Here is a 63,403-nt window from a genome sequence, read left to right on the forward strand (position 1 = left end):
GCAGGCAGGTTTGTGGAATGTGTCAACGCTGACCAAACTCACTTGACACAGGTCTCCGGGGCAAGTGAAGAGATAATTGCATCTAAGGCAAGTGGACAATGTTATAAACAAATGCATTTCTCAACACTTATCAAAAATACATTTCTGTCAGAAATGCAGAAAATAGCAAGTAAACATTAAAAAAAATTAAAATCACCTTCTCCATAATTATTCAATAAGAAGAATCATGAAATTTTTCTGTAAAAAGACAGATTTCATCAAAGCTGTACACCTTGCATTCATCAGAACAAATCGCAAGAGTATAAACAAAGGGAAAAACCAAATTTCTGTAGTGTATGAGGTAAAGGTCAAGTCACCATACTGTTATAAGACCATAGGACTGCTCACCCACTAGAGAGAGAAAAATATCAAGCAATAGTTGCTCACCACACCTCAGCAGTTGGAGGATTGAGAAGGATGCTCCTTCAAGATAATCTGAGCCAGTGGAAGTATTGAGTCCATGTTATTGTAACAATGTGACATCATAAATCAGTCTTCCAGCTGTCTAAGCTAACTAACCTGTTAGGTAAAAAGGGTGCTGATTTGTTGGAAAATGGACAGTCATTACCATGGTGTATGTACATGTTACTGATGATTGACAGTTAATAACTGCAATTTGTTCAAATTTTAAAGCTAGCAGGTTGATTCTGATTGGTGAGGACATTGACTTGGGAAAATAGTCTAAGTTTTGTCAATGTTACCTGCCCACACCTGCAAAATTCCTGCATACCCTCCAACATTAGATGTAGTTGTGGAATTGGACAATATTTGTGGATTAATCCTGAGCATTCTGACATCAAATTTAGGATAGTCAGTCGGGTCTATCATATCGGGTAACTGTGTGTTGGAAGCCATACGTGTGAAGGGCCCTGTCCTTTGTCAAAAAAAAAAGAACAGTTACGCACACTGGATCTGTTTCAGCTCAACAAAGTAGACAACAGCCATTCATTGAGCAATACCCTGACCATTCGGAATCAACCTGTCTGGCTTAAAATCTAAACAAAGCTTGGCAGTTAACTATTAATCATCATTACCTTGAATTATCTTGAGTGAAAAACAAAAAGGTTCACAAAATGCGTTTTTTTTGAGCAAAACTCAAATTCTGTATGAAGTAAAATTTACGGAAAATGTCTAATTTCTGAAGTTGCAATACTACAGTTATTTCCCTACCCAGGCAAAAATAAAATCAACTGAATTGATTTGTATTTACAATGACAACTAACGTTTTTCAAAAATAATTATTTTATAAGTCGCCTGATCAATATTGATCGATATTAACCAGTGGTATAATTAGAAGAGGACAGAAAGTTCACATTTAAGTCAAAGAAAAGGGATAATTACTTGTAGACCATCAAGAAAACAAATGTGTTTGTATTCTGTCTCAAAACCATTATAGTTTTAATCACTTTAATGATGAAAAGTACCATTTCAATCCAGTTACCAGATTTGTTTGTTGCTCTTTGGATATAACAAACATGAAAATGACTGATTAATTTCTTATTCCCACAGATCCAATGGAAGAAAATGCAAAATGTACTATAGTATTCATGTCAGGTAACAACACGTACTGGGGAACAAAACCTGTGAGGGATTAAATGATGAATGGTAGGACCTGGGAAGCTCTAAGGATCAGAGGGAGTAGGATCAGAGGGATCTTGGTGTGAATGTACATCAATCCCTGAAGGTACCAGAAAAGAGTCAATAAGGCATGTGAGATGTTTGCCTTTATTAACCAAAGCATTGAGTTTAACAGCAGGGAGGTTATGCTGGAACTATGTAAAATATTGTTTCGGCCTATGCAGTTCGAGAATCTATATTATAGGAAGGATGTGATAGTATGGAAGAAGGTGCAGAGACGATTTACCAGAATGTTGCCTGACTTGGAGAGTTTCAGTTATAAAGAGAGATTAGGATAGACTGGGGTTGTTTTCCTTGGAGCAGAGGGGATTAAGAGGGAACATAATTGAGACGTACAAAATTATGAGGGGCATAGATAGGATAGACAGGAAAAAATGTTTCCTTTTGTTGGAGGTGCAATGACCAGGGAGTATAGATTCGGGGAAATGGGAAGAAGGTTCAGAGGACACAGGAAGCAAAACATTTTTCTCATCAAGAGGGTTGTAGGAATCTGGAAATCGCTGCCTGTAAGGATAGTAAGAGACAGAAACATTCATAACATTTAAGAAGTATTTAGATGCGCACTTGCAAATGCAAGGGTATACAAGACTATGTGCCAAGTGTTGAAAAATGGGATTAGAATATTTGGGTAGATGCCGCTGATTAAAAAGGCATTTTTAAGGCTGACTTTGCCTTAAAAATATTCAACAAGATAGCCTTCAGAAGGTTCTAGGACCAAAGCATCAGCCTTCCTGCTCCTCTGATGCTGCTTGGCCTGCTATGTTCATCCAGCTCTACACCTTATTATCTCCAATTCACCAGTATCTGCAGCTCCTACTATCTCTGAACAATCTATGTTGTGATTTCCCATGACATAAGACGTGACTGATGCTTCCTGTCAACATTGCGTACCGTTCATTGACAGCCGAGATGTCAGGTTTCTGTTTCTCAAAAAACTGTGCCACACATGAGCTAAACCTAGAAACAAAGATATTAAGAACAAGAGTATTCCATTTGACCCTTTGAACAAGCATAATAGCATAAGAAATAGGAGCAGGAGTAGGCCATCTGGTCTGTCGAGCCTGGTCTGCCATTCAAAGAGATCATCGCTGATCTTTTCAGGTACTCTGCCCCACTTACCCACCTGCTCATCACAATCCTTCATTCATTTACCTTTCAAAAATCTATCTTTGCCTTAAAACATTCAGCAAGATTTTCCACAGATTCACAACCCTTTGCATGAAGAAGTTCGCCCTCAGCTCAATCCTAAATCTTCTGTTCCCTTATTTTGAGACTATGCCCCCAGTTCTTTGAGCCTACTTCATCATTCAATACAATCTTGGCTGATCCTTTAACTCAATGGCATATTCCCACGATCTCTCTAAACCCCTTGATGACATTAAAATCTAAAAATTAACCAATCTCCTCTTGAATATATTCAGTTACTTAGTTTCATAGCTTCTAAAATTGGAAATGCTAGGATGGAAAATACATATTTATCATTTCCGGGATAATTTTCTGTGATCATTGTGGACTTGTGGTTCCAGTAGATAATTCAAGAGAAATTTATTTCCCCAAAAAGTGATGTGAATGTGGAATATGTGCTACCAGAGCATGCTTGAAACAAATTGTCCAGATGCATTTTCAATGTAGCTCAAAAAGCGTATGAAGAAGAGGGTAGACGATTATGAGGAAAGATTTTGATGTGGAAAGATAAGACAAGCTGAATCGGAGCACGGACGAGCTAAATAAAATGGCCTTTTCTGCACTGTACATGATGTATGAGACATCAAGGTAGCATGCCATATTAGGTTTAAAGAAAAGCAATGACCCAGATTTACTTAGCAGTTTCATGGTGTGTGATCATTTATCTAGTAGTGTCAATAATAATACTGTGTTCAACACTGTGTTTGATCGGGAGAAAACTGAAACAGTTATGCTATTATATTTAGGCAAGGTTGACTTTGATGGGATAAGACAGAGACTTCCACAGTCAACGAGACTAAAGTGTGAATGAATTAAGTGCCAGAAGATCAGAAAAAGTTTGATTTTATACAGAACCCATTAAACTCCCAAAGGAACTACAGCTCTACTTGACAAAAAAAGGACAGCCATATAGGCAACTAAAGAAATCTGAAATGAGCTAAAACCAACAGAATAAGGGGCACAAGTCCTGATGAATGAACATGGCACCAATAAACCTGCAATGGCAACAAAGCAGATAGAAAGACTAATAAATTGAATATGCAAAGAAAATTGCAGGGAATTCCAAATCAACTGAATTTTCTTTATGATTTAAAAAGAAGGGAGTCAGGAAAATATGGGGCACTTGAAAACTGATCGTAGAGGTACAAACAATGAAAATTATCATCAGCATTCACTGGGTCGCAAGTACCATTGTACACCGAGGAAATTCAATGCCACTAGTTGCGTTTTCCATGGATCCTTATGTGGCTAATAAGCATGATCCCCCTCAAGCCACATCTCCCACCATACGTTGGGCAGGTGTTTTCGGGAGGTAGAATTCATCCTTAGCCTTGAGATCATTCACATTCCTTTGTTCAGCTTGTTTTTTATACTTCCTCTTGCCAATAGGTATTCTTTACGAATTGTATCCCTTCTACAGGATGTCCTTCCAAGTTGGCTTCTTCTGAGTGAAATTCTTCCGTGCATTTATGTCTACATTGCATTTCTTGAGGGAATCTTCCTTTGTTTTCCTCTCAGTTGAATGTCTTTCTTGACCTGAGAGAAGAAGCATGGTGGCTCAGTGCTTAGCACTACAGCCTCACAGTGCCAGGGACCCAGGTTCAATTCCAGCCTCGGGTAACTGTCTGTGCGGAGTTTGCACGTTCTCCCTGTGTCTGCGTGGGTTTCCTCTGGGTGCTCCGGTTTCCTCCCACAGTCCAAAGATGTGCAGGCTAGGTGGATCAGCCATGCTAAGTTGTCCATAGGGTTCAGGGGTGTGTGGGTTATGGGGGATAGGTTTTGGGTGGGATGCTCCAAAGGGCAGTGTGGACTTGTTAGGCCAAAGGGCCTGTTTCCACACTTTGGGGAATCTAATCTAAGATCAGCTTTAAAATTTTTGAGAAGATTTGTAGCTCGGGTTGTATATGAGGTTGTAGACTTGCTCAATGAACCAATGTACTTGGCAGTAGAGGCTTTGTCACCCTGCTAAATAACATTGTCAGTGCACCTCTAGTGAAGCGTCAGTGTTCTGTCCCACTTGTTAATTGTATGACTCAGTTTGCTGGAGTGTTTGCTAGAGTTTCCAGAACTCCATCAACAAACACATTGAATTAGACCCTACCTACAATCCACTGAGAAACAGAACCACAGGTATATAAATAACAAGCTGGCCAGAATACCGACGCTTCACTGGACATGCATTGACGACGTTACCTAGCAGGGTGGCAAAACATTTGCAATCAAACCCATTGGCTCGGCGGGCATGTCAACAACCTCAAGATTTGCTTTGGCAGACCAAATTCAGGCATGTGGCTGGCCCAGCGGAGTTAGTTTCAGATAATCATGGCCTCGATGCTGGTGATGTTAGCTGAGTCAAAGACATTGATATTAACACACCTGCCCTCCCAGCTGATGTGGAGAATCCATCTCAACCAGCATTGATGATACTTCTCAAGGACCATGAGGTGATTTTTTTAATATAGCCCAGGTTTCAGAGCCATAGAGAAGAATGGAAAGGACAACTGCCTTATACAGAAGGATGTTGATATCAACACATTTGTCACAATTGTCAAAGCTTTCACCCTGAAGTTTGTGCTAGCAGATTGGATGCAATTTTGAACCTCCACATTGATGTTAGACTTAGATGAAAGATAGCTTCACAGGTGGAGGACAAATGTTCCACATTTGGGAGGATTCCTTCATTGACTTAAATGGAGGGGTGGACTGAAAGTTGCCCTTGGATGCATTGGGGAATGATTTGAAAATTCGTGCGGTTGAGGCTAACACCAATTATTCAGTGTGCTACCACAAAGGCATTGGGTGAACATTGAAGATTCTCTGAAGAGAGAAGAGATGACATTGTTACCTGCAATCTGAAGCTCCACGAGTGACTTCAGTGTTGATTTTAACGTGGATTTCAACTGGCTGAGGTTGCAAAGTTTTTATCAATCTTGGAGACAACGCCCAAACCATTGTGAAGCTGGTTCTCAACAGGATGAAGATGATGATAAAGAAGATGACACATCCCTGTTTAACCTCTCTCTTGACATCATTGAATTCTATCACATTACAAGCAGTGACAACTGCCATTAACAATGCTTCATAGTCGAGACAGAGAATGTTGCTGACTTTCATTGGGCAGCCAGCCTTTGACAGGAACTTCCATAACACTTCCTAATTGACTGAGTCAAAAGCCTTGGTGAGGTTAATGATGGCCATGTCAAATAGTTGGTGTTGTTCCTGACATAAGTCTTGGAGTTGCTGAGCAGTGAATGTCATTTTCATTGTTCCATAGTTTGGCCAGAAAGCAGACCACCTTTCAGGAAGGATTTCCTCAGAGACTGGGGGAGGCACCTAGCAATGATTTGGGCAATGATCTTCCTGACAATGGAGGGAAGGGAGATTCCTTGGTAGTTATCTCCTTTCTTGAAGAAGGTAGTGATGACATCATCCCTGATTCCTTCTTTGTGGCAGAGATTTCTTCTTTGTCCCAAATTTTTGGAAACAGTTGATGGAGATGACAGGTAAGCTCTGCTGCTCCAAGTTTGAAAATCTCCACTGGAATCCTATATGCTCCTGTGGCTTTTCCATTCTTGATATGTCTAATGGTAGCTTCAACTTTTGCCAGACTGGCTGGGAGTCCATGATCACCTGTGATGGGTAGTTGGGGAAATTCCTCAAACACATCCTCCTTGAGGATTATATCAGAGATAATGGGAACTGCAGATGATGGAGAATCTGAGACAACAAAGTGTGGAGCTGGATGAACACGGCAGGTCAAGCAGCACAAAAAGCTGATGTTTTGGGCTGAGACCCCTCATCAGAAAACACTTTGTTATCTCCTTGAGGGTTATGTTGAGGTTCAAGAATTCTTTGAAGAATTTTTTATCCATTACAAACTGATGTTTTCTCTATCTTGCAGAAAGGCTCCAGCTTTACTCCACACTAGTTTGAGGCCAAAGATTTTACATTGTTATGTTGTGCTGGAGGTACTGAAGAAGATCCTGGTGTCATTCTTGTCAGAAAAGAGTTGCAGCTGTTTTGTTGTTCACTCCACCACTGGTTTATGATTTCCCTAGTTCTTCCTTGTAACTTAGCCTTTGCTGTTTGATGAGCTTTCCTTTTTGCCTCACTGGTGATGTTGATTGGCCAGGCATTGGGAGTTCTCATATTCTTGATGATAGGTCTAAGGTCTTGGATGCTAGGGTCATTGTCGTCTGACAAGACTTGGTTTTTTTCTGGTCTTAGCCAATGGTTTCTTCACAGAATGAGATGATGGCAGTTTTCAGTTCTTTCCAGACTTCTTCCATCCATTACAATGGACCCTGTGGTGATTTTGGTGAAGACTTTGTTGGACATTCACTAGTCTGCTTGAGTCTTGAAGCTGCTCAATTTTGAGCCTTTTTTTGCACTGTTTGTTCATCTTCAGCTGCTTCTAGTGACACTTGATAGACATCAAGGAGGAAATGAGCTGGTGGTGTGTCTGCACTCATCATCATATTGGTAATGAGGACAACTATTAAGGCATTGTAAATGCATGATGATGAAATTGATCATTTGTCAATGCTTTGATCATGGATGCCTCCAAGAAGACTTGAACTTGTCTTCTTGTTTGAACATTGTGTTGGTGATGACCAGCTGATGTTCCATACATTTCGTGAGCAGGAGAATTCCACTGAAGTTGCAATTCTCAACTCCTTCCTTTCTGGTGGTTCCTCTCCAGAGTGGGGCGGCCTTTCCCACTCTAGTGTTGAAGTCCCCATAGATGATACTTTTATCTTCCATAACAATGTTGGTACCACCCAGAGTGAGGTAGAAGTCTTCTTTAGTCTCATCACTGGCATCAAGAGTTGGAGAATATTCACCCATGACCATTGCCTGCTGGTTTTTGGCAAGTTGCATACAAAAAAAACATGAAGCGATCACAGGTACCAACGATGAGTTCCGAGACAAAAATAAAGTTACTGCAAAAGCTCAGCAGGTCTGGCAGCATCTGTGAAGGGTAAAAACAGAGTTAACATTTTGGATCTGATGGCCCTTCCTCAGAACTGGGTGAGTTCTGAGGAAGGGTCACCGGATCCAAAACATAAACTCTGTTTTTTCTCTTCACAGATGCTGCCAGGCCTGCTGAGCTTTTCCATCAACTTTGTTTCTGTTCCTGATTTACAGCATCCGCAGTTCTTTTGGATTTTATTAAGCAGTTTCAAGAGTAGTGTGATGAGTTTGTTTTTGATGACCAATCCAATTCAATGCGTCCTGAGTTGATCCTCAGGCTTTCCTGTCTATTTTCCTCTCTATCTTCTTTCCTCAGCTGCCCTTCACACCTGCTCTTCAAATCTCCTGCTGGGCAGTGATATGAAATGTTGAAGTATTTGAGATCACAGAAACCAAGGGCAGTTCTTCATCTTAAATGAATGTTTTGCTCATTGCCCATGTGGGTTTGTACATACCAGGTTCGAAGACTGAATTTGATTTTGGTTTTTAGACCACAGGTAGATGAGCCCACTGGATGCAGTTTTAGAACCAGGTTAGTGATGGATTAAATTATTTTAGAGCACTTTTTTTAACCACTTCTCTGTGTAGGTTGAGCATATTGAATCCTGAAGAGAAAATCGTTGAAACATTCTCATGTTCCTAATCCAAGAGCAAAATTACTGAATCAAACTTTCCCTGCTACTTGCCAGTCCGAAGCTAGGGACACCCAAAACTCACAATCCTGTCCTTGTCACCTCTCACTGATTGACACAGGGCTGGTATTGAGTGAGTGAAGAGATGACTAAAGTAATAGACAAGGAAATATCTATGGGTGGGAACAGGTCTACTAATTGGAAATACGTGACAAGTGAAATCCTGCCAGAATCTGTGTTGGGGACACAACATCCATCATATTTATTACAGCTGAGATAATGGAATTGAAAATCACTTTTGCATATTTGTTGATGGGTCAAATATGGGCAGTATTGTAAGCGGAGCAGGTGAAGCATAAAATTAAAAATAATTGTTTGTAATTTTAATAATACTAAGTGAATAAAGTGGCAAATGGATTTCAAAATCAGAAAATCTCCGTTCATCCTAGAAAGGATAGCTCAGGAATTCCTAACTCTGTGTCTTGCTGTGACTAAGTTGCCTAATACTGGAATGAAGACTCTGCCCCAGGTAGGGCAAGTAGTGTTTGTTGAAGTGGTGCAGTTTCCGCATGCTCCTCCTTTTGAGCTTGTCAGTGACCCTCAAAATTATTGTATCCTTCACAGGTTCATCTTCGCCAAATCAGAACTGGAGATTACCAAAGGTCAATGGGAATATTGCATTTTTGAAGAAGGTCTGAGGATATATTAGAAGCATTTCTGTTTCCCTCTTGGCAAAATGGGTCATTTTCTGAAGAAGAGCTCAGACTCAAAATGTCAGCTTTCCTGCTCCTCTGATGCTGCTTGGCCTGCTGTGTTCATCCAGCTCTACACCTTGTTATCTCAGATTCTGCAGCATTGGCAGTTCCTACTATCTCATAATAGAGGGCTTGTTTTGTGTCAGGAATGCAGGCAAGGTCCATGCATAACACAATTGACTAATCAAACCCAGTACCTCAACGCTGGCATATTAGCCAGAGATGAACAATAATACCAAAGCACCTATCCTGCCTGGAGATTTTCAGAGCTTTTAGAAGGTACCGCTGTTGATATTTCTTGTGGGATGTAATGTGTTTGCTATCTAATGCATTCAGGAGGGTTGGTCACACTGCTGCCCTGTAGGCATTGAGCTTGGTGTCAGGTCTGAGCTTTGATTTTCACACACTTTGATCCTCAGACAACTGAGGCTGTGCTGGCACAGTGTAGGCAATGTTCAATTCCACTATTAATGCCAGCACTCACTGAAGGTAACTTCCCGTTACATCTCACTGGAGTCATGCACTGAAGATCACCGGGATTTATTCTCAGAGCTTTCACAAAGTGAAAGATTTCTTTTCGAAGTGTACAGAATTCCCCAATTTCTCTCTCTTTTAGACCCAGGCTGCTGGAAGCATGGACCAGGTCTCTATACTTAACAAGAATTATTGTTTATTACAAATAAATAGATTCTAGCTGCAAGTAAATAATTATGAGTTGTCAGTGTAGAACTCAAAAATAAAACAAAAATTTCTGGAGATCTGATGAACAGTCACTGCACTCGAGACATGAACTCTGCTTTCTTCCCACAGATTCTGCCAGATGTTCTGCGTTTCTCCAGCAATTTCTGTTTTAGTTTCAGGCATATAACTCTTGTTGGTTAAAACTCTTACCCCGCTATAAATGCTTCCTTTCTTTTCAACAATCTGTTCTCAAAACTCTAATCACAAATACATTTCAGAGGGCAAGTAATTTATGAGATGATACATGACATTTTTTTTGCGCTAACACTAATGTCAGCAAATTGATTGAAACCTATAAAATTCTCACAAGGTTAGACGGACTAGATGCAGGGAGAAGGTTTTCCCTGGCTGGAGAATCTAGAGCCAGGGATCGCAGACTACTTAGAGCCAGGGTGATGAAAAATGTTTTCACTTTAAAGGCAGTGAACCGGTTGAATTTTCTATTAATGAAGGCTGTAGAGGCCGAGTTAATGAACATATTCAAGAAAGGTGTTGACAGTTTTTCAGATTTTAAGGCATCAGGGATATGGAGAAAAATGGCATTGAGATAGAAGATCAGCCATGTTTCATATTGAATGGTGGAGCAGGCTCGAAGGGCTGAATGGCCTGTTCCTGATTGTTGTTTCTGTGTTTCTAAAGGCAGCCTATTGCAATTCCTTCCACCCAGTGTCAGTATCAGATTCAGTAAATTATTGGTAATGTTTCCACAAGACTGCTAAACAACTTGCTTTAATTCCAAGATAACAAGGTGTAGAGCTGGATGAACACAGCAGGCCAGCTCTACACCTTGTTATCTCAGATTCACCAGCACCTGCAGTTCCTACTATCTCTGCTTTAATTCCAACTTCAGCAAAGAACTACTACAGCAGCAATTTCATTTCCCAGTTTCTTATAGTCTTTTTGAGTCTGAATGCCAATTTAAGGCTGTGTCAATTAGTGGCGAGTTATATGGAATTTTATTATTGTGGTGAGTAAAAGTTGTCTTGCGGCTGCTCAGATTGATTTTACATACGGCCTTTGTAATTGCCTGAGAGAGATGAATATTATTCCTTCAACCAGAACTTGACACTACCCTCTGCCTCAAGGGAGTGAAAGCACAGGGATCCTTGTGCTCTTGGTGCATATCATGTTCCCTGATAAATCTTCTCATTTGATTTCAGTTTAGTCAGCTCTACATAGTCATCTTAATTTTTAATTTTCTGTTTTTGTTGGTAATTTCCATAAAAATCAAATTGCCAAAGCAAATTGTGCAGGGTGCATAATTATAATAATGACTTGAGAATGGGTTGTGGTGGTAATGTAAACATTAAAATTTTAATGGTTATGTTTCTATCATGTCCTTGCACCAATTTTTCTTACCCATTTTGTTCTACATACAATGATAACTCCTGACTTCATGAATCGGGCTACATCTAAAAACGGCCAGTAACAAGACACACAGTCTAATTATGTCATCATCGTAAGGAAGTACAGTACACAAAAGATGATTTATCTCAGTTTTCAGTGGGTTGACAGAATTGCTGTTACTTATCCCCTGCCTAGATTAGCTGTTTGATTCATTCAAGGGATGAGGGCCAGGCCAGCATTTATTGCCCATCCCTAATTGCTCCACGGCAATTAGGTGTCAACTGTATTGCTGTGGGTATAGCATCACATATAGGTCAGACCAGGCAAAGATGGCAGTTTCCTTCCCTAAAGGATATAAGTGAACCAGGTGGACTTAATCCCTTACTATTCATGTACCAATCCAGGTCCTTCTAAATGTTGTGATTGTACCAGCCTCCACCACTCCCTCTGGCTGCTCATTCCAGACACACTCCACCTACTGCATGATAAAGTTTCCCCTTAAGTCCCTTTTAAATCTTTCCCTTCTCATCTTAGACCTATGCCGTCTAGTTTTGGACTCAGCTACTCTGGGGAAAAGACATTGGCTATTCACCTTATCCATTACCCCCATGATTCAATTAGCAATCTTTTAATGGTCATTATTAGACTCCTAATTCCAGATATTCATTAAATTCAAATTGCACTACCTGCTATGGCAGGATTCAAATCCGGGTCTCCAGAGCATTTCAAGGTCTTTGGATTAATAGTTGAGCAATAGTAGGCTTTGTTAACTCATAACTGTACTCATTGTTCCAACTGAGGTCAAACCAGTGTCTTATAAAACTTCATCATATACTCTCTGCCCCTTTACAGTCTGCCCTATTTATGTAGCACAGAGTCCTATGAGCTTTTTAACCGCTCTCTTTAACTGTCTTGTCACCTTTAATGGCTATCACACTGGGGTCTGTCTGCCACTGCGCATCCTTTAGAATATTAGCCTCTTTTTTAATAGACTTTCCATGTCTGTTGTACCTCACACTTCTCCCTGTTGAACTTCACCAACCACCTCTCTGCCCACTTCACCAATGTGCCTCTGCCCTTTTGAAGTTCTACATGTTCTTCCTCACAGTGTATAGCTCTCCCAAGTTTTGCATCATGCACAGACTTTGAATTGGTCCACTGCACACAGGATCTGGATCATTTGTATAAATCAGGAAAAGTAAGGGTTTCACTATCGCACTATCATACACTGTGGAACTCCATTGCAAACATTCTTCTAGTTTGAAAAATGACCATTAACCATTACTGTCCTTTTTCCTGTCCCTCAGCCAATTTTATATCATGTTTCTACAGCCCTTTTTTATTCCAGGTCCTGTAACTTACCTTGCAAGCTTGTTGCATGGCACTGTATTGATCAGCCTTTTTGAAGTCCATGTACATCACATGAACAGCTTACGTCTTATCATCCTCTCTGTTGTGTCTTCAAAATACTCAAGCAAATTAGTCAGACAGAATTTTTCCTTAACAAATTCATGCTAACTGTTTCCACTGGTCTATTTGATCGGCCGGGGACTCCTGAATGGAAGATGCACCTTCGAATGAAAGGCTACTGTTTCCGTCACTGTGACACTTAGATTATTTTATTCATATACATCTCCAAGGGAGAACGTATTCATCAATCCCTGATATTGAGTGGTATTACATATCATTGAATTCCCCACTATCATCATTTGGGGGCTACCATTGACCAGAACTAAACTGGGCTTGCTGCATAAATATAGTGGCTTCAAGAACAGATCAGAAATCCTGGAGCGATTAACTAATTCCTGATTCCACAAAGCCTTTTCATAAAGCATGAGCTCAGAGTGTGTCAAATAACCTTGACACCATCCAGGAAAAAGTAGTCCACTCAATCAGCATCACATCCACATTCACTCCCTCCTTGGCTAACACCCAGTATCAAGCTATGGGTACCATCTACAAGGTTCACTGCAGAAATTTGCCACAGCTTCTTACAGAACGCCTTCCAAATTCATGACCACCATCACCAAGAAGGATAAGGGCAGCAGATAAGCTGATGCAATTTGGGAAGACAACGGCATAGTAGCATTATCACTGGGCTGTTAATCCAGAGATCCAGATAAAGCTCTGGGTACCCAGGTTCAAATCTCACCACAGCAGATGGTGGAGTTTGAATTCAATAAAATACCTGGAATTAAAGAGTCTTAATGGTGATCATGAACTCATTGTTGAATGTTGGAAAAACCCATCTGGTTTACTAACATCCTTTATGGAAGGAATTGTCATCCTTCCCTGGTCTTCCGTACATGTAACTCCAGACCCACAGCAATGTTTTTAACTCATAGCTGCCCTCTGGGCAATTAGGGATGGGCAATAAATGCTGCCTGTCAGCAATGCCCTCATTCCATGAATGAATAAAGAAAAAAGATCTTGCAAGTTCTCTTCCAAGCTGCTCACCGTCCTGATTAGGACTTATATTGCCACTCTTCCAACGCTGCTTGTCCAAAGACTTGGAGCTACCAACGGTTTAAGAAGATAACTCATTGCCATCTTCTCAAGGGCAACTAATGATGTGCAATAAATGCCAGCACAGCCTCGAATGAGTTATTAAAGAAGTTTCTTGTATTCCAACGTGGAATTCAGTATCAACATTTTTTCTAGTGTGGGCTTAGAAAATGAAACTAACTCTCTGAAAAAATAGTTGAGGATACTGTGACATGTGTTTTGAAGGGAAAGCTCAGTGCCGTAGTGGTTAGCACTGTTGCCTCACAGTGCCAGGGACCTGGGTTTGATTCCACCCTCAGGTGACTGTCTGTGTGGAGTTTGCTTATCCTTCCTGTGACTGTGTGGGTTTCTGCTGGGTCCTCTGGTTTCCTTCCACAGTCCAAAAATGTGCAGGTTAAGTGGATTAGCCATGCTAAATTGCCCACAGTGTTCATGGATACATAGGTTAGGTGCCTTAGCATGGGAAATGCATGGTTGTAGGGATAGAGTGGGTCTGGGTGCAATGCTCTTCAAAACATTGGTATGGACTTGTTGGGCCAAATGGCCTGTTTCCACACTGTAGGGGTACTATGGTAATAGAACGATTTGTTGATGGATGTGGTGAGATAAAGCCTGTTGGAGTATAAGGACCAGCAAGATGGGTCATTTTTAAAATTCATTTACAGGATGAGAGCATCGCTGGCCAGGTCAGCATTTATTGCCCATCCCTAATTGCTCAGAGGGGAGTTTCAGAGTCAACAATGTTGCTGTGTGTCTGGAGTCACATATGGCCAGACTAGGTAAGGATGGTATTGGACAAAGGACATGGATGAACCGAATGGGTTTTTTAAACGAACAATTGATAACCATTTCATGCAACCTAACACACCCGCTCGCTGAGCAAGTCTACAATTCCATCCACAACCTGAGCTTTTGTTGCGTACATGGCTTCTTGATTTACTAAGAGGCTACAGGACACTGCCACACATTCCCCAAGGCTACATCACAAAGGAGGAAGCACGCCGAAGCAGCCCTCACCACTGCTGGCCAGACCCAGGATGTCAAGTCTACAAAATCTACCTCATCATGGCTCAGTGGTTAGCACTGCAGCCTCACAGCACCAGGGACCCGTGTTCGATTCCAGCCTCGGGCAACTGTCTGTGTGGAGTTTGCACATTCTCCCTGTGTCTGCATGGGTTTCCTCCGGTTGCTCCGGTTTCCTCCCACCCTCCAAAGATGTGCAGGCTAGGTGGATTGGCCATGCTAAATTGCCCGTAGTGTTCAGGGGTGTGTGAGTTATAGGGGGATGTGTCTGGGTGGGATGCTTGAAGGGACGGTGTGGACTTGTTGGGCCGAAGGGCCTGTTTCCACACTGTAGGGAATCTAATCTAATTGAATCGCTGCTTATACTCCAGCTGCTGCCACATCCAGGAAACTGTCCCAACCCTCAAGGACGGAGGAACTACCTCAACTTCTGCTATCCGACTGACCATCCAACTTGACTTCCGAGTTTTCGGGAGGCAATGACCTCATGGTATTATCACTGCACTATTAATCCGGAGACCCAGATAAGACTCTGGGGACCCACGTACAAATCCCACCAGGGCAGATGGTGGAAATTGAATTCAATAAAATATCTGGAACTAAGAATCTAATGATGACCATAGACCCATTACCGAATGTCAGAAAAACCCATCTGGTTCATTAATGTCCTTTAGGGAAAAAAACTGCCATCCTTACCTGGTCTGACGTACTTGTGACCCTAGGCCCTCAGCAACATGGTTGACTCTGAACTGTCCTCTGGGCAACTAGGGATCAGGCAATAAATGCTGCCTAGCCAGTGACGACTTCATCCTGTGAATGAATAAAGAAAACAAAAGAGATCATTCACTCGAGGGATCATTCCCACTGCCGCCACTGCAGATGCCACCAAAACATCAGAGGAAAAGAGCGGGCACCAATTCATTGACACTGGGACAGTTGATCAATCTGTGATCGCGATCCGTCAGTCAACAGGTCCCCACAATCTCTATCACTGCAGCTGCAGGTAGTAAAAAAGATGAATTCAACTCAAAAGTTAAATGAAGAAAATAAAATATTTTAAAAAAGATGGATGTGGTCAGTCATGCGGGAGGCTGCAGATGGACTAGGAGCCTGAACACTTCCTGCCCAGCTGCCTCTGCCTTGGAAGGCAATGGCTGCGAATGTTATTTTACAGCATGTGCAGCTTTGGGTGTTGTTTTGAAAAGACACCAGCTTTGCAATCACAAATGTCTGTGTGTAGCATCTGAACCCAGCTGGACAGAGCTTGGACTTCTGGTTTGCTACTACTGTCACTACCAGTAGTGTCTCCTCATGGTCATGAAAGAGGAATTAGCTGGATAAAGATCAATTGACTCTATCACCAGTTGCATCTCAGTACATGGTGTTGAACATGTGTTTCGCGGCAAATCATGAAGGTGCATCCTCAGAAAAAGTGAGACACTTCAAGCCATCATTTTTAGGCACGTCCACAAACTCCTGCTCCACTCGTGAAAGGCTTGGAAACAAAGGAAAGGAATGTGAGTAGGTCCGAGGGAATTAACAATCTTTGTAACTATTCTTCATAGGATTCTTATGAATGCAAAATACTGCCGATATCAGAAATATGAATCAAGAGCAGAGAATGCTCGAGAAACTCAGCAGGTCTGACAGCATCAGTGGAGTGAGAAACTGATTTAACACTTTGAGACCGGTATGACGCTTCTTCAAAACTCTGCAGTGCAGAATGCTTCAGTTCTGGAGAGGAGTCACATTAGACTTGAAACGTTAATTTGTTTTCTCTCACCACAGACTGCTTCATTTTCAGGATTCTTATACTTCATTGAAGAAAGAATCTTTGCATGTGTGCCAGAGATATTTTTAATTTTGCCACCAGCCATCTGTGAGTTCCCAGTCTCTTAATTTCTGACGAACACAGACGCAGAGCTGCCACTTACGTCAGCTCCCTCCTCAGCCTCCATATCTATCGGCTGCATATTGGTGTTGGAACACATCCAACCCCCTCTGTCTGCATTTCACTTGCAACAAGGTGAAAGGCGTTAGATGTGTAAGAGGCTGAATGTCAAGAAGTCACACAATATACACAGTACCTTGGCAATGAGACAGTTGTATTGCTTTGCAGATAGATTGGGCAGAATGCCAGCAGATGGAGGAGAGGTGTGTGAAGGATATGTGGTGTGGAAACATTTTCAGAATGAGGAGTGATGTGTGGGTTTACCCTTGGGATGAGTGAACAAGGAGGAAATTGTTTTCTCAGGATGTGCATAAGTCAACAACTGTACTCAAATAACTTGGATGCCAATTTTAACTGATTCAAAACTCACAAAACTGCATTAGAATCACTGTAGGGTTCTGGTTTGCAATCAATTATTTTCCTGATCTTTAAGTAGTTCAAATCGCTTCCAGAGACCTGGCTCTTGACACTGGACTTATTTATCGGGATGTGAACTGAAGAGGTAGTAGACAAGATGTTTAAGGTCAAAAGAATGCCTGCGTTAATTTAAGCTACAAGAGGTATTTATAATACAATAAATAGTTAATACAATAAATCAAGGAAAATAACATAACTGAAATACAGGGAAATAGTAATACTTTTAATTATACTATTAATTAGTTTACCATGATTAGACACTATGCTGGTGACAAACAGAAAACAACAGAGTTTCATTTTACAGAATTCCTACCAGAATCGTCTCAATGCACTGGCAATGTCTGCCTTCCCCTCGCTGCTAGGTATATCGGAATTTTGGGGTCTCGGGGTTTATGCTCGCCACTCAGAATTGGGTTTTGAATTGTGCCTAGTGGTTCTGGCTTGCCATTCCCAGAGCCTGTAGGAAGATTACGGACTGTGAAGGTTCATTGTCCGGGGTCATTGGTTGGGGTCATTCTTTGAGGTTCTTGCCATCAGTGTTGTCAGTTCAGTATTAGTCAGTACTGGTAAGATCTTCCCAGAGAAGTCCCTTTATGCTGAAGCTTGGTCAACCAGTTTGGTTTCACATCTCTTGTTGGCTTCCCCGTCTTGGATGTCTTTTGTTCCAATAAGGCCCTTGGTTCGGCTTCTGTGGCCTTTGGTTCTGGAGCTGCTTGTCAAGGAAGCCTGTGGAGAGGCTTGTGGTAGTGAAAAGGCCCTCTCCAGGTGAGATAGGGGCTGGCAGTCATATTGACTATTATCTCTGCTCAATTCGCTAGTATTCATTGAGCTCTTGATGTTCTCTTCTGAGGTTAATTGGCTTTCTGAGGATTAGAGTATGTGTAAATGGGTTTTGATCGAGGCTCAGTATCTCTGAGGCCCTATACAGTCTGGTTGAATAGCCCAAGGCGGACAAAGTATCTCGGGTTAGGTCTGTGGGTTTTGGTTGATGGTTCTTTTAGAGAGGAGATATAAATTGGGATTCCAGGCTGAATAATATTCCCAGGCAACGATCTCCATTCTGTTGGTTGTGTTGTGTTGTGTATTTCCTGCCGAACTCAGTCTAGCCATCCCTTTTCTTCTAAAAGTTTTTAAAGTCTAGAATTTTGTCCATATGTTTTAGTACTGGGGTTTTTGCTGGATTTTACATCAGGTCAATGGTGCAGGGATGCATGTGAATGAAAAAGAATTCTTTATGTAGACGAAAGCAAAAGGTCGAATAAGTATAAAAGTAAAAAGAGAATTTTCATTTTTAAAATGCCTTTCATGCAAGCACTTGCATTTATTCATTACGAGAGAAACTATACTTCAAAAGGATTTCCTGATTGGCTCTAAACAGTTCTGAGAAATCCTGTTGTAATGAATTACCTTATAGAAATGTATGTCTTTTTTTCAAAGAACATCTCCTAAATTCTCAGACCACTGGAAAAGTTTGTCATCGCTTCCTGGTGCAGCACAAAGAGACTTTTATACCCAAGGAGGTATTACACATAATAGACATACTATATAATACATAATATGATCAAGCAGAGTCAGGATGGTTTTATGAAGGGAACATTATATCTGACAAATTTACTAGATTTCTATGAAGAGGGAGCAAGCAGTGTAGATAAAGGGGAAGCAGTGGATGCAATACATTTAGATGTTCCGAACATGTTTGATAATGAATCACTCATTGGACTACTTAATAAGATACAAGACCATGGTGTTAGAGGTAGTATATTAGCATGGGTAGAATACTGGTAAATAATTAGAAGACTGAGAGTTTGGATAAGGCAGATACTTTCAAGATGGCAACCTGTAACTACTGGTGTGCCACAGGGATCTCTGCCATGGCAATAGTACTTTTCAATATATCAGTGACTTGAATGAGGAATGCGGATGCACTAGAGACAAGTTTGCAAATGACATAAAAATGGGTGGGAAGGCAGATGGTGAGGATGATGCAAAGAGCCTGCAGGTGGATATAGACAAGGTTAAGTGAACGTGCAAAACAGTTATTTCCCAAACATAAATCATCCTGGAGAAGCTGGTGGTAAAATGCATCCCAGAACAGATGTAATCCTCAGCATTTGGGGATACCTATTGTACTATTTGGTAGGAAGTTCCAAGATTTTGACCCAGTGACAGTGCTGGCATGGCAAGTTGGTTGAAAACTAGCCAGTGATGCTGTTCCCAAATATCTAATCCCCTTTTCCGTCTAAGGTTGTAGGTTTGGACATTTCTGACAAAGGAGCCCTGATGAGGTAGTGTTCTTGTACATGGGTCACATTGTTACCTGTGTTGATGGTCTTTCAAGACCACCAACTAAACCCACAACCTCCATAAACTAGAAGGAAAAGAGCATCAGACGCATGAGAGCACTAGTAACTGCAACTTCCCTTCCAAGCCAAAAGATATAGAACTACATCAGTATTCCTTCATCATCACTGAGCCAGAATCCTGGGTCTCCCATCCAAACAGAACTCTGAGGGTACTTACTTCTCATTGACTGCAGCGGCCCAAAAAAGACAGCCAACAATTACAATCTCCAGGAGGATATGGAATGGGCAATGAATGCTGGCTCAACCGGAAGCACCCAAGTCCCATAAATGAAACATTTTGAGGTCACAGAAACCCTGCAATATGAAAACAAGCCAGTTGGCCCCTCAAAGGGTCATAACATACAGGCACACCCCACTACCCTTTCTCTGTATTTCCCAAGGCCAATCCACCTAACCTGCATGGCTTTGAAATGTGGGAGTAAATCCATGCAAACACAGGGATTATATGCAAACTCTACACAGGCAGTCATTCTCAGCCAGAATTGAACCTGGGTCCCTAGAGCACTAAGGCAGCAGTGTTAACCACTGTGCCACCCTACATCTTGGAGCTTACATAAGATTTTCATTGAGTTGGATCAACGTTGAGATTGAATGTGTTCTATTGATAATATTCAGCTCAATATTGTGTCTGTGACTTCAAAAACATAATTCTTTCCCTCCACAATATAATAGATGAGTATCTTTCCCAAAGGTCTGTCAGTCTCTCATCAGTTCAGGATTTGTGAATTAATTCTCTCTCTCTCTCTCTCTCTCTCTCACACACACACACACACACACACACACACACACACACACACACACACACAAGCCGTTGAAAGCCAATACATTATTTACTTTTCTATTTGATTCATCACTTTTGTTTCTTTTGTATTAATGAATGCAAAATGGTTGTGGAAGGGCACTGTGCAGTAAGTTTATATCAGGGAATGAACATCGATGGAGAAATTGGTTCCTTGACTAAAGAACTGCATTCTGTGTTTGAAAGTGGGAAGGCAGGATTAGAAATTTGCTCAAGACACAGATTTGTTGAAGTTTGCAAGGTAATTTTTAAATTGAGCTGGAACTGTGAGAGAAATATGACCTTATTGTTCCTGGGACCATAAAAAATATTGAAGATTGATAAGACAGTGAGAGATAACAGCCCAGACAACTGCTTGTGTTCACCCAAGTACAACCTTCAGACTGGGGCCCAGAGAGTATAGCTTTAAACAGGGCAATGACATAATAGAAATAAATTAAACGGGATGAAAACGAGTGTTACTCGATACCGCATATAGCCGGAGTAAGGAAGAACTATAAGGAAAGATTTTGAAAACAACTCACAGATGAATGCATCGGGTAGTTTGATCAGTTGCCCCAAAAATGTGCTGTTATTTCTGTTGACTGATAAACCAATTGAGACAAATCCCAATTTACAGGATATTTAAGCAACCACTATCATTTTGAGTATGTATTATTACTCATCTGAGAGTCAATACAGTGTGGACCTGGAGGAATACAGCAAGTCAGAGGGGCAGGAAAGTTGACATTTCAGGTTTACACCCTTGATCAGATCTGGGGAGCGGGAGGGGAGATTGGGAATAAATGAAAGGGTGGGGCTGAGGTAGGTAGGTGAGATGATACTATGTGGATGTAGGGAGGGGGTATTGGGGATTGATCAGTGGGATGGGTGGGGTGGATAGGTGGGAAAGAAGATGGACAGGCCATGTCAGGTCAAGGAGGCAGGGATGAGAGGACGGGTTAGACATGGGATGAAGCAGGGGTGAGGAGATTTTAAAACTGGTGAATTCCATGTTTAGGCCATTGGGCTGTAGGCTCCTGAGGTGGAATATGAGGTGTTGCTCCTCCAGTTTGCATGTGATATCATTGTGACACTGGAGGAAGCCCAGGGTAGACATGTCACCCAGGGAGTGGGAGTGGGAGTTAAAATGGTTCACAGCCGGAAGGTGTTGTGATTGTAGCATCCTGGCTGCAGATGCTCCGTGAATCAGCTTCCGAGTCTGCACTTGGTCTTTCCGATGTAGAGGAGGCCACCTCAGGAGCGATGGATACAGTAGACCAGGTTGGAGGATGTAACAGGTGAATCCCTGTTAGATTTGGAAAGCTTGTCTGGGGCCTTGGACAGTGGTGAGGGGGGAGGTGTAGAGGCAGATGTAGCACCTGCTGCAGCTGCATAGAAAGATATGGGTATGGTGGGATTAGTGGGGAGTATGGAGCGGATGTAGTGTGCCTTTGATACCTGGACCAGAACCTTGAGACCAACTAAGGGGTCTTAACATATTCACTTCTGAGACACTACATTACCAGCCCTTGAAGTCACAAGGTGCAGTAAATTGGTAACATAAGGTTCATAGATTCCCCACAGTGTGGAAGCTGACCAGTTTGCCCATTGTGTCCACACTGAACCTCCAAAGAGTATCCCACCCAGACTCACCTCCACTACACTATCCCTGTAACCTGCATTTCCCATGGCTAACCTGCCTAGTCTGCACATTTTTGGACTCTGGGAAGAAACCCCTGACGATAGTGAGAGAATGTGCAAGACAGTTGACTGAGGCTGCAATCAAACCCAGGTCTCTTGCGCTGTGAGGCAGCAGAGCTAACCGTTATACCACTGTTCAGAATGAAGGAAGATACTTATGAAGGTGAGAAAGAATATGGTATCCTGACGCACCTCTGGTTAGCAAGGGGCCAAAGATCATAATGGTCATTCATGGCCCACTGGCATTTTACAAGCCAAGAATGACATTGAATCGCATGAGGAGTGTGCCAATTCCAACCAGTTTGGGGCAGCACCATGGCTCAGTGGTTAGTATTACTGTCACACAGCACCCTGGACCTGGGTTTGATTCCCACCTTGGGTGGCAGTGTACAGTTTCTCCCCATGTCATTGTGGTTTTCCTCTGGCTCCTCTGGTTTCCACCCCCACAGTCCAAAGTTGTGTAGGCTAGGTGATTTGTCCATGCTAAACTGAACATAGCATCCGGGGATGTGGAGGCTCGGTGGGTGAGCCATGGTAAATCTAGGGTTATGAGGTGGGCCTGGGTGGGATGTTCTTTGGAGGATCAGTGTGGACTCAATGGGCTGAATGGCCAGCTTCCACACGGTAGGGGTTTGATGAAGTGTCCTTTCTAGGGGATTTATTTTACCTGGTCAACGGAGGGGTTGAATGGCCAGTGACAATCGCCATCCTCATGATCCTGGTAACACCACTGCCAGGGCTTGACTCATGTCTGCTGCTAAACTTTGCGGGTGCTTCACTATGGAGAGGCACTCACCTTCATCTTTCAGTGAGTCAAGCTGCTCATTTGGATAGCCAGAGCAGAAACAATTGGCCATATCACCTCCTTCTGTACCATAATGCCCTTGTGATTCTGTGGCCCTCTGGCAGTTTCCATTGGTGACGTGGGCAAGGCTGTGGCTCAGAGACACAGGCCCACGATTTTTTATCAGAGAGCAGTAACAATTGACAATCTCAAAATTGGTCACCAGACTCAACATCCACGGGCATGGATTGAGGGCTGCAATCTTATTTCGACTCATTCATGAGATTGTGAGTGTTTGGTCTCGGCAAGCGTTTATCCCCCGTCCCTAATTGCCCTGGAGAAGTTAGTGGTGAGCTGCCTTTTCTTGCCCTGACTTAAGGGCCTGAGAGTAAAATTCTAGCTATGTGTATTAATCTATAATGTGTGTTAATGGCTGTTAAAACACAGGCTGAATACTATGCAAGCATGTTGCAGTTGACATTTTTCTAAGTGTAATCGTCACGAAAATGTGATTGACAAAATCAGGTGTCCCTCAGTTTTGAAGGTCTAAACAACATATTTAGGAGCTTGGGAAACAGCAGGAGAATGGAATCAAGTGTGACGGCAGTTCATTATTGTCACTCTAGCAGTATAGTGGTGACAGGTAGATTGGTAGTCTTAGCTAAGTCACATTACCAGCTTCTAAACCTTTAAGAAAACATTGTGATTTTAAGACATAATTTTGAATGCATCAATTTGCTCCTTAAATGCATAAAAAAGTAGGTAGAATACAACTTCTTGAGGTGGTTAGACATGAGAAGTTGTTGGCGGATAGGAGACATGAGAAGTTGTTGGCGGATAGGATCAGGGTAAACCCGAGGTATTTCAGGAATAAAAGAATGACGAAAGTAAGATTAGGCCCAATCAAGGATAGTAGTGGTAAGTTGTGTGTGGAGTCAGATGAGATAGGGGAAGCGCTAAATGAATATTTTTCAACAGTATTCACTCTAGAAAACGACAATGTTGTCGAGGAGAATACTGAGACACAGGCTACTAGACTAGGTGGGATTGAGGTTCACAAGGAAGAGGTATTAGAAATCCTTCAGAGGGTGAAGATAGATAAGTCCCCTGGGCTGGATGGGATTTATCCTTGGATCCTCTGGGAAGCCAGGCAGAAGATTGCTGAGCCTTTGACATTGATCTTTAACTCATCATTGTCTACAGGAATAGTGCCAGATGACTGGGGGATAGCAAATGTGCTTCCCCTGTTCAAAAAGGGGAGTAGAGACAACCCTGGTAATTATAGACCAGTGAGCCTTACTTCATTTGTTGGTAAAGTGTTGGAAAAGGTTATAAGGGATAGGATTTATAATCATCTAGAAAAGAATAAATCGATTAGGGATAGTCAGCATGGTTTTGTGAAGGGAAGGTCGTGCCTCACAAACCTTATTGAGTTCTTTGAGAAGGTGACCAAACAAGTAGATGAGAGTAAACCGGTTGATGCGGTGTATATGGATTTCAGCAAGGCGTTCGATAAGGTTCCCCACAATAGGCTATTGTACAAAATGCGGAGGAATGGAATTGTGGGAGATATAGCAGCTTGGATCAGAAATTGGCTTGCTGAAAGAAGACAGAGGGTGGTAGTTGATGGGAAATGTTCATCCTGGAGACCAATTACTAGTGGTGTACCGCAAGGGTCGGTGTTTGGTCCACTGCTGTTTGTCATTTTTATAAATGACCTGGATGAGGGCGTAGAAGGATGGGTTAGTAAATTTGCAGACGACACCAAGGTCAGTGGAGTTGTGGATAGTGACGAAGGATGCTGTAGGTTGCAGAGAGACATAGATAAGCTGCAGAGCTGGGCTGAGAGGTGGCAAATGCAGTTTAATGCAGACAAGTGTGAAGTGATGCACTTTGGTAGGAGTAACCAGAAGGCAAAGTACAGGGCTAATGGTAAGATTCTTAGTAGTGTAGATGAGCAGAGAGATCTCGGTGTCCATGTACACAGATCCTTGAAAGTTGCCACCCAGGTTGACAGGGCTATTAAGAAGGCATACAGTGTTTTAGCTTTTATTAATAGAGGGTTCAAGTTCCGGAACCAAGAGGTTATAGTGAAGCTGTACAAAACTCTGGTGCGGCCGCACTTGGAGTATTGTGTACAGTTCTGGTCACCGCATTGTAAGAAGAATGTGGAAGCTTTGGAAAGTGTGCAGAGGAGATTTACTAGGATGTTGCCTGTTATGGAGGGAAGGTCTTACGAGGAAAGGCTGAGGTACTTGAGTCTGTTTTCATTAGAGAGAAGAAGGTTGAGAGGTGACTTAATAGAAACATATAAAATAATCAGAGGGTTAGATAGGGTGGATAGGGAGATCCTTTTTCCTAGGATGATGACGGCGAGCATGAGGGGGCATAGCTTTAAATTGAGGGGTGAAAGATATAGGACAGATGTCAGAGGTAGTTTCTTTACTCAGAGAGTAGTAAGGGAATGGAACGCTTTGCCTGCAACAGTAGTAGATTTGCCAACTTTAGGTACATTTAAGTCGTCATTGGATAAGCATATGGACGTACATGGAATAGTGAAGGTTAGATGGGCTTCAGATCGGTATGACAGGTCGGCACAACATCAAGGGTCGAAGGGCCTGTACTGTGCTGTAACGTTCTATGTTCTATGGTGTTTTTGTTTAAGTAATTAGAAAAGACAACTAAATCTGAAAAACAATGAGTAGGTCGTTCTTCCTCTCGATCCTTTTTAGCACTGACTGCTTCCATTTCCCAGTAAGCAGCTCCATCTACAGTAAGAAAATAAAGTTTCAGACCAGTAACAAAATAATCACTTGGCAGATTGCTGAAGTACACTGCAATTTTTTTTGGCATGCACAAGAAATTGTTAATTTGATAATTGTAAAGGGTAATCTGAAACATTTTAGTTGAAGGTTATTTTGATTATGTGAAGATTGTGGTAATTTAGAGTTCTACTATATTTCATACAATCAATGCAAAAATAATTACTTTGTACATTCAAAAATACGCACATCAGGGGACAGGACGTTCCCAGTGACGATCGCGGGCAGGTGAAGTTAATCCGATGAAAGTGAAAAAGATCAGATATCTTCCATTAAGGTAAATGTCAGTGGTTAGGTTTTCCGATCACAAAGATAAGTTGACTTCTTTACAGTGGTTATCAAGGAATTAACCTACATTCATTAGGTCAAAAAAATCATGTGGCATCAGGTTGTAGTCCAAAAGGTTGATTAGAAGACACAAGCTTTCAGAGGTGGCTGACACCTGAGGAAGGAATGAGACGCTAGAAGCTTGGATCTTCAAATAAGCCTGTTGGCCTATAACCAGGTGTCGTGTGATTTTTGACCTTGTCAACCCCATTCCAACACCTGCACTTCCATATCGTACATTAATTAGCATCCCATCCTGCTGGAATGAAGTCAGCCTTCTCAATTAATTGTTGCCAAAAAAAAATTCAACACTTCAGATTGCTAACCACATATAATAGGCAATTTACCTGGCAACCCCCATTACCTTCTGGGCATCGGGTTAAATTCTTGCTATTTTGTCCTCCTGGCAATATGGCTTTCACTCATCATACACAGTTTTTGGTCTCTCTATTTGGGGAATTTGTAATTGTATCAGAGGCAGTTCAGAGGAGGTTTACTGGAATGGTTCCTGGAATGAGAAAGTAGTCTAATGTGGAACAGAATCTGCGAAGGAATATGGATAGATTAAACCAGTTGGCAAAATCTTGGCAGATGGAATACGATGATGGAAAATGCGTGGTCGTATACTTTGAAAGGAGGACTGGTGTAGCCGAAAGTTATTTGAGTGGAGAAAGACTATAGTAAACTACAGACCAGTTGAATTTCTGTGTTGTCATTTATGACCACGAAAAGCTGGCATCCAATTTCTGCAGTTCATGGGGAAGGCAAATGGAATATTGGCCTTTATTTAAAAGGAAATTGAGTGTAAAAGTAAAGAGGTTTTACTAAAAGTATCCATTCATGGTCCTTCACAGATGAAGTTGACTCTCTTCCACTTTCATAGTGAGTCCATACGTGCCTGTACAGACTGCTGCGACATCTGCAGGCTCCATTACTCTTGCGGCAGAAGGTGGTCACTGGAGAGGAGTAGGTGGGGCATCAGTGTGGTAGTTTGCTCCTTTTACTGTTTTAGCCTGGCTTCTGCTTTTTCCCAGCAACAAGTCTCAAGGTACTCAGCATTTTCCCAGACACTCCTCTTCCAAATTGGATGGTCTTAGGTCAGTGATTCCCGGGTGTCTGTGGGAATGCAGCACTTCCTCAGTGGGGCCTTGAGGGTATCACTGAAGCACTTCCTCTGTCCACCTGGGGCTCCCAGGCCACATCAAGTATGATACTATAATTGTGGGCACACAGGGCCATTTTGCCAGTGACTGCAGGGTACTCAGGCAGTTCACACCAACACAGGAGCCAGGCTTAAGACCCCAGCCCATGCTGCTGGTTGGATACACTCCTCAAGGTGTGACGGGGTGTGAGGGAACAGTGTAGGAAGACCCTTGGTAGTCAGAACTCTCCCACCTAGGCAGGGGGCTTCCCTCAGCACACATATGGGCACAATGAGCCTGATGCAGACACTGACCCCTACCTTGGTACTCAGGCCAATGCACCCTCAACTGCCCTTCACCTTATGTCTGTTTTCTTTCAAACTAGTCCCAAATCTGCAATCTCTGTTTGCCTTTTGTCAAGTCAATCACATTCACAATATCTAGACAGGTACCCATCTTCGTCACTCCTACTCTCAGAATCCTCTATCATACCACCCAAATATGTAGGCAATTCACCCCTTTCAGTCTGCTCTGCCAATCAGAATGATCATAGCTGATTATCCAACTCAGTGCCCTGCTCCCATTTTCTCCCCATATCCTTTGACCCCTTTAGCCTGATACTAACTCTTTGAAAACATTCACTGTTTTGGCCTCAACTACTTATTGTGGCAAAGAATTCCACTCTCTGGGTAAAGAAATTTCAGTAAAAAATCTCAGCCCTAAATGGCTAATCTCTGTCCTTAGACTGTGACCCCTGATTCTGGTCTCCACTAACATCAGGAATACCCTTCCTGTGTGTTTACCCTGTCTAGTCCTACTAGAAATTTTATAAGGTCTCATGACATTTCAACTCCCTACATTCATCTAAACTGAAGAGTATATTGTCCTAAGCTATCCAGTCCCTCCCCATATGTCATAGAAACATAGAAAATAGGAGCAGGAGTGGGCCATTCAGCCGTTCGAACCTGCTCTGCCATTCAATATATGACCATAGCTGGTCATCTCTAACTCAATAACCTGTTCCTGCTTTTCCCCTATATCCATTGATCCCTTTAAGCCCAAGTGCTTTATCTGAATCCTTCTTAAATTCATACAAAATGTTTGATTTCCATTGGTTTCTGATGTAATGAATTCACAGGCTCATTGCTGTCTGGATGAAATTTCTCCTCATCTCAGTCCTAAGTGGTCTATTCCATTTCCTTAAACTATGTCTCCTGGTTCTGGTCTCCCCTATCATCTTGAAAATCCTTCTTGCACGTACTCTATCTCCTGCCCTATCAGAATTTTACTTCTGTGAGATCCTCCCAATTGTTCTAAACTCCACAGAATATAATTCTAACTAGTTCAATGTCTATTTATATATGTCAGTCCTGTCATCCCAGGAATCTGTCTGCTAAATCTTCGCTGAACTCCCTCTATAGCAAGAACATCTTTCCTCAGGTAAGGAGACCAAAACTGCAGACAATATTCTTGGTGTGATCTCAAGATATTAGAAACTGCCGAAGCTAGAGTCTGGGATAACAAGGGGTGGAGTTGGAGGAACACAGCAGGCCAGGCAGCATCAGAGGAGCAGGAAAGCTGATGTTTCAGGTCTGGACCATTCTTCAGAAACGCAATTTACCTTCTTAACCTGCACCTGCAAATTTAGCTGCAGCAAATGGTGTACAAGGACACCCAGGTCTTGTGAACGTCCCACTGTCTCAATTTGTAGCCATTCAGATAATGATCAGCCTTCCTGCTTTTGCCCCAGAAGTGGATAAACTAACATCCATCCACATTGTACAGCGTCTATCATGCACATGTCCACTTACTCAGTTTGTCCAAATCACACTGAAGCATCTCTGCATCTTTCTCACAGCTCACTCTCTTAGTTCACTTGCCCAATCATTGACGTATATTGTGAATACCTGGGGCCCTTGCACTGATCCCTATGGTACTCCATTAATCACTACCTACTATTCATCAAAAGACTCATTTTTCTAACCTTTTGTTTCCTGCCTGCCAACTAGTTTTCTATCCATCTCAACCACTACCCAATCCAAATTGCTTTAATTTTACATGATAATCTCTTATGTGGGACTTTGTCAAAAGCCTTCTAAAAATCCAAATAAACCACATCTACTTGGCTTCCCCTCATCAGATTTAGGAGTCACTTCTTTGATGAATTCAAGTCAAGCAGAATTTTCTTTTTTAAATCCATGCTGACTTTATCCAATCTTTCCATTGTTTTCCCAGTACTCAGCTATTGAACCTTTGTAATGAACCCTAACATTTTCCCCACTACTGATGTCAGCCTGACTGGCTGTGCAGTTAGAATCTGTTCCAGAGTCTGCAGAATCTTGAAAGATGACCAATAATGCATCTATTATTTCTGGCTACTTCCTTAGAAGATTGTCAGTCCCTGGGGATTTATCTATCTTCTGTACCATCAATTTCCCAAACAACATTTAGAGTCATAGAGTCATACAGCATACAAACAAACCAGGCAGTCCTACTCATCCATTACAACCAGGTTTCCTAAACTTAACTAGTCCTATTTACATGTGTTTGGTCCAAGTCCTTCTAAACATTTCCTATCCGTACAGCTGTTCAAATGTTTTTTCAATGTTGGGATTGTACCTGCATCTACTACTTCCTCTGGCAGCTCATTCCATACACACCTTCTGTGTGAAAAAATTGCCACTTAGATCCCTTTTTCCTCTCACCTTAAAAATATGTCCCCTTGTTTTGAATTCCTCCACTCTAGGAAAAAGACCTTTGCTATTCACCTTATCTATGCCCATCATGATTTTATAAACCTCTATAAGGCCACCTCTCAGCCTCCTATCTTCCGATGAAAAAGGTCCCAGCCTATCCCGCCTCTCCTCATAACTTAAACCCTCCAGGCCTGACAGCAAATCTTTTCTGAACTCTCTCCAGGTTAGCAATATCCTTTCTACAGCTGATCCTCTTTAGCTTCTCCCTGTATTCCCCAACATTTTTGGTATACTGTTTTATGTGAGCATGGTATCAAAATTCTTATTTAGTTGATCAGCCACTTTTTTTCACTCCCCATCATAAATTTCTCTGTTTCCAACTGTGAGGGACTTACATTTGTCTTCACCAATCTTTATAGTCACAGAGTCATACAGCATGGAAACAGACCCTTTGGTCCAACTCGTCAATGCCAACCACACACCCCTAATTAATCAAGTCCCATTTGCCAGCATTTGGCCAATATCCCTTTAAACCCTTCCAATCATGTACCCATCCAGATGCCTTTTAAATGTCATCATTATACCAGCCTCCACTATTTCCTCTGGCAGCTCAATCTACACATATACCATCCTCTCTGTGATAAAGTTGCCCCCCAACTCCCTTTTAAATCTTTCCCCATCACCTTAAGCCTATTCTCCCGAGTTTTGAACTCCCCTACCCTGGGGGATATAAACTCTGCCTATTCACCATGTCCATGTCCTTGATGATTTTATAAACCTCAATAAGGTCACTCCTCAGCCTGCAATGTTCCAGTGGAAAAAAAACCCAGCCTATTCAGCCTCTCCTTATAGCGCAAACCCACATCCCCGCTCCTTTACTCAATATGTTGACTAATGAAAGCAAGCATTTCAAATGCATTCTTCTCAACCCTATCTGAGACTCCACTTTCAAGACACTATACACTGGCACCCCTGAGTCTCTTTGTTCAGCAACACTGCCCAGTGCCCTACCATTATTTCTATAAGTCCTGCCCTGATATGCCTTGCCAAAGTGCAAAATCTCACATTTATCTCAATCAAACTCCAGTTGCTACTCCTTAGCTCATTGGCCCATTTGATCAAGGTCCCATTATACTTGGAGATAACCTTCTTCACTGTCTGCTACGCTTCCAATTTTTGTATTATCTGCAAACTTACTAACCATGCTTCCTATATTCATATCCAAATCATTTATATAAATGACAAAAAACAGTGGACCCAGCACTGGTCCTTGTGGTACACCATTGGCTCCAGGCCAAAAAACAACCTTCTACAACCACGATAATGAAATGTGAGGCTGGATGAACACAGCAGGCCCAGCAGCATCTCAGGAGCACAAAAGCTGACGTTTCGGGCCTTTTGTGCTCCTGTGATGCTGCTGGGCCTGCTGTGTTCATCCAGCCTCACATTTCATTATCTTGAATTCTCCAGCATCTGCAGTTCCCATTATCACTTCGACAACCACCCTCTATCTCCCACCTTCAAACCAATTTTGTATCCAATTGGCTAGCTCTCCCTGAATTCCACGTGATCTAACCTTGCTAATCAGTCTACCATGTGGAACCCTACCAAGCAACTTGCTCAAACCTATACAGACAACATTGCTCTGCCTTCATCAATCTTATTTGTCTCACTTTGCATACATATAGAAATATTAACAGTTAATGTTTAGGTTTCCTACAAGCCTATGCGTGATTTCAGATATGCAACAATGTGGTCAACTCATCATTGCCTTTTGGGCAATTAGGGATGGGCAAGAAATGCTGGCCTAACCAGTGATGCCCACATCCCATGAATGAATTAAATTAAAACATTCCTGCAACTTGTAGACCTTCACACATTATTATAGTGACATAACATGACCATTTAAATTTTAGAAGAGAAGCAAATGGATTTAGATCAGTTGTGAGATGGTTACATTTTTAAAAGGTCAGATAGTCATTTGGAGCAGTGACTGAAATGCATATTTTCCAACATAGCATGTGACTACTGTACGGTGTCTGGTAGGATACCTGTGATATTAACAGATGGATTGCTTATACTGTTGTGTTTAAAACATACCCGAGAACAATAATTCTGTTTTTGGGTTCAGTTCAAAAGAATCAGGAGTTCAAATCAGAAGGGAGAATACAATTTCTGTCAGTAGAACAATCAAATATTCAGTTTAGAGGAACCATTCATCCTTGTCTGTGCTTCCAATCCAGGAGAGTTTGCATAGAAGCTTTTAACTTGTTTGAAATGAATACATAAGCCATTAGCATTCAGAAAATTTTACCCATCAAACTCTTACAAGGAAATGTAAAGCTGTCTCTGCAGTCTAAGGATAGAAATTGGGGCATTAGTGAAACAAGAAATTAAAGAGTTGCGGTAGGAGTGATATTTTTCTTACTGGAGAAAATTGAGAAATTTCACATCTTAACTTTTTAATTCTCCCTTCTGAACTGAATTCCTGACATGAGGATAATCTTGGGAAACAAGCTGAAATATTTGTTTCGCTGTTTGCATTGAGGAATTCCGAAGTATTTTAAAAGTTGACTTAATGAAAACAATGTACTGTGGTGTATTCTGAAGCAGTGTCATATTAGACTTACAACATTAAGTTTATTTTCCTCCCATTAAATACTACTATTCCTGCTGAGTTTCTCAGGCGCTTGTTATTTTTATTATAAATTGCTTTGCTTGTTTTATTTGAAACTTCATGTGAACACATTGCAGTGACTAACCACCAAAAGAACCAACTGCAGACAGTCAGATTTCATTCTGGGATTTTATTTGTCCAACATTACTATCAGCTGGGATAATAATAAACCCTAGAAAGTGATGGCTACAGAGAGAATGATACATTGGTAATCATCTTCCAAAATTGTGTTAATTCTGCAATGGTGTCTGCAGATGGGAAGGCTGTAAATGTAAATCCACTGTTTAATAGAGATGTTAGAGGGAAAACATGGAATTACAGACCTGTCAGGAATATGGACAATACTGGATTATATAACAAATCTTATGGATATTTAGAAAATAATTTTCTGATTGGATAGAGTCAACATGGATTTATGAAGGGGAAAGTTTGCTAGACAAACCTGATAGTTTTTAAGAGTGTTATTAGCAGAGTTGATAATGGGTTACCAGCTGGTGTCATGCACTTAGAATTTATAGGTTTTTGACAAAGACTCACAAGAAGGACATTAGTGAGCATAAAGTAGCTAAAATTGGGGGAAATGCACAAGTTTGGATTGGGGATTGGTTAACAGGTAGAAAGCAGAGTGTAGAGCATTTGTGTCATTCTGAGGTTTGCAGGCTGTAACCAGCGAGAAAATGCAAGGTTCTGAGCTTATCCATATATTTTTGAAGGTCCAAATGGCATCTGAGAATAACAAATAAATGCTGAGGGTTGTGGCCTGGGTATTCATCTATGGTTAATGCCTGTCTCAGTGTGGTCAGCAGTGATTGATAGAGAGGATATTCCAGCCGATAAAGAAACATTTACTCAATGTTGCTACAGGGCCATATAATGTGACTCCTAGGTCTGGCAGTAACTGTAGAGAGAAAGCAGAGTTAACTTCAGAAATAGAAGTTCTGAAGAAAATTGCTAGGCCCAAAATGTTAACTCCATTTTCTCTTCACAGAAGTTGCCAGGCCTGCTGAGTTTCTCCAAAACTTTCTGCTGTTGTTCCAGATTCCCAGCATCCACAGTTCTTTGTTTTATTTTAATGTTTAACTCATTGCCACAACTCTCCCAGTTATGGCCACTTAGAAAAAGTTTTACTCCTGTCTCCAATAAGACTTTTGCTCGAACCTTTATTCTTGTCCACCATGATTACTTCCTTCTCACTCCTGGTGTTTAACAAAACCTGTTTCTATCGCCACATCTCATTCCTCAGTGACTGTCTTTAGCTTAAAAGAGATGTGCGTTGCAGCTGAAGTTTCATCCTTTGTGTATCAAATCCAACCCAGGTCCACAGGTATCTCTGTGATGTACAATGCTCCTCAGTCAGCTGTTCTCATTGCAACCTGAGATCCAGTCAATGACATGCGAGGCCATATGCACAACCTCAATCACTCCATCTATCAGCATTGCTTCATGCTCTGTCAGCTGCCCTGCCATCCAGTTCCACTTTGTTCTTCAGCTTGTTTGACATTCTATCAAGAAACCTTTCTCTTTTTCTTTCATGCATCAAATAACACAAGTTGTAACAACTCATGGCCCCCTGGAACCTTCCTCCCCTCCCCTTCTTACTGTCACCATCCTTTTGCATAACTCCACAACTTATTAGGTACTTACTGCCCCTTCTGAAATTCTGCTTTCTGATGCTGAATGTTCTGCCTTCAGTAAAGGCCTCATTTTTATCCCTATGTGCTCCGCCTTAATGAATTACAGGAACAACACGTCGTTGAACACTTCTTCCATTGCCTTCACCTTTGTTGCCCATTTGTTTAGTCAAGAGTCCTCTCCCTGTCTCACAGACAACTTCACCCACCTCCAACGTTCTCCCTCTACGTGGATCCCTTTCTTTGGCCTTTTATCTGCACTCGACCTGTTCACTGAGAGCTGTTAACATGACGTTACTCACCCTAAATTCTCTGCACCCATTTGAACCTATCTCCTTCTGAACAGATTACACTCCATGATCTCAGATCCAACCCTGACTTTGTATTGAATAAGTTCTGAAGAAGAGCCGCTGGACCGGAAATGTTAACTCTATTTTCTGTTTTAATAGATGCTGCCAGATCTGCTGAGTTTGCCCAGAGTGGCCAGGGATGCATAGGTTAGGAGGTAAGCTGTAGAAAATGTGTGGTTACAAGAAGAAGTTGCAGGGTGGGGCTGGCTGGGATATTGTCTGGAGGGTCAGTGTGGACTTAAGATCATAGAGTTGTATAGGACATAAACAGACCCTTCAGTCCAACTTGTCCATGCCAACCAGACATCTTAAATTAATCTAGTCCCATTGCCAACATTTAGCCCATATCCCTCTAAACCTGTCCTTTTCATATCCCCATCCAAACACCTTTTAAATGTTGTGATTGTACCAGCCTTCACTACTTCCTCCGGCAGCTCACTCCATACACACACCACCCTCCATGTTCCTTTTTTCTCCCTTTATTCATTCACGGGATGAGGGTGTCACTGGCTAAGCAGCATTTATTGCCCATCCCTAAGTGCCCAGAGGGCAGTTAAGAGTCAACCACATTGCTGAGGGTCTAGAGTGTCAGGTAGGCCAGACGCAGTAAGGATGTCAGTCTCCTTCTCGAAAGGGCATTAGTGACCTTTTCCAACAATTCACAATGGATTTACAGTCGTCATTAGATTCGAAATTCCAGATGTTTGTTGAATTCAAATTTCACCATCTGCCATTTGAACCCAGGTTCCCAGGATATTATCTGGGTCTCCGGATTAACAATCCAGTAATTGTACCACTCACCATTACTTCCCCAATAAAAAAGTTGCCCCTCAGGTTTGTTTTAATTCTTTTCCCTCTTAATTTAGACCTATGCTGTTTGGTTTTGGGCTCCTTAACCCTGGGGAAAAGACCTTGGCTATTCACCCTATCTATGCTCCTCATGATTTTATGAACCTCCGCAAGGTCAACCTTCAGCCTCTGATGCGCCAGGGAAAATAACCCCAGCCTATTCAGCATCTCCCTTCAGCTCAAACCCTCCAACGCTGTCAATATTCTTGTAAATTTTTTCTGTACCTTTTCAAGTTTCACAACGTCTTTCCACAGTAAGGGGACGAGAATTGCAGACGATATTGCAAAAGTGGCCTCACCAATGCCCTGTACAGCCACAACATGACCTCCCAACTCGTACACTCAATGCACTTGATACGCTAAATGGCCTGCTTCCACACTGTACAGATTTTATGATTCTATGGTTTTTGCTTTTGTTTTTGAATGTATCTGTAATAATGCTTTACAATGTATGAATTATTATAGTTTGCTGGTAATTGCCATTGATGTGTATGATGTGTTTTACTGCCTGATGAGAATGGGAGGTTAAATGAAAGAAAATCGCTGACATTTACTTTATAAGTAACAAGTAACAAGTAGCAATTAATTTATTTAACCCTAACAGTGAACAAATTAACAGAACTGCTAACAAACCAAATAATTTTCCCCAACTCCAAACTATTCCCTCACTGAACTAAATTCTACTGCTATGCTCTTCCAATAAATGTAAGTCTCACTTATACAACCCAAATAGTAAGAAAAAGGAATAAATTAAAACTTCGTCTCTCATCGTCCACATAGAATGTGCCTTCCGGAATGCACTCTACTTTCCCCACTTTCTCTCCAGTCATAAAAGCCTTTCTTCTGTCGTTGCTCAAGTCATCAATGCCTTTCTTCTGCTCATCCTGCTGTCAGGGATGTGTTATCTATGAAGACTCTTAGTTATAAATGTTGCAGTACCTTTTGTGAATAAGGTGATGCTTTCGTAGAGAGCTCAGCGATTTCTTATGAGAGCTAGGTGCTTATTTCTCAAATGGCAGTTTTCTCTCACACTGATTTTCAAAAACCCTTTCCTTACATACCTTGGATGACATATTAATTTTCCTACATTAGCATTGGTCTGAGGTTGCTAAAAACATCAGATTTAAATTTAATTGTCTTTTAATTGCTAAGTGCTTGATTTAAATTAATTGGCTGATTCCAACTAGTTGCAAAACAACAAAACAAGCTTAAGGTTTCCAATCACACAGTCATGTTCATTCAGCTCCACACTTTGTTACCTGGATTCTCCAGCATCTGCAGTTCCCATTATCTCTATCACAATTTTAACCTCACTGCAAAGCCCCTTCCAGGATGCCTGACCTGAAGAAGTTACCCTCCTCCCTCTGGACCAACGTCAAGGGATGTCTCTCCCACTACAACTCTCTTGCCCCCTCTCTCCCTATTTATTTCAGAATCCTCTCCCTGATGAAGGGTCTAGGCCCGAAATGTCAGCTTTTGTGCTCCTGAGATGCTGCTTGGCCTGCTGTGTTCATCCAGCCTCACATTTCATTATCTTGGATTCTCCAGCATCTGCAGTTCCCATTATCTCTGAACATAGTCAATTGGTACATGTTTCAATTTTTGAACTGGCTGCACATTTTTAGCTACATGCCAACACTGTTTTTTCTGTATAAATTTTTAAGCTTAGAAAGACACTTTATCATTTAGAGGAACCAGACATTCTACACAACTTCGTAACAACAGCTACTTCTCCCATTTGCACCATCCACATTTCTGATTATTGTTTTGCATGATGGGGGAATTAATTAAAATTATTTTTTTACGGTAAAAATTCTCAATCAGAACGTGTTGAGGTCACTTGAAGTAAGTATTAAAATTAAGCGAAGAGCTGCCGATGCTCAAAATCCGAAAGAAAACAAAAATAGTAATTTCAAAAGAAATTTCATGGAATTTGAAATGTTAACTCTGCTTTCTCTCCACAGATGCTGCCAGACCTGCTGAGTTTCTCCAGAAAATTCTGTTTATGTTTTACATGAAGTAAGCATTGTTTTAGTCTCTGTAAAGACTTTAGAGTCATCAGTATAATGTACAAAGTTCAAAAATTGAAGTGTTGCCAAAAATCAAATGTTGGCCTAATTAGTACATTTAATGAAGTTAGCTGCCAAATTGACTGGCAGTGTCATATTGACATGGGATATCACAATTAAAAATTGGTCCCCTCAATGAGTGTTCAACACTCAAAACTGATACATGATGAAGATCAATTTCTCCTCCACAGTAGGACATCAAAGGACAAAAGCAAGAATGCTGATACTCAAAGGTCAATGAAAAGGGAAAAAATGTTAGGAGTATTGTTAAAAAAAATGAGAGCACCATTCAGCATAAACCAAGTGCACCTCAAGGAAGGGGCTGAGATGGATTTCTCTCTCACAAAATAGTCCCCTGATCATTTCTGCTTCAGGGGAATAGTTAAAAATAGGATGGAACTTGTCTGAAACAATAATCAGGGAAAGATTAGTTTAAAGTTTTGGTAAAGATCTGTGGCTCAGATTGGGGATGAGCTTGTTTTTGTTCAGACATTTCATCACCATGACATCAAGAGGCCTCTGATGAACCAATGTTGTTCTACTCCACTTAAAATTTATATTGTCCGGTCCTTTATGGTGAGTAGTGTTATTTCTGGTTTTGATGTGTATGGGCTTGTATATGGGGTCCAATTCTGTGTGTTTGTTGATTGCATTACAGGTAGAGAATCATGGCTCCAGGAATTTCCGTGTGTGTCTATGTTTGGCTTGGGCTGCTATGTGTACATTGTCCCAGTTAAACTGATGGCCTTCATTGTCTGAATGCACTGATATCAAGAAGAGTTTGTCATGCTGTTTTGCTGCTAGTTGACGTTCATGTATTCTGCTAGTTTCCTTCCTATCTGTCTGATGTAACTAGCCATCAGAAAACATGAACATCAGCTAGCAGCAAAATAGCACGACAAACTCTCCTTAATTTCGGTACATTCAGACAATGAAGTCCATCAGTTTAACTGGGACAAGGCACCCAAACTAGCCTAAGCCAAACATAGACACACATGGGAATTCTTAGAGTCATGATTCTCCACTTGTTATGCAATCAAGAAAAAACATTCAGAATTGGTCCCGATATACAAACCCATACAGACCAAAACTGGAAACGACACTACTCACCGTAATGGACCAAACAGTATAAGTTCCAAGCGGAGTAGAACAACATCACTTCAGTGGAGGTTCCACCGATGATGTCACCTAGCATGCTGATGAAACGTCTGAATGAGAACAAGGCAGTTCAGCGTGGGAAAGGGTAGCTCCAGCAAGAATGGATGCCATTGAAAACCAGCTCACACAGACTTGTTATGACACAATAGAAATGAGCAATATTACAGTTGCTGATTTGTTGATGACCTCTGAAAGAAAGGACACAGATGCTGAGCAACTCCACAGGCAGTGATGTGGTTGCTGCAGGGCACATCTGAGAAGGAAAATGAATTACATATATTGTTTATGAACATCACAGAAATACTAATGCTAAAGCAGAATGAAAGCTAGGAATATTGATAGACTCAGGTAACACTTTGAAAGTCAAGGAACATCACCACAGTAATTAACAAATCATGCTGAACTGAATCAATAGTCAATGGAATGCTAGTCAGAAGTGATTACTGCAAAACTGTACAATATCAAATTTTGAAGTATGTTGGTTAATATTCAGCAGTGGAAGACTGTGATATGAAAATGTATGAAATTCCATGCAGCATTGAATACAAGTGATGATATTGATAATTTAGGTAAATGTATACATATTTTAAGAAAAAAAAAATTGAGAAATGGGAACGGGGAATGCTGTTTGCCCCTCAAGCCTGCCCTCCTATTCAATAGGCCCATATTCCTGCTGTCCACTTTCCTGCTCTTTCCCTGTTATCCTTGATTCCCCTACTGATTAAAAATCTGTCTCAGCCTTAAATATACAGAAGGACTGTTGGGGACAAGGAGTTTGAGAGATTCATAGTCCCCAGAGAGAAGAAATTCCTCCTCATCTCAGTCTTAAATTGGCCTTCCTTTATTCTGTGTCTATATCTGCTGGTCACCCATAAGGGGAACAATCTTCTCAGCATTTACCCTGTCAAGCCCTTAAGTATGCTACATGGTTAAAAACCATCACACTGTATCCAAGTCATCCTTGTTTAACATTGAATTAAGTGAAATTAAAGTTTTGCTCGCTGAGCGAGAGAAAACCAATCGATTCTTCCATATAAGCACTCACAGTGATTCACATTTTAATGTTTATTAAAAGGTAATGTTTATTAAAAGGTCACAGCCACTAAGGCGGGTACAGATGGACCAAAAATGGTTCAGTTTACCCAAGGAGTGAGGAAATAGTCCTGAGCTGTTGATGTGGGACGTTGGGGAAGGGTATGTGAGAGTGTGAGGAAAAATGTTGCTGAGAGATGTTGAAATTGGCTGGGCATAAACCTTGTTCATGTGTGAGTGCAATTGCAGTGTTGAGAATGAGTGTAAAGTGACAGGAAGAAGAGTGTGGTATTTATGCTGGCAGAACAGAGAAGGTCCTTGACTTCCTTTCAATATTTCTGGCCATTCCTCAACACTCTGGTGGTGAAACTGACCCGAGTGGTGACTGGTGACCTCAGATCAGGCTTTCAGTGTTTGCTGGCACAGCCTTCTCTGGGAAGTGAACACCTCTTCTTTGTGCTAACCCATCCACCAGTACATCCAGGGCCCTTATTCTGTTAAAAGCTGAAAGAAATGCCAATGCTGGAAATCAGAGACAAAAACTGAAATTGCTGGGCCGGTCTAGCAGCAGAGTGTGGAGAGAGGTCCCAGCAGTTCTGAGGAAGGTTCACTGAATTGTTTACACTGATTTCTCTGCGCAGCTGCTGCCAGATTTGCTGAGCTTTTCCATTTGCCTTGTACTTGATGGGTTTGATGATTTGGTCAGACTTTTTGCAACGTGGTGTTCCAATGGGCGCCCTGTAAAGGCGCAGTCGGAGAAGTGGGGCACTTTTGATATCATTGGACCGTCTTGCCTCACGTGCTGCTTCGTTGTCAGTTGTAGTCCAGGCCGGGGCGGGTTGCCATGGCGGACGCATGGCGTCAGGGGGTGGGGCGGAGAAGGTGCCAGAGCCGGATTGAGACTCAGACCCGGATCAGGATCAGGACTCGCCGCCGCAGCAGGAGGAGGACCCGGCCAGAGCGGCCCAGTCATCCCTGTCCCCAACGCTTACTCTGTGTGAGGCGCCGGCCGCCGTGATGGGTTTGTGCCTCCCGTGTCTGGGAGGAGCGACCGAGGATGTGGTGGAGACGCCCGACCCTGTGAGAAGCCCGGCCCGTGGAGAACGGGGGCGGGGGTGACAGGATTTGAGAGGGGGGGGGGGAAAGAGGGAGAAAGAGGTTGGGGAGGTGAAGGGGATGGGGGTGAAGAGTCGGGGAGGGGAAGTGGGTGGGGGCGGAGAGGAGTCGGGGAGGGGAAGGGGGTACATGGTGTGGGGGTTGGGGAGAGGGAGTGGTGTCTGGCGGGGAGGGGGCGGGGCCGGGAGGGGGGTCGGGGGCGGGGCCCGGGGGTCTGGCGGGGAGGGGGCGGGGATTGGGGTGGGGGTGAAGAGTTGGGTAGGGAGGAGGAAGAGGAGTGGGCGGGGTGGGGAGTATAGGTGTTTGGAGGGGGATTGGGAGTCCGGGAGGGGCGTCGGGGTCGTGTGGTCAAGGTTGGGAGTAGGCTGAGGTCTCGGGGGGGGGGGGGGGGGGGAAGAAATGGTGTTTGTTTTGGCTTGGGGTTGAGATGAGCTGAAGAGTGCAGCAAAGCAGAACTTACAGGGTACCAGGTTTTGCGCTGAGTGTTGTATGATCACAAACAATGTTCATAACAAAACACACCTTCCCAATAACATTTCTCAGGCAAACACATTCTATGTGGAAACTTCATGCCAGTATTACCATTACTGCAGTAATTCATATTTTACTATTAATTCAACTTTAGTTGGATTTTATTTAGTGATTTAACTTTGTGCCTGTGGTTTGGTTTGGATTTTTTTCTTAATTTTAGATTACCTTCTGCGAGTTTTGCAGGTTTATTCCAAAGGCTTTGTGCTGATGTTTGTTTGCTTTCAGGTCTGCCCCATGTGTTGCTGTTTTGTAATAGCTTCAAATAAATTGAATCATTTTGACAACATGGAAATACCATGTTGCTTCTCCCCCACTGCAGCAATGTTTTATTTTTGGTTAGTTTTGTTTTAACGTAACAAGTATGTTGCTGTTATTGTAAAATACATGTTGCAGCAGACTTTTTAAAAAACGTGTTAAATAAATAGCAGGTCACACCCAGCATTAATGTTTCAGATTAGTGGCCTTTCATTCGAATTGTTCAGGTAATGTGACCTCTTCTCTCGTGGTATTCTCTTACCAGCAGTGTATTTCCAGCATTTTCTCTTCTTTTATTTTAATTTAGGTTACTCTTTGATACTCTTATCTTTATTGGTTAGTGCATTGAATATAGGAGTCGGGATGTCATGATGCGGCTGTAGAGGATAGTGGTGAGACCAGTGTCACAATACTATGTTCAATTCTGTTCACCTGCTACAGGGAAGATGCGCTAAACTTGAAGAGGTTTAGAAAAGATTTACAATGATGTCACCGGGTTTGGAGAGTTTGAGCTATAGGGAGAAGGTGAATTGTTTGAGGCTATTTTCCGGGGAGCATTGGAGGCTGACGAGTGACCTTATCGAGGTTTATCAAATCACAAGAGCCATGGATAGGGTGAAAAGCCAATGTCTTTTTCCAAGCTTAGGGGAGTCTAAAACTAGAAGGCACAGGCTAAAGGTGAGAAAGGAAAAATTTAGAAGAGACCTAATGGGCAACTTTTTCCACACACAGGATGGTGCATGAATGGAATGAGCTGCCAGAGGAAGTGGTGGAGGCTGGTACAATTATAATATTTAAAAAACATCTGGCTGGGTACGTGAAAGGGAGGGTTCAGAGCGATATGGGCTAAATGGAAGCGAATGGGACAAGATTAATTTAGGCTATCTGGTTGGCTTAGATGTGTTGGACTGTAAGGTCTTTTCCTGTGCTGTACAACTCTGACTCTATTTGCAAAATGCGCTGTATTCATTTCATGGATTGTAACATGTGCAGTAATTTGATCTGATTTCATGCCCTTTTAAAAATATAATAGAGAGAATAAGATAAAAAGTTGATTATACTATTGTTTTATGCCAATATAAGTCAGTCGTTTTACTATATGTCCTAACAATTCACCCCTATTGCTTGGCTGCTCCATTTTGTTTTGTGATTCTGCACTCTCAAGTTTTACCAGAATTGTCATTCTCTTGTTTTACTTGCTGCTCAAGTCCCCGAGAATATTGAAGGCAAAGTGAAAGAGAAGTTAGCAGAGCAATGTATTACACGGGTTAAATACCCACTCAGAAGTGACACATTCCATTCCACTAATCGTGCTGTGTTCTTTGTAGAATGCATAATCATAATTTGTCTAAGCTGCTCAGACTGGCATCGTAAACGCAATGTGCAACTATCAACTCTTGCAGATCAGCCCTAGTAGTAGATACTGCTGGCTTTTGGTTTTGGGAAGTTCAAATTAATTGTTAAAGTAAAGCTAACATATCATCTGATTTGAGGTTTAAGTGCAATTCACTTTTGGTGCCGTGATATTACATATTAAACTTAATGGATGTAATACGTTTGCCCTTAGTCCAGGCTGGAATAGGAAAGGTAAATAACTGAATGTAATTCTCCATGCACATTTTCAAGCTATTTGTTACTCATGGTTACATCACATGACCGTATCTTGTGTAACTGTATTGTTTGGTGCTGGGGCACATAGTTAACAAGTGCAAGCTGTGAGCTTTCGTGCTGTATGATGTAATCTGAACTTTGTTACCAGCATGCATATTAGTAATCTATACATGTTTAATACATTTTCACAATGCAAACATATATTTTATGGTCAAACTTTTACATGTTTTAGGCAACTAAAGGCTAGTGGAAGGGAAAGAGAGGAAGAGTCATGGGGACTTTGGGAAACTAAATAACGAGCATAGTTGAAATCATTATTATTCTATCCTAGGTAAAGGAGATAATGGAAAGACATTTGTACAGTATGTCCAGAATATAAGAATCTTAACTCCTCCTTCCCCTGTTATTACTGGCTCCGGTGTGGGACGTAAACTGGAACAGATAAAATAAGTAAAAGTATTGGAACACCTAGGCAATTATCCAAATAGGATAATTGGAGAAGGATGCAAACATGAAAGAGGCCAGGACGAAAGCTGATTTTACAGAGTCGGGAATAAAACTTGGGATAAGAAAATGGTTGACGATGATATAGAATAGCAGTGGGAACCATACAAAACAATGACCCCTATTCAGTGGGCATACGGTTGATGAGTAAACATGACTCTGTGCCAACGAGAGCACGGGCAGCAAAGTTTTGATTAACTTCAAGTTTATAGAGGGTAAAATTTGGGAGTCCGCCAGGCTGCATTGGAGTACCCAAGTGCGCAGTAACAAAGACATGAATGAGGGTTTACCTGTTGACAGCTAGTTGACATGATGGAATTGCATGATGTTATGGAAGTGGAAGTAGGTATGGTGATGTGGTTATAAGTTCACTTTTGGGTCAAATAACACTGAGGAGGTGAAAAGATGGTTTGAACTGAGACAGTTAAGGCAAAGAATAGCTAGCCTGATAAGAGTTTGCAGTAGGGACAGAAAGCAATCACAGTCAACTGAGCTGGACAACAGCAGAATGGAGTGGCAACTTGTCAGAGGCTCTAGGGAGGTCAAGGAGGGAAAGTTTACCTTTGTCACAGTCCCATAGGATGCCACTTATGACTTTGATAACAGGTGTGTCAATACTGTAGAAGGGACAGAACGCTGATTGGAAGGATTTGATCATGGACCTCCTGGAACGATGGAAGTGGATTTGAGAGGCTGTGGTATGTTCAGTGACTTTGGAGAGGAAAGGGGAATTAGAGATGGAACAGTAATTTAAAAGGAGACTTTAAAATGTGTGGATGTGATCTATTTGGACAAAAAGTGAATATTTAAAAATTCTCCAGATATAAACAAAAAAAATTGGCTAGCTCTGATTGGATTAGACCCATCTAAGGGATGGACAAGATAAAATCACAATGAAATGACTGAAATATTAAATAATTGCTTCATAAAATGCTAAGGAGAGATATCGGCTGGACATCGCAATATCAGAAATGGTGTAACTGCGGTTAAAATAAATAGATATTGGAAATAAATTAATTAAAGTGGCTAAGATCTGTGGTGCCAGTGCATTCCTTGTGCACATTTTAAAAGTATTAGTAAAGGGATAACGGAGCCATTATTATATGTAACCTGATATTTCTTTCAGAGGAAAGTTTGTAAACCGAACTAGCAGTTAGCTAACATTACACCTATATTTCAGAAGAGGTAGATAGTAGACCAGTCAGGTTAACATGAATGCAAAAATAATGGCATTCCTCATTGAACATATAATGGAAATTAATTTGTAAACCAGAAAATTGAATAGTCAACATGGATTTCAAAGGGGAGCCCTGCTTCACCAATCTTATTGAATTCTCTGCAGAGAAACACAGAAGACAAAACTAACATTCATATTTTAGATCTATGATTTAGACTTTGGAATTAAAAACTATTTCTAAATTTATTTAGAGGGTAGACAAGGACAGATGTATGGAGAATTAGAAGAAGGCATTTGTATATGAGTAAGGGTGTGCACAAAATTATAGATTTCAGTGAAAGAAACTTAAGCCTCTTGCAATTAGAGACAGATTTTAAAAAATGCAGGTATGCAGCAGCTTTGACATTTTCAACCTGCTATAGTTTCAAAAGTAAATTTCTTTATTTAAGAAGAGCAATTCTGTAGATTGTCAATATACGGTAGGAACACAGGACTTAGGCATATGAGTAAACCATCCAGCCTTTTTGAGCCTACTCCATCATTCAACAACATCAAGATTGGTCTGGTTATGGTCCCAAGTCCACTTTCCACCGATTTCTAGTGAAGAGAACTTTAAACTTTAAGAACCCTCTCAATGAAAAAGATCTCCACATCTCATTCTTCATTCTTAAATTGTCCCCTGGTTCTAGTCTCCTCCCAAATGACCAAACTTTGTCTTGGCATCCACTTTACCAAGTCTCTTTAGGATCTGAGACAATGGAAAATTAATAATATCATTGTACTACTAATTCAGGATAATCTGGGAAAGTGGTTTCAAAATCCATTATGACAATTGGTGGTATTTGAATTTGTTAATAAACCTGGATTGAAAGTCCCTGAGCTGAAAATTCTGTTACCCCTGGAGTGCTGTATAACCGCCAAGCTTGAATAAAGATTTTTTCAGTCAACTTGGTTTCGTTATTGAGAGCTTTAGGAAAACGTTAATAAACCAAGATTAGTGTTTCAGTGTGATTTGATTTCAAATCAATGCAATCAGAATGATTTTTTAAAAAGACAGATTCAAGAAGTTGGATATTTTTTATCTATAAGATGCTGACTTTTGATTTCCTTTTTATCCATGTGTAGGAAACCAGAAGGCGACAATTAGCAGAAGCTGCTGAGAAGAGACAGAAGGAGGTAAGAATGTTAATTGATGTTCTGAAGAAGGGTCAGTTTCTTTCCACAGGCGCTGCCAGACCTGTTAAGTTTCTCCAGGAGTTTGTTTTTTGTTTTGGATTTCCTGTGTCCTCGGTTCTCGGGTTTATATTTCTTTTTTAATTAATGTTTTGTGTTCATGAAATCTGTTAGTGGTTTGGAGCACAGAGAAAATTGAACAGTTGACACTGATTTAAAAGGAGATTCTTGCTTCACCAATCTCATTGAGCTTTCTGCAGAGATACACGTGAGACAAAACTTTAAAGTGTTGGCAAAGATCTGTAGCTCGGTGTGGATGGGGTTGTTGACTTGCTCGCTGAGCAGACTTGTTTTTGTTCAGACGTTTTATCACCATGTTAGGTGACATCATCAGTGGACCCTCCGGTCGGCGAGGAAGTCAGCAAGCTCGTGAGACAACTAACATTCAGATTTTAGATTTCTGATTTAGACTTTGGAATTAAAAAACACAATTTCTAAATGTATTTGTAGGTTCAACAGGGACAGATATGTAACACTAGGAGAATTAGTAGAAGGCACTTGTTATGAGCAAAGGCGTGCGTGAAATTATAAATATCAGTGAAAGAAACTTAATCTGTCTCCAACTGAATGCAAGAGGCTTAAGAAAAGTTGCACATGCGCAGCAGTTTTGACATTTTCAACCTATAGTATTAAAAATAAATTGTTTTATTTAAGAGAAACAGTCTTGTGGATTGTCAGTACACAGTAAGAACATAGGACTTAGGGGCAGGAGTAAACCACCGGCTTTTTTGAGCCTGTTCCTTCATTCAACAATGTCAAGATTGGTCCAGTTGTCAGGGAGTGTGCCTGAGTTGATTGGTAAATTTCTATTTATGACAACTCAAAAATTGACACTTGCAGATTTGTTTCATTGTGTTTTGCAGCTTCCTGTTTTAATCATCTGCAAAACATTGTTAAACTTAGTTTTGGATGCACATCTTAAAAATTTCTTGAAGGCTTTTTCAGCACAGACCACTGTTTGAGAGCTATGCTTCCCAGCGCATTGAGTTTCAGTTATTAGCATCACATGATTTTTAGGGTTTTTTCAATATCCAGTTTAAATTATGTTGTAACAATAGCTTAACAAAACAAAATAATGGAGATTTATTATTTTCTATGCTTGTGTTGGAAATGCATCTGTTCTTGATTCAGACTTCTTCTATAGGCCGCTTTCCCATCCCGAGCTCCCTCGACCAAAACAATTGGCAGTCATGCCCTTCATTCTTTGTCTCTGGAATTCACTAACCAAACCCAACTCTATGTACGTTCCCCTTGAAAGTCCAGCTTTCTGAATTTATTCTTTCTCTTTCATAATACGAGTTTGGTTTCATGCCCATTTGTGTCTTTCTGGGGTAGGTGGGACCTCTACAAGCAAGATGGTCTTCACCTGAACCAGAGGGGCACCGATATCCTGGGTGGGGGGGTGGGGGGTGCCTTCAATGGTTGTTGCAGGTTCCAGGATTTAGATGTTTCAGTAAGAACAGAGAAGATGGTAAAAGGGGCAGAGGTGTGGCATTGTTGGTCAAGGACAGTGTTACAGTTGCAGAAAGCATGTTTGGGGACTCGTCAACTGAGGTAGTATGGGCTGAGGTTAGAAACAGGAAAGGAGAGGTCACCCTGATGGGAGTTTTCTATAGGCCTCCGAATAGTTCCAGAGATGTAGAGGAAAGGATAGCAAAGATGATTCTCGATAGGAGTGAGAGAGACAGGGTAGTTGTCATGGGGGACTTCAACTTTTCAAATATTGACTGGGAACACTATAGTTTGAGTACTATAGATGGGTCAGTTTTTGTCCGGTGTGTGCAGGAGGGCTTCCTGACACAGTATGTAGATAGGCCAACAGGGGGCGAAGCCACATCAGGCTTGGTACTGGGTAATGAGCCTGGCCAGGTGTTAGATTTGGAAGTAGGTGAGCACTTTGGTGATAGCGATCACAATTCTGTTATGTTTACTTTAGTGATGGACAGTGATAGGTGTATACCACTGGGCAAGAGTTATAGCTGGGGGAAAGGCAATTACAATGAGATTAGGCAAGATTTAGGGAGCATAGGATGGGGAAGGAAACTGCACATTAGAAATGTGGAGCTTATTCAAGGAAAAGCTCCTGTGTGTCCTAGATAAGTATGTACCTGTCAGGCAGGGAGGAAGCTGTAGAGTGTGGGAGCCGTGGTTTATGAAGGAGGTGGAATCTCTGGTCAAGAGGAAGAAGAAGGCTTATGTTAGGATGAGATGTGAAGGCTCAGTTAGGGCACTTGAGGGCTACGAGGTGCCCAGGAAAGACCTAAAGGGAGAGCTCAGAAGAGCCAGGAGGAGACATGAGAAGTTGTCGGTGGATAGGATCAGGGTAAACCCTAAGGCTTTCTATAGGTATTTAAGGAATAAAAGAATGATGAAAGTAAGATTAGACCCAATCAAGGATAGTAGTGGTAAGTTGTGTGTGGAGTCAGATGAGATAGGGGAAGCGCTAAATGAATATTTTTCAACAGTATTCACTCTAGAAAACGACAATGTTGTCGAGGAGAATACTGAGATACAGGCTACTAGACTAGGTGGGATTGAGGTCCACAAGGAAGTGGTATTAGAAATCCTTCAGAGGATAAAGATAGATAAGTCTCCTGGGCCGGATGGGATTTATCCTAGGATCCTCTGGGAAGCCAGGGAGGAGATTGCCCAGCCTTTGGCATTGATCTTTAACTCGTCATTGTCTACAGGAATAGTGCCAGAAGACTGGAGGATAGCAAATGTGGTTCCCCTGTTCAAGAAGGGGAGTAGAGACAACCCTGGTAATTATAGACCAGTGAGCCTTACCTCAGTTGTTGGTAAAGTGTTGGAAAAGGTCATAAGGGATAGGATTTATGATCATCCCAAAAAGAATAAATTGATTAGGGATAGTCAGCATGGTTTTGTGAAGGGAAGGTCATGTCTCACAAATCTTATTGAGTTCTTTGAGAAGGTGACCAAACAGGTAGATGAGAGTAAACCGGTTGATGTGGTGTATATGGATTTCAGCAAGGCGTTCGATAAGGTTCCCCACAATAGGCTATTGTACAAAATGAGGAGGAATGGAATTGTGGGAGATATAGCAGTTTGGATCGGAAATTGGCTTGCTGAAAGAAGACAGAGGGTGGTAGTTGATGGGAAATGTTCATCCTGGAGACCAGTTACTAGTGGTGTACCGCAAGGGTCGGTGTTGGGTCCACTGCTGTTTGTCATTTTTATAAATGACCTGGATGAGGGCGTAGAAGGATGGGTTAGTAAATTTGCAGACGACTCTAAGGTCGGTAGAGTTGTGGATAGTGATGAAGGATGCTGTAGGTTGCAGAGAGACATAGATAAGCTGCAGAGCTGGGCTGAGAAGTGGCAAATGGAGTTTAATGCAGACAAGCGTGAAGTGATGCACTTTGGTAGGAGTAACCGGAAGGCAAATTACAGGGCTAATGGTAAGATTCTTAGTAGTGTAGATGAGCAGAGAGATCTCGGTGTCCATGTACACAGATCCTTGAAAGTTGCCACCCAGATTGACAGGGCTGTTAAGAAGGCATACAGTGTTTTAGCTTTTATTAATAGAGGGATCGAGTTCCGGAACCAAGAGGTTATGCTGCAGCTGTACAAAACTCTGGTGCGGCCGCACTTGGAATATTGCATACAGTTCTGGTCGCCACATTATAAGAAGAAATGTGGAAGCTTTGGAAAGGATGCAGAGGAGATTTACAAGGATGTTGCCTGGTGTGGAGGGAAGTTTTTATGAGGAAAGGCTGAGGGACTTGAGGCTGTTTTCATTAGAGAGAAGAAGGTTGAGAGGTGACTTAATTGAAACATATAAAATAATCAGAGGGTTAGATAGGGTGGATAGGGAGAGCCTTTTCCTAGGATGGTGACGTCGAGCACGAGGTGGCATAGCTTTAAATTGAGAGGTGAAAGATATAGGACAGATGTCAGAGGTAGTTTCTTTACTCAGAGTAGTAAGGGAATGGAACGCTTTGCCTGCAACGGTAGTAGATTCGCCAACTTTAGGTACGTTTAAGTCGTCATTGGAAAAGCATATGGAGGTACTTGGAATAGTGTAGGTTTGATTGGCTTGAGGGGTGCTGTAATGTTCTGTGTAATTGTCTCTCTGTGAGCAGCTTTAGGATGCTTTCCATGTTAAAGGCACTATATAAGTGTATGTTTGTGCAATATTTGAGTTTGGCACAAATCTTCTAAAGTCACACAACACAAAAACAGACCTTTTGGTTCATAATTGTCCATGCTGAACATAATTCCAACTGAAAAAAATTGCAGATGCTGTAATTCAGAAACAAGAGCAGAAATTGCTAGAAAAACTCAGCAGGTCTGGCAGCATCTGTAGAGAAATCCAGAACTCTGTTCTGAGGCAGGGTCACTCAACCCCAAATGTTAACTGTGATTTCGCTCCACAGATGCTGCCAGACCTGCTGAGGTTTACCAGCAATTTCTGTTTTGATCCTAAGCTAAGCTAGTTCACCTGCCTGCTTCTGACCCATATCCCTCCAAATCTTTCCCATTCATCTACTTATCCAAATGTCTTTTAAACATTGTAATTGTACCCACATCCACCACTTTGGAAGTTCATTTCACTTGTGAACAACCCTTGTGTAAAAAAAACAAAAAACGAAAAAACAAAAAACTTCTCTCCTTCCACCTTAAAAATGTTCCCCATAGTCTTGAAATCCCCCATCCCAGCGAAAAGACAACTACCAATAACCCCTATCGATACTACTCATGATTTTATAAACATCAGTGAGGTCGCCTCTCAGCCATCTGTGCTCCAGTGAATAAAGTCCTGGCCTTTCTTCATATCTCAAACCTTCCCTCCTCAGCGACATCCTGGTAAATCTCTGAGTTCCCTCCAGCTTAATGGTATCTTTTCTATAACTGGGTGACCAGAACTGGATGCAGTATTCCAGAAGAGGCCTCACCAATGCCCCGTGCAACCTCAACATGACCACCTAAGTCCAATACTCAAAGGATTGAGCAGTGAAGGCAAGTGTGCTCAATGCCTTTTTAACCACCCTGTCTAAATGTGATGTAAGTTTCAAACCAGGTACCTGAACCCCTGGGTCTCTCTGTTCTGTGACGCTACCCTTTGAAAGTAGCCAATTTATGAATGAAAATTTATGCATGAATTTGTGTCAGGTATCTATGGCTCCTGCCGATCTGTATTGAAGTTGAAGACGTGCTGTTGTTTTTGATTTTTATGATAAATTGGTGCAATGAAGTTCTTCATTGTGACCTTACAGAAGCTTGTAAAATCATGAGGGTACAGATAGAGTTAATCGTAATTATTTTCTCTCTAGGATGGAGGATTTTAAGACTAAGGAGCATATTTTTAGATGCAAAGCGAGAGATTTTAAAAAGGACATGATGGGCATTTTTTAAGACATTTTGAAACAAAACAGGTGTTTGACAACTATATGGACCAATATGGATTTATCCTCCTATAAAAGTGGGGTTTTCCTTTGGAGATTTGTTTTACTGTTGATTAATGTCTTCAATGGTGTATTTGAAATTTGAAAAATTTGGTTTTTTTTCCTGTAAAGAATGTGCACCGGGGCATTAAGAATCCTGAATCTGTGGAGCGGAAGAAGCAGAAGCAAGAAGCATTGGAAAAGCAGCAGATGAATTCCACACCTACAGGAGGTGGTGGTGGCCTCAGGGTGAGAGAATATTAATGCTATGTACAGTGAAGGACACCTCAGTCACACAGGGTTGTAATTCACCAATTTGTCATTAGGTATAACTGATGAGGGTAGAAATATATTTGAATTCTTACTATGGAGGGAAGCCTGGTTTAAAACCAAACATTTTGTTTGAATCTCAAGTACACTAAGGCCTACTTATTAAGCCAAATTTTGTTGCTTCAACAGCAGGAAGGCGATTATTCTTTTTCTTTTGGTCATTTGGTAGTCGGGAGTTTGAATATTGCTAAAATAAAACATTTGCCAAAGATTTTCATCTTGCACTTTTACAGGGCAGTTCACAAGATGTAAAGAGAAAACAGTAAAAATACTGTTTTTGAGGGGAGTGCTCGTTGGTTGGGAAGTGGATTTCGATAGGTGGAGGAATTAGAAATGCACCACTTGGTGACTAATGATTAACTGCCAAGCTTTGTTAAAATTTTAAACAAAGCATGTTTACTGACTGATTAAGACAGTTTTCTGGAAAGTGAACTAAAGAATGCCTGTCACTTATTTTATTGCATTGTTGCAGATGCTGATTGTATAAATATTCTTTCTGCAACGCCTCCTCTGGTCAAGACTCTACTTGCCAACTCATCAGCATTCTACTCTCGTACAGTAAAAATATATTTTTTTCCTTTACAATTGTAGATTGTCCTGATGAGTACAAGACAAAAAGCTTTGGGAAAATGTCTTTTTCTTTAAAACAACATTCGTTGTTATTTGTGTAAAGAATAAGTAACTTTGTCGTACCATTAAATGTCAGTGTTTGAAAGTCAACGTCAGGCCATGCTGTTCATGAAAATAGCATCTATTCTCTGCCTCAGCATTGAATGGTGTGAAGTTGTTTTTTGCGCTGTTGGTACAAACTAAGCTCACTGCAGAAAATTGTCATCTGATGTCTTAAATTCTTGATTAATGCCATAAGAAGTGCTAATTACCTGAAACCCAGATCCAAAAGTTAACTACATAGATATGCAGTCTCATTCCTTCAAGTTTTAAATTGCTGGAGGTTTTGAAAAAAGACACATTGAAAAGCATTACGATAAAACTTCTCCTTTGTCCCTTTTCTCCACCCAGTCCTTCCTGCTATCTCTCTCTCTGCCCTTGTTAACATTAAATTCACCCATTCTACTTTGCTCTTTTCATAGTCCCTCTTTTGCTTATTTCTCAATCCTTCAGCCTAATTAAGGAAATGTCCAATTGGTTGTCCTGTATCCCTTGTCGGCTCACACTTGCAGCAATTAGGCAAGCAAGAAAATTGAAAACCTAAACATATCTAATTAACAGCAGATACCATTAGTTGCCCTGTTCCTGTAAAATATAGGCTGTGATTGTATGACCCGGTTAATTTTAAGTGAATGACACACCTATTTTGCACATTTAGTTTCTTTGCAAAGTTAGTTTCATGTTGAATTCCTCTAAAAGTAATTTGAATAATCACCTGAATGCATCAATTTATGCTGACTGAAATTGAAGCAATAAGTAGTGATGCAAAGTTGACTGAATAATTTGTGAATAATTTTCACATGTAGAGAAGGAGGAAAAAAAAAGTCTGATCAGGATCTAAAATTCTGCATGATGAGGAAAGCCCTCAAATGAAGAGGCTTTTCCAAAGGAAGGAAATAAGCTTTAATATCTTGCATCTTATGGAAAATTTCCTGGCCTCTTTTGCAGATCTGAGTTTAATTATCTTTTCAGACTAAGACTGGAATTCCCACAATCTCCTTTAAAGTACTGAAGCACTGACAGGGAATGATATTGGGTGTGAAATCAGGAACACTTGTATGCACCTTTTTTCAGAAGGTGAACTAATTGTTGAAGCTGTATTCTAGGCAGTGAAAGCAGAGTTAATGTGAAGGCATCAGTGACTAAGATCATACAGTGGAGAGTGTGTGAGGCAATGTTTACTGATGGAAGAAGAATGGGGAACTAAAAGGATGCACTGGAAGATAACCAGGGCAGTTATTCCTTAATAATAAAATGTGAGGCTGGATGAACACAGCAGGCCAAGCAGCATCTCAGGAGCACTGCTCCTGAGATGCTGCTTGGCCTGCTGTGTTCATCCAGCCTCACATTTTATTATCTTGGAATCTCCAGCATCTGCAGTTCCCATTATCTTAGTTATTCCTTATATTGATTTAATTGTTTTTACAGAGCAACTACAAGTAACTTCAAATGGAACAGTGTTGCTGTGTTCCTCAAAAGTGTTAAGAATCTGCCTTTGAAACAGCCGAAAACTCAAACAGACATCACAAACTTGTTTTACTCAAATTTCACCTCACTCTGGACATATCTGTATATGTACAAGATTTCATGTGGGGTACGATAACATTTTGGATGAACTGAAGTCTACGGAGATTGGAGAATAGAAGGACGTTCAGGAAATTGTTATGTTTGATTCTGGAGATGATAGCACGAGGAAGGGCTTCAACAGTAGATGGAACGTTGCGATTTGGGCGAAGGATATCTTTTTGCCAACAGGAATATAGTTTTATAATTTTAACTTTGGATTGATTACAGCATTGGAGGTTGCAAAAGACTTGAGTCAGTTGAACTAGTTATTGGGATGATCCTTTAGTTGTTCACTGGATGAAGGTGTCACTGGCCAGGCAGCATTTATTGACCACCCCAATTGCCCAGAGGGCAGTTCAGAGTCAACCACATTGCTGTGGGTCTGGAGTCACATGTAGGCCAGACCAGGTAAGGATGGCCGTTTCCTTCCCTAAAGGACATCGCTAAAAGATGGTCAAATGGCAGAGCAGACTTGATGGGCTTAATGGTCTAATTCTACTCTGATAACTTGTGGTCATTTGGAATGGTGGCTGATATTAGTGGTGTGTTTATGGAGTATGTGGCAGTGGGCTGGCAACTGTTCAGTGTTTCCATGCCTACATGGAGAAATTGTTGCTCATCTAAGACAGAGTGTCAGCCAAATATTCACTGACAATACCGGGGTAGCGCCACAGTTACATGCCATGCTGGTTATCATCGACTTAATGTGTAAGTTGACCCCATGTCTGTTTATGGTTTTGTGAAAGGACATCGTACTGACCAGCAGAAAGCCAATGCTGGAAAGTTGTTGTATAATTTCAAAACAAAACAGGAGCAATCTGACTGATCTAGTCGGTGGAGGGGTGATTTCAGAGGAGATGTTATGGTTGACTGCAATGAAGGTTGCATAGAATAGTAGCAATAGATAATACAACTTCTAACAAACGTGGAGAATATTGTTAGAGCAGTGTCAGTATTAGGAGGATTCCAATACAGGAGAGATTTAAGCATGGAATCAAAAAAGATGGACACAGATCTGAGAGTGTGTATTAAGAACTTTGGAGAGGAAAGTCTATTTAGACTTTTTAACTCTGACTGGTAATGGGCAATACTGATGTTGGAAGTAAAATATTCAAGTGTCATCTATGTTTTTATTGAATGAAGCAATAAAAAATGACAATTCAGGTATGGTAACAAAGTGTGGAACTGGATGAACACAGCAGGCCAAGCAGCATCTCAGGAGCACAAAAGCTGATGTTTTGGGCCGAGACCCTTCATCAGAGAGGGGGATGGGGAGAAGGTTCTGGAATAAATAGGGAGAGAGGGGAAGACGGACCGAAGATGGAGAGAAAAGAAGATAGGTGGAGAGGAGAGTATAGGTGGGGGGAGGTAGGGAGGGGATAGGTCAGTCCGGAGAGACGGACAGGTCAAGGAGGCGGGATGAGGTAGTAGGTAGGAAATGGAGGTGTGGTTTGAGGTGGGAGGAAGGGATGGGTGAGAGGAAGAACAGGTTAGGGAAGCGGAGACAGGCCGGGCTGGTTTTGGGATGCAGTGGGGGGAGGGGACGAGCTGGGCTGGTTGTGCGGTGCAGTGGGGGGAGGGGAAGAACTAGCCTGGATCTGGGATGCAGTGGGGGAAGGGGAGATTTTGAAGCTTGTGTAGTCCACATTGATACCATTGGGCTGCTGTTCCTGCAACCTTCGGGTGGCATCATTGTGGCATTGCAGGAGGCCTATGATAGACATGTCGTCTGAGGAATGGGAGGGGGAGTTAAAATGGTTTGAGACTGGGAGTTGCAGTTGTTTCTTGCAAACCGAGCGGAGGTGTTCTGCAAAGCGGCCCCCAAGCCTCCACTTGGTTTCCCCAATGTAGAGGAAGCCACACCGGGTACGATGGATACAGTATACCACATTGGCAGATGTGCAGGTGAACATCTGTTTAATATGGAAAGTCATCTTGGGGCCTGGGATGGAGGTGAGGGAGGAGGTGTGGGGGCAAGTGTAGCACTTCCTGCGGTTGCAGGGGAAGGTGCCGGGTGTGTTGGGGTTGGAGGGGAGTGTGGAGCGAACAAGGGAGCCACAAAAAGAGTGGTCTCTCCGGAAGGCAGACAAGGGTGGGGATGGAAAAATGTCTTGGGTGGTGGGGTGTGATTGTAGATGGCGGAAGTGTCGGAGGATGATGCGTTGTATCTGGAGGTTGGCGGGGTGGTATGTGAGAACGAGGGGAATCCTCTTGGGGCAGGGGTGGGGTGTGAGGGATGTGTTGCGGGAAATGCGGGAGACGCGGTCAAGGGCGTTCTCGACCGCTGTTGCCTCTGAAGGGTCTAGGCCTGAAACATCAGCTTTTGTGCTCCTGAGATGCTGCTTGGCCTGCTGTGTTCACCCAGCTCCACACTTTGTTATCTTGTAATGTTATGAGATCTGAATTGGATTACAGACTTGGGTATGGTGCCAAGCAACCACAATGGTATTTATTTTGCTGACTTTGTTAAATTGTCTGAATTTTTTTTTTCTAGTGGCAAGTTGGTTAAAGGAGCTGAAGAACGTATGGAAAATCTTCAATATTGCCAGTGTAGCATTAACCCTGTTATCAAGAGGTTGATGTTCTCTGCGTGGCTTTCGGTGTTTGGTTAGAAAGACCCAGAAATGTGCCATCCTTCGCATTGAATGTTCTGTACAAAGGCTTTCTGTATTCCAACAGAAGTGCACAATGTTTCTTTCAGTAATTTTAAAAAGCAGTCCGTCAATGTTTAAAACATTAAACCAATCCAGTCACTTCTAAGCAACAGTGGAAACTACTCATGGCTTGGATGTTCCTGCTCCAAGAAATCCTTTGTTTGCTTTTATTTTAGCCAGAAACTGTATTGCTAAATGTTTACTTTCTATACATTACCATTATTTATAAAGCAGTGTAATGACCTATTGTGCATTTTTGTAGATAATTCAGCTGCAGCTTTAATAGGCAACGTTTTCTATATTTTATAAACACTTGATTTTTCTAAACCTTTGTGCCTTGGATATAGTGTTGGGAAATGTGTGAAAATATGCTTTCATTTAATGCCATAGCTTATGTTTATTAAAATATTTAGCATCCTTTTTGGTGCTTGTATTAGTTTATTGAATGAGCTTTTAGCTGCTGAAATTTGACTCCACCATGCCAGGTTGCTAGATTCAACTACCTCTAAATATATGTGCTCAATCCATGTAGAAAAAAAATACATTTTTAGGATGAATGAAACTCTTTGTGGTATTGATTACATGTTCTTAGCAGAGTATAATTTGCTAGCTATATGCAGATATTTTATATTTTTTGCATTAGTAAAAGAAAACCTGAATCTTTGTCATCAAGTAATTTAATTATAGGTCTGTAGTGCTTGTCACTAACTGTTGTGGCCCCTGTTGATGAAAGAATACAGATGGTTGTGTTCCTTTGTATTATAAAGATCGTATGGCCCACAGTCTGTTCCAAGGTATTAAATTTGTTGTCTACGTTGTCCCGTTAAGTGCTGACGGCTGCTGAGGCACACACCTATATGTAGCAAACAACCATTTTTTTCTTAAGACCTAGACAGAATGTTGCCAGGATATTTTCTTATAATCTTAGCTACTGATTGTGATGCTGTCCATACATAATACTTGCTGTTGAGTCACACTAGCAGTGGAAAGCATACATTCTAGCTAATTATACTCTCCTTGCCCAGCATTGAATTGATTTTCTTGCCATCCCAGCTAAAAGAGAAGAGGAAACAAGATCGAACCTTAACTTGGTAACTTGCTTTTTTTAATCTCCTGGTTGAAGTGTACATTTTAAATGCCTTTCCTGTGCTGTTAGATGTCCTGATGCTTTTCTGAATGCTTGGAATTAACAAAATATCCATAACAAATGCTTAAATTTTGTGCAAAGGTTAGGTGATAATCTTATGTCTTTATAATTTTGTCCTTCAGTGAAGCTTTCTCTAATATTCCCATGCATACCTTTTATGGACCAGATGCTTTTACCTGTATTTTACAGACTCATGTGATACAAATCAAAGCCCAGTGATCCCAAAGCATTTCTCAAGCTATGACAAAATAGCCCGTTTTAAAAAAAACCTGACCTCTGTGGCACAACTGTTGAACTATATACAAAAGTTCCTGTGAAGTTAGTCAGTTGGTCACAATAAATAGCTTGCTTTATTGGGGCACTTGTGCCAATGGTCTTTTAAGCAAGTGTTTTGGCATGCACCTTTTTTTTGGTGACTGTCTTTCTCATCCATGGGATGTGGGACCACACTGTTCAGGGTCCAAGTGGTGAGCAACTCACTTCTGTAAGGATGCAAAAGCCTTGAAGATCGTGCAGAGAAGATTTGTTTGAATGGTACAAAGCACGTGGGACTTCAGTTTTGTGGAGAGCCTATAGAAATTAGGATCTTTCTCCTTAGCACAGAGAAGGATGTGAGGTAATTAGTTTACATGCTGGAGTTCAAGTGAGGTTTTTGATCAAGAAAATAAGGAAAAATGGTTTCAGAGGCAGAATGATGAGTAATCAGCAAACATTATAAAGTGAATGCTGAAGGTACCTATGCTGACCTGAGGCAGTTCAGTGAGGATCTGGAATGGGCTCGGTAAAAGGGAAATGAATGCAGATTTCAGCTTGTGGAAGAAAATTTGATGATTACTTGATGAGAAAATCTTTCAGTGCTGTGGGGCAGGCTTGGGATTAAAGTTAATTTGATTGGTCTTTGGGGTAGTCCCAGTGGTATCATTGCTAGACTATTAATCCAAACGCCCAGGATATGTTCTGGTTTCGAATCCCTCCATGGCAGATGGTGGAATTTAAATTCAATAGTAATCTGGAAATGAGAGTCTAATGATGACCACAAAACCATTGCCAGTTGTCAGAAAAAAACCCATCTGGTTCACCAATGTCTTTTAGGGAAGGAAATCTGCCTTATCTGGTTTAGCTCCAGGCTCTCAGTAATGTGATTGACTGACTGCCATCTGGGCAATCAGGAATGTACAGTTAGTACCAATCCAACTAATGATACCACTCCCCCTAGCCCTTTGTACCAATTTAACAGTACATTGAATACGTTCAACTCCCCTAAGTTTGTAAAAACCAAAAGAACTGCGGATGCTGTGAATCAGGAACAAAAACAAAGTTGCTGGAAAAGCTCAGCAGGTCTGGCAGCATCTGTGAAGGAGAAAGCCAGGTTAATGTTTCAGGTCTGGGTTCTGAGGAAGGGTCACCAGACCCGAAACGTTAACTCTGTTTTCTCCTGCACAGATGCTGCCAGACCTGCTGGGCTTCTCCAGCAACTTTGTTTTTGTTTCTTAAGTTTGTGATGTTGGGTAGTGTGTCAAATTAGTGGCTATCTGGTGATTACAGCTCATATTTTTCAGGCCTATAGACTGATTTCACCATAGTATGTTGTTAAATGCTGGCATTGTTCAGGAATTGTAACAGTAAGATTCCACTGGACACTGAACATTGCTAATGTGTCTCTGTACACTCCAGTTTTCAGAAGGTGAACTGAGATAAGGCCAACTTGTGTATACTGCCAAGAAATATATGAAGTAGACAAATGTCTGTTTGAAAGTCATTGATCTAAACTTTGTAGTTCTGCTCTGTTAAAGAGCTAAACTCTTCACAAGTTGTCCCTGCACTGATGCTAATGTTTACTGATGCAGTCTGCAGGCCTCCTTCACTAAATGAGGGAGAAAGCAGGATGTCTCCATTCCCTTGGGCTTTGCAGTGAAAGCTGTGTCTTAAACTCGCTTTGAAGTCAAATGCTTGATTTCTGATTCCTCCATCAGTCAAGTGGCTAGATGAGTCTCAAATGTTATAATCATGAATCATCATTCCTTTCCTGGGCACATGTGGAATTAATGACATGTAGTGCTAATCAAACTGCTCAATAACTTCCATTGCTTCCTAATAAATGTGCGTGTGTAATTTGTCTTAATGGCTGTTTCATTCACACATTAACAGCACATTAACATGCTTAACCTCCCATTTTTCAAAATCTGTGATTTGTACTGTCAAGTAGAAAAGTGCTGATATTCAGGAAATGAACTGTTTACAAGCAGAAACACACTTTTTACATCACTATCCTTAATGTAATCAAAACCAAAAATATTTTCTTACGCAAAGACTAAAAATCCTATTCTCTTAGACCATGAGAGCTAAGAAGATAGTTATGTAACGATGGGCTAATGGATATCAAGATAGGTAATAGATGGAAGTATAGCTGGCTGTAAGGGAGGGCATTTAGAACTGATGTGTGGAAGGAGAGATGCATTAAACTTGCTGCTGAAAAGGTTCAAACTGCCTTAAAGTTGTCTTTGGAGCTCAGGAATTATTCCAGCAGTTGGGTTATCCTTGTCTTCCAGGGTAATCCTGAAATAGGATGTGGGGTGCTGGGACGAAAGGTGGTACAGAATGTGACATATACAGGACAGGCAGCGGAGCTTTGGATGAGTGAAAATATAAGGGCGCAGTTAATGTGAAATTCTTCCACTTTGCTTATTCTAGCCAAAGCTGCATTACTTACAATGTACAAGTGTTACAATTGTGTGGACAAATATGGTTTTTGCAGCCCAGTACCTGAGTTATAAAGTGTCATCTTAGAATCATAGAAAGATGTGCAGAAAGATACCATTCAGCCACTCAAGTATGCAGTGACTTTGGAGCAATGCACCCAGACCCACACCATCCTCATACCTCCATGTGTGGATTTTAACCATGGCTAACCTACCTAATCTGTGGACTGTGATAGGAAATTGGAACACCTAGGGAAAACCTATGCAGACATGGGGAGAACATGCAAGCTCACATAGAAAGCATTCTATGGCACATCTATAAACTATCTGGATACATCATGGCTTGGTACAGCAACTGCTTTACTCAGGACTATAAGGAACTACAGAAAGTTGTGAACACAGCCCAGTATCACACAAGCCAACCTTCCATCTATGCTTGATGCTTTGGAAAGGTAACCAACATTATGAAAAGCTCCTCCCACTCTGTTTATAATCCCTCCAAACCTCTTCTGTCAGGCAGAAGATACAAAACTTCAAACACGTACCAACAGGTTCAAGACTAGCTTCCCTGCTGTTATTAGACTTCTTCATGGACTTTAAATTTCAAATCTAATGTTGATCTTATTTGTTGAGCACCTTTGGCAGCCGTAAATCTTTTTATTCCTTGCTGTTCAATCTCCCTGTGATGTGTGTATGTTATGGTCTGCCTGCACTGTATACAAACCAAAGCTTCTCACTGTACTTAGAAACATGTGACAACACTAAATCAAATCAACAACCGTCACCCAAGACTGAAATCAAACCTCGGTCCCTGGTGCTGAGGCAGCAGTGCTAACCTTTGAGCCACCGTGCTGCTAAATTGCTTAGAGAATGTTCATATCATCACAGTTAGCATGATGAATTTTGTCATCAGCTAAGTTGATGTTTTTGAATTAAATTGAAGAGGCTGGTCAGGGTGCAGTTTGACAGCTTTGCCTCATGATGGCAGTATTTGCATTTTGAACTTCGTTTTCAAACCCAGTAATTCATTCAAATATAATAAAATGTGAGGCTGGATGAACACAGCAGGCCAAGCAGCATCTCAGGAGCACAGAGAGCTCTCTGATGAAGGGTCTAGGCCCGAAACATCAGCTTTTGTGCTCCTGAGATGCTGCTTGGCCTGCTGTGTTCACCCAGCCTCACATTTTATTATCTTGGAATTCTCCAGCATCTGCAGTTCCCATTATCTCTGAATTCATTCAAATGTTCATTTACAAATAATGTGTGAAACAAGTATGAGAAAACATTTTATTAGTGTTCTAAGATGAAGCATTTTAGCAATGTGAGAAAAATAAGTTGTGTCCAATCATATTGTGTACAATTGGAGCTTCTAACTTTGCATTAACATATTACATCACTTGAGTCGCAAAATCATAATCCATGTTGTCATCATGACTAAAGACACTTAACTCGAAAGCTGAGCAGTTGTTCTCCTTTTGAATGTCACTCTGCCACTTTCCTTGTTACAAGGTTTGTTGTTGGGCTCAAAATCTGCCCAGCATCCCAAGTTCCTTTCACTTTGTCCATAACACTATCGCATGTATTAAAGCTCCTAAAGTGCCATTGATGAATATTGATAGTCTATAATGACAAGCCAATAATTTGCATGTTTTCTCTTTAAGCAAATGAATGTTGAAGTCTACTCCCGTGATGTTCTAGTTTCTTATCGCATTAAAAATTAGGGAACTGGCAAATCAGTGGATCACTGTCCATTTGTTTTCACTTGATAACTATCCTCTCTCGGTATCCTATTACACTAGAATTAACAGGAAAGCACAATAACTTCATGAGCTTCTACAAAAAAGTTTTGCCGAGAATATTCAGGAAATTCCTCACAAGCACACAAAAAATGTTATAAGGAATTTAGAATTATCTCATGAAAGAGAACTCTCTTAAAGATGTAAGGGGAACTTCTTATCTGAAAATTAGCGTGCACGATCATTCAACATACTTCAGATCAAATCTTATAAAATATAGTGTGTTGCTATTGTCAATTAAGGGAACAATAGAAAATGGAAGCACAGAAATGGGCATGAGGCTGATGTCACAGTCTTCTAATTACCAACATTAGTTTTAATATTTCTCCAGTAGCAAGCTGTCCTCCTAAGAATTAATGGATTGTTTAAAGTATTTATGTTAAAGCATAGGCAATCCTAAATTTTTTCTCTTGTCTAACCTCCCTTTAATTCTATTTTTCACCTTAAATTTTTGTTCCTTCATATACTGTTGACCAGTGAAAATAATCACATGATGTTTAGGCCTCTTTGGCATAATAAATGTAACTATGATTGTCAGGGTTTAGTGCATTGCTATTACATATCTTACTGCTCACGTTTCACAGCAATTAAAGACTATTTCGATAGGTTTGTCTTAAAATGTTATAGATATCTCTTAGCTACTTGTATAAACAGTACTACATAGCACTCAGTAAAGTTTAAAATTATACACAGTATTGAACTTTGTATTTATAGAAAATAAAGTGGCACAGCTCTGTACAATTTATTGCAAAGCAGAATATTCTGGCTCTTTCAAACAAAGGATGATGACAGGTGGGGAATTGCAGAACAGCATTATTTACAGTGCATGTATACAGCAAAAACTAAAGTTTTAAAGCAACGTTCTGAGGATTACAAGAACCTGCAGTAGAAAACAAGATTATCAAGATTAGGATGAGCAAAATAGACCAGCAGGTTATGGCTAGATTAGATCATGTTATAAATTGTTTCTATTCAATTCACCCACAACTAGGAATGTAATGATATTTATTTTAAAATCCTTTAAACCAAAGGTGAATATTGTGATGCAGGATGTGTGATTTATCGACTTTAACTTAATTTATTTTTGAATTTGGGCTTTTGAATTTTGAACAAGTGGTCTA

The 63,403-nt window shown here is 41.3% G+C and overlaps 1 protein-coding gene across 1 annotated transcript; it reads left to right on the forward strand.

Moving 5' to 3' along the window:
• Positions 1-40,453: 40,453 nt before the first annotated feature.
• On the forward strand, positions 40,454-59,105 carry svip (small VCP interacting protein). Its single transcript, XM_059652169.1, has 4 exons — positions 40,454-40,669; positions 45,909-45,959; positions 51,554-51,670; positions 56,481-59,105. Exons 1-4 carry the CDS (start codon positions 40,607-40,609, stop codon positions 56,493-56,495), a joined length of 246 nt encoding a protein of 81 aa, XP_059508152.1. The 5' UTR covers positions 40,454-40,606; the 3' UTR covers positions 56,496-59,105.
• The last annotated feature ends 4,298 nt before the right edge of the window (positions 59,106-63,403 follow it).

The sequence above is a fragment of the Stegostoma tigrinum genome, chromosome 17, assembly GCF_030684315.1.
Source record: "Stegostoma tigrinum isolate sSteTig4 chromosome 17, sSteTig4.hap1, whole genome shotgun sequence".
NCBI lineage: Eukaryota > Metazoa > Chordata > Chondrichthyes > Orectolobiformes > Stegostomatidae > Stegostoma > Stegostoma tigrinum.

Coding starts and splice junctions, on each gene's coding strand:
- svip (XM_059652169.1), top strand. CDS start 40,607: ATGGGTTTGTGCCTCCCGTGTCTGGGAGGAGCGACCGAGGATGTGGTG. Junction 40,670..45,908: donor TGGTGGAGACGCCCGACCCT/GTGAGAAGCCCG, acceptor ATCCATGTGTAG/GAAACCAGAAGGCGACAATT. Junction 45,960..51,553: donor CTGAGAAGAGACAGAAGGAG/GTAAGAATGTTA, acceptor TTTCCTGTAAAG/AATGTGCACCGGGGCATTAA.